At 43.0% G+C, this 69,811-nt stretch overlaps 3 protein-coding genes across 10 annotated transcripts; 1 reads left to right on the top strand and 2 right to left on the bottom strand.

The window, feature by feature from the left end:
* Nucleotides 1-27,292: 27,292 nt before the first annotated feature.
* On the bottom strand, nt 27,293-32,842 carry LOC131413786 (HLA class II histocompatibility antigen, DM beta chain). Of its 2 annotated transcripts, none has more exons than XM_058554653.1 (6): nt 32,535-32,842; nt 31,601-31,882; nt 29,796-30,095; nt 28,202-28,318; nt 28,006-28,041; nt 27,293-27,642 (listed from the first exon to the last, which is right to left on the bottom strand). In XM_058554653.1, the coding sequence occupies exons 1-6, from the start codon at nt 32,587-32,589 to the stop codon at nt 27,626-27,628; spliced, it is 807 nt and encodes a 268-aa protein (XP_058410636.1). In that variant the 5' UTR covers nt 32,590-32,842; the 3' UTR covers nt 27,293-27,625. The 2 variants fall into 2 exon arrangements, with proteins under 2 accessions (XP_058410636.1, XP_058410637.1); XM_058554654.1 differs by having other exon boundaries at nt 29,811-30,095; nt 32,535-32,841.
* Nucleotides 32,843-40,501: 7,659 nt separating this feature from the next.
* LOC131413787 (HLA class II histocompatibility antigen, DM alpha chain) lies at nt 40,502-44,121 on the bottom strand. Of its 2 annotated transcripts, XM_058554655.1 has the most exons (6): nt 43,975-44,061; nt 43,143-43,249; nt 42,427-42,711; nt 41,504-41,782; nt 41,143-41,271; nt 40,502-40,777 (listed from the first exon to the last, which is right to left on the bottom strand). In XM_058554655.1, the coding sequence occupies exons 2-6, from the start codon at nt 43,231-43,233 to the stop codon at nt 40,773-40,775; spliced, it is 789 nt and encodes a 262-aa protein (XP_058410638.1). In that variant the 5' UTR covers nt 43,234-43,249; nt 43,975-44,061; the 3' UTR covers nt 40,502-40,772. The 2 variants fall into 2 exon arrangements, with proteins under 2 accessions (XP_058410638.1, XP_058410639.1); XM_058554656.1 differs by lacking the exon at nt 43,143-43,249 and having other exon boundaries at nt 43,975-44,121.
* Nucleotides 44,122-56,946: 12,825 nt separating this feature from the next.
* Nucleotides 56,947-68,909, top strand: BRD2 (bromodomain containing 2). Of its 6 annotated transcripts, XM_058554647.1 has the most exons (15): nt 58,585-58,721; nt 58,848-58,923; nt 59,428-59,479; nt 59,879-61,194; nt 62,811-63,114; nt 63,732-63,869; nt 64,391-64,529; nt 64,613-64,827; nt 64,920-65,294; nt 65,816-65,944; nt 66,142-66,393; nt 66,512-66,777; nt 67,416-67,720; nt 67,943-68,065; nt 68,178-68,909. In XM_058554647.1, exons 4-15 carry the CDS (start codon nt 61,166-61,168, stop codon nt 68,312-68,314), a joined length of 2,412 nt encoding a protein of 803 aa, XP_058410630.1. In that variant the 5' UTR covers nt 58,585-58,721; nt 58,848-58,923; nt 59,428-59,479; nt 59,879-61,165; the 3' UTR covers nt 68,315-68,909. The 6 variants fall into 6 exon arrangements, with proteins under 6 accessions (XP_058410631.1, XP_058410630.1, XP_058410633.1 ...); XM_058554646.1 differs by lacking the exon at nt 58,585-58,721 and having other exon boundaries at nt 58,744-58,923; XM_058554648.1 differs by lacking the exons at nt 58,585-58,721; nt 58,848-58,923; nt 59,428-59,479 and adding an exon at nt 56,947-57,304.
* The last annotated feature ends 902 nt before the right edge of the window (nt 68,910-69,811 follow it).

The following is a 69,811-nucleotide window of genomic DNA, read 5'->3' as shown; positions in this document are numbered from 1 at the left end:
TTGTTCTTGGAAATCTTTTCTTGATCCATCTATTGCAACAAAATATGTTCTTAAAGTGAATTTTTTATTTCCTCTTCTAAGTGTTTAACAAGTCATATGGATTAAGATAATGTTACAATTATTAGAGATACGCAGTTGATCAAACAATGTAAATAATACAGATTTTGGTGAATAAAAGTATATATTTTTAAAAAGTAAAATTTAACTGGAAACACGTCTCTTACTGAGATGGATAGGGGCTTTATTTTCCCAACTTCAAGTTGATGAAAGTTACTTATTGTTATTAGGAGGCCAGGGTCTATGTGGTTTCTATTCCTTTAAAAAAAATTTAACATGAAAGAACTAAAGAATCTTGTTCACATAAATAAGTACGGAAACAGAATAAGTATGGGAATGGAAAAAATTTGGAGGTAGCAATTTCACCCAATTTTTAAAATTTCTTCTTAGTTATATGCCAAAAGTTACATAGTGAGCTGCTCACAACTCAAGTGTAGAATTCTTCAATTTCGTTGAAGCAAAAAATTAGAAACTACCTGATTTGCAGAACTATTTTTACACAAACATTATGTTCTGTCACTTTCTCAGTTCTTAGAAGTACACCAAAAGACTTTACAGATTCTTATGAAATAACTAATAATTATACTTTTTAGTCTTTCACTTAAAGTCATCTTGTTTGTGAAACTCAAATTGGATGAAACTGGGGCTAGAAAGAAACAAACAAACCCACAAAATTGGAAATTAAAAATAAATAGGTTCTGAATAAAGACTTTTTTCCCATTTTTTATGTCATCTGGAAGTGCCTTTAAAAAGTATGACAGAGATGGACACTTTAAACTAATGTGTGTGTGTGTAATTTCATTTCATTATAGAAAATGATTAATTTTGTAATCATGCATTTGACAGATGTAGAACAGTGTGTCAACATCCAAGAGGCAGAAATTAATCCAAAATAAATTAACCTGGATTTCTAAAGTTGAGGTCATTACATCCAAGACTGCATTTGGGAACATTTTGTTCTGTATCCATGCATAAGTGGGTTTCTGCTTTTAAGAACATAATTTAATCTACTTAGTGGAAATCAACAGCAAAATGAAGAGAAGGTATTAGATCATCAGTAAGTGTAAGTTTACAGAAATTCTATTGCTGGTTGCTATGTGCATTATTTATAGCAGAATCCACAAAATATTTCCATCAGATTAACCTGAATCTAGTAGGTGTATGAGAAAAATAAATAAATGAGCAGAGAAGTAACAGTATATCATAGACATGTACCCAAGTAGAAAAATGTATTTATATGATCTGGTAATATTTGGTAAAAGTTAATGAAAATATTTCTACTATGAGTCTGAATAAGTTCAAAAAAATGTATATTAAAGTACCTCCAATATGTTTTTATTTTACTCCAAAATGTGATATTGATCTGTTAGAAATAAATGTCAAGACTTTTGCCTTCATTGCCTTGAAATCATGCAGAATAAGCAAGTGAGGTACAGATGAGACAAGAGTAAGTGGGACTTTGTTAGTACTTAGAGTGCTTTGTAACAAGTTAGTATTTCTTTACATAATTTTTATAATTTAAAATATTCTAATCCTAAAACAGATAAGGATTGGAACCTCTCCATGAGTGTGTCAAAATGAAATAAGAAAACACCACTGTCAGTATTTCTTGCCGATGCTAAGGAGCCGTTCATTCTTTACAATCATCAGGAAAGAAAGCATCAAGGTCATACGATGAAAAAATGTCAGCGTTCTGGCTTCTCCACCAAGGAATTATCTGAATCTAGAATATTGTAACATAGGCCAAAAGTCCCCAGTTTCTTATGCCACATGTCACCCTTAACACAAGGTTACTCAACCTCGAGCATTATCGACATTTGGGGTTGAATCCTTCTTCCTTGTAGGGGGCTGTCCTGTGCACTGTAGGATGTTTAGCAGCAAACCCCACCTCTGCCCACTAAATGCTAGGAGCACTGGTCCCTGACCCCAACCCCTCAGTTGTAACAACCAAAAATGTCTCCAGCTGTTGCCAGATGTCTCCTGGGGGGCAAAATGGTTGAAGATCTTGCCCTTAACAGAAATAAACACATAAGACAAAAAAGAACACAATTCTGTGATTAAAGGAGGCTTTATGGACACAGGTTTTGAATTGTTCTTTTCTTTGGTGCTCAGAAATATTTTATTCCCAGTCAAAGCACCATAATTATACTTGGGATAAGTAAGCAGTATGCCTTTCTTTTGTAAAGTGGGAGAAAAATGATTATAAAAGGGGAGGTGGGAAAGAGTGCTGTAAAAGCAGTCATAAATCACTTTTTTTTTTAGGTGGCTTAAAACAACAAGCACTTGATTAGACACATTATTTCTTTAAATGTGTGCTTGTGGTTCTTGGGGATCTAGATTCCCTGAACACTTTCTGTGCCTGTGTACCCCTTGGAAAGTTTTCTAATACCCCCAGAAATACAAGAACCCCAGTTTGAAGACTGCCACTCTTGGGGACTGTTTCAAACACAGGCCATGATGGATAAAGCAGAGCAAGTAAGTTCTACATGCAAGGCAGGAACCTCTGTTTTTTTCTCTAGGGTGAAACAAAGAAGTATCAGTTCCCTAAAGTTAGACCAGTTCTATATCCTGAACATTTAGGGAAGTTTTCACCTCCAACTGCCCAGCTGTTCCACACAGATTATCTGACTCTCACACATGTCACAGTGATTCCTCCTTTGATATTAAGTGGAATGTGAAAGCAACCTCAGCATTTAGAAACCTTAAGTCTTTGTGAATGGTTGTGACTGTCCAATGAATATTATTAGTGTATCTTTGAATTCCTATAGAAAACTATTAGTTGTGTTATTAACCAGATTTAAGTATTTTACAATATCCTCAGCAGAAGGTGACACAAGGACTTAGAAATGGAAGCTCCTCCCTTTACTGTTTTTATAATTGTCTGCCAGTCATAAGAGTCATTAAAAATGTCATCAGACATCTAAGAAATGAAACACATGCTTGGGTGGGGTGCAGCAACGACCTAGGCAGAAGACGCCAGTCCAAGGTCCCAAAGTCAATTAGAGATTTTAGAAATTGACATTAGGTTAATATTAAAGAAAAATATAATCACCATTGAGATTAAGAATTTGTCAGAGCAGGGGCCAGCCCGGTGGCGCAGTGGTTAAGTGCACACACTCCGCTTGTTAAGCCATGCTGTGGCGGTGTCCCATATAAAGTGGAGGAAGATGGGCGCAGATGTTAGCCCACAGCCAGTCTTCCTCAGCAAAAAAAAAAAAAAAAGAGGAGGATAGATGTTAGCTCAGGGCTAATCTTTCTCACAAAAAAAAAAAAAAGAATTTGTCAGAGCAATATGACACCTTAACTTTTGCCAGATATTGTAAGTGGGGTAACTTGAGGATTACACATCATTTGCAATATTGAATGTTTCCATTGTATCTCAATTCATTTGACCTCCCATGACTACATTTACACACTTCTAGACATTAATTTAAGAAATAACAAATAGTCTGCTCTATAAGATAAGGGAATGAAATTTAGGACATTCCATTTAATCTAGCATTTCAGTTTTAAAAGATGAGGACTGCCCAAACTTGTAAGTAACAAGATGTTCGTCAATAGGAAAATGGAAAAACAAACTGGTACATTCATACAATGCGATACTATTCAGCGATTTTTTTTTAAATGAGCTATCAAGCCACAGAAAGACATGGAGGAAACTTAAATGCATGTTGCTAAGTGAAAGAAGCCACCTGAAAACACTACATACTATATGATTCTAACTATATGACATTCTGGAAAAGGCAAAACTATGGAGACAGTAAAAAGATCAGTGATTGCCAGGGGTTCACAGGGAAGGAGGGAGGCAGGGAGGAATAGGTGGAGCTCAGGGCATTTTTAGGGCAGTGAAACTATTCTGTATGATACTGTCATGGTGGATACATGTCATTACAGATTTGTCAAAACCGTAGAATGTACAACACAGAGTGAACCTTAATGTAAACCACAGACGTTACCTAATAATAATGTATCAATATTGGCTCCTCAGTTAGTACAAATGTACCACACTAACTCAAGGTGTTACTAACAGAGGAGACTGGAGGAAGGCGGGAGGGAGGGCATATGAGAACTCTGTACTTTCTGCTCAAGTTTTCTGTAAACCTAAAACGGCTTAAAAAAATAAAAGTCTAGTTTTTAAAAAATAGGGGCATGTTTTTATATGGACTAAAATGCTATGATTGCATTTTTATTTTATACGTGGTGAAATCAGGGCAGGGACGTACTTTAAACCTAAAATATGTAAAACAATTTAATTTATGAAAGTGTTTACCCAGATCAGGAATATTAAATTAGATTAAACTTAGATTAAAATAAAGTTCTCTAGAATTTATTTTACTGAGTAATCCTGTAAGTAATGGTTTAAATTCTTAGTGCAGAGGGATTTTTATAGTCTTTTATGACCACTAATTATTGGTCTAGAGTCAAATTGCATATCTTTGATTTTTATTTTATAACTCAGCAGAGACACTGAGGCCACTAAAACAGAACTATATTTTCCCTTTTCTTATAAAGAAACTTTTTAAGGAAAGAAAATATTTATATTAGAAAACAAGACTACTGTTTAAGCATTCATTAATAACTTAGTTATTTTTATGTGGGTTTGTACTTTTTCATCTTACACTTGTCAGAGTATAATATATACTTGTGAATCAAGGCTCTATAATAAGTATATACTTTTTTAAAAAAAATTTGGAAGGCAACTATTCCAAGTAGAAAATCATTAAAAGATTCTGTCCTTTGAAAGCTAATTACTTTAACTTACTTAACCTAACTGTGTAAGTTACAGATTGGAATTTTCCTCTGCAGTCTCTTAACATAGGGTGACAGTGGAACTCAAGTTCACAGTTCCTGTACTTTGATTTTATTCCAGCCTGGAATTTTTTCTTAAATGTTATGAACATTTAAAGCATTAGAAATCTTGGTTTAACTTCTCTTTTTTCCCTGGGTGTAGTTAATATTCCTCTCTTGGAGTCATATAAGTTAATAATAACCTCCTGAAATCAATAAAAACAAGAGCACCATTGAACATTAGAGACATTGGTTTGTTGGTTTATTGGTTTTTGGTGAGGAAGATTTACCCTGAGCTAACATCTGTTACCAATCTTCCCCTTTTTTCTTGAGGAAGATTCGCCCTGAGCTAACATCTGTGTCAGTCTTCCTCTATTTTATATGTGGGTCGCTGTCACAGCATGGCTGACAAGTGGTATATGTCCATGCCCATGATCTGAACCCATAGACCTGGGCCTCCAAAGGGGAGCACCCTGGACTTAACCACTATGCCGCGGAGCCAGCCCTAAGACGTTGGTTTTTATTTTCTAATATCCTCCAGATGAAGACCTCCTCCTAATAGGGGCACCTTCCAAAGGAGGCTCCTTTCCTTTGACATCCATAGTACAGTCACACCAATCCTCAAGAAAAAAGCGGTGGACTCCAGGCTTTTTAATTTCTTACTCTACAGACAAACTGATCTGTGTTTCCTCCAGTGGAAAGGGTACACCTGATCATCTTCCCAGGGCCCTTTTCTTTTATCAAGAAATGTGCAGCTTCTGCACCAAAACGGCTGGAGTTTGGGGTTCTGGATCCTCTTGGATACCTCACTTTTCACTTCTCAGTTAACCCATGTTTTTACACATGAAGGAAAAAAGTCTCATATCAAACAATGGAAGAAATAGTTAGGATCTTGGGAAAGTTGAAAATTATCCAACAACCCCTTTCCAAGGGGAAAACAGTGCATATATTAGATGAGAAAACGCAATCATATGGCTTCCTGAGCTTCTCAAGCACCAAGCATCACCTGCTATCTAGCCTCCAGAGGCAACAGTTGTGCTGCAAATCAGAAAAAGTGGCCATGTCAGGCCGCAGGTTTTGCACTTTAGTGCTTGCCATAGTGCTTCCCAACTTTCTATCAATGCGGGAAAACTCACTATGCCTGACTTCAGTTCTCATAAAGCAAGACACCTCACCAGAGTCTAAAATGAGGCTAATTTTAGGTCACAAAATCTTAGGTTTGCTAGAGGTGGGTTACAACTTCGGCTTGAAATTTTCCAGCAACCAACTCAAAAATGTGTTAATAGTAGCTATCATATAAAACAAATCCAAAGAATAACTAATATGATGATAAAACTAGAAATATATTTCTCAAGTTCCTATAAAAAGAAAATGTCATTAAATGAATAACCTCCAACAATATTGTTTTAGGAAACTCAATACAGAGTTTCACAGGCCTGTTTCTTATGGGATTGTTCAATATAGGCAAACATCATCACACCAAAAGATAATTCTGTAACAAGAATTCTACAGCAAGAAAACATATTACAGAATGCTTAGTGCTACAATAGAAAAGAATTCAAGGTAACCTAGAAAAATAAAGTGATTAACTTTTACTGGTGTGAGTCAGGTCAAGAAAAGCTTCCTGGAGAAAAAGACACCTGAATGGAATTTTGACAGATATAACTTGGAATTTTCCAAGTAAGCAAAAGAAGGCGGACATTCCAGGGAAAGGAAACCACGTGAACGTCAAGGCAGGGAGTCGCGAATCAGCATGTTTTGTGTAAAGAGCTATAATCAGATAAGCTTACTGGAGAATAAAGTGAAACAGGGACAAATAGGCGAGGTGGGCAGTGGCAAGAATAAGGAATTCCTCGTATGTTATGTTAGATATTTGACATTTATTATGAAACAGGTAAAATTACCAAGGTTCTGAATGAAGGCATTAGAATTGTAAGGAAGATGAGAGAATATACTTAAGGCTGTCTGAGAGGTGGAATTTACACTAAGTAATGAGAAATAAAATGAAGGGGTGGAGGGAGATGTAAGAATGCAGGGTGAGTCTAAAGTTTCTGGTTCAGGGGATAAATGACAGGAAGTCATTGAAATCTATTGGCCCATCTTGCACTTTGAAAGGATCTTTTACCCATGCATGATTCTGTAACATCATGCTCTGGTCATTAGAAAATATCAGTTCGCTGAATTATGCAGATGTTTGAAACGTTAACACACTTTATACAATATCAAAAAATCATGAATTCTTTAATATTGCGGCTAATCGCATCAGAAAAGTTTTTAAGTATCCCACAGTAGTAGATACGAGCTTCCCAAAATTCTAGTTTTCACTTGCAAGTTTAAATTTTATCAGTGGTAACAGATACAATCAGTTGTTTTCCTCGAAGTGGCAGTCTCACTTTGTTCATTTTCAAGAAAATGTCTGCCAATACCGAAGTCTGAATAACTAGTTTTCTGTCAGTTGCTTGTTTCTTTTTCCAAGTGAAAAAACGTGTTCCCTGAAGAGTAGCTAGTTCAGCTTGCGAATCAAAGTTTTTCCTAGAGACAACACCGTATTTCAGTGTGCGGCAGAAGTGCTTTCTGGATGTTTCTCATTTCATCACAGATTATTTCTTAAAAGGTACTCAAGAGTTGAGATTTAATAAAAATAACAATTTTTACTGCTGCATCAAGGACATTCTCTAGCAAAACTGACTTTTTAAAAACTGGGAATGTGTGAAACTGGGGATGTGTAAAAGCTGGGGAAGAATACAGCGACTACTAATACAGCTTGATGCCGTTCCCTTGATTTGTGCGAAGGCACCACTCTTATTACCCAGCATTGTTTTTGCACCGTCAGTACAAATGTCAACACAGTGGTTGCAGGAGAAACCATGAGAATCAGAAAAGATGATCCAACACTGTAAATGTTTCAGCATCCTTGTGTTTGTTGCCAAGCATTCATATAAAGAAGGATCTTCAATGATTGGTTGGTGCTAATACCAAATGAGCGCAAGCAAAACAGCGTGTCCAGGCACATCTACAGATCAGTCCATTTGTAAGGCAAGGGTACAGTTTTTCAGATGAGATATTAGATCAGTCTTTATGTTCGCAGTTGAATCTTTAATTTGACAAGTTACTGCATCATTGGAAAGTGGCAGTACTGTACTTTCTTATACTGACTTTTCATCCGGCAGGCATTCAGCAACACAGTTGGACAAAGCTGTATTAGTCTCTTTACTATTGTATGAAATCCTCCAGCCAATGCAAAATGATAACTTTTCCTGTAAGAGGTTTTGAAAGAGTTTGTCACATCTACATTTAAAATATTTAATCCCTTTTGCTTTAAACACTGAGTGCTTGGACCCCAAGTGATGCTGCAACTTAATTGGAACCATATTAGTCTTTGAAAATGTTCTATTGCATAAGTCACAATAAGATAAATTATTAACATCTATAAAGCTGAAGGAAAGATACCTTTTAGCATTTTTTTCATATTTCCAATTTTTCCCCATTTCTTTGAAACATATTTTTCCTTTCAATGAGTTAGAGAACCTGCTGATGTGTCAGTTTCAGCTTTTTCAGTATCTTCAGACATAGGCAACATAGACATGGGTTGAGAAAATGTATCTTCTAATCTCCCTTTCTTTTTTTGTGTGTGAGGAAGATCAGCCCTGAGCTAGCATCCGTGCTAATCCTCCTCTTTTTGCTGAGGAAGACCAGCTCTGAGCTAACATCTATCGCCAATCCTCTTCCTTTTTTTTTCCCCAAAGCCCCAGTAGATAGTTGTATGTCATAGTTGCACATCCTTCTAGTTGCTGTATGTGGGACGCGGCCTCAGAGTGGCCAGAGAAGCGGTGCGTCGGTGCGCGGCTGCCATCGGAACCCAGGCCACCAGCAGCGGAGCACGTGCACTTAACTGCTAAGCCACGGGGCTGGCCCAGATATCCCTTTTTTAAGCCAACAATACATCCTTAAATATAGGAAAATATATTGTAAATAAACTGTCTTTTATTTTATAATAAAATATTCAATTCTAAAATAATAGATTTCATATAAAACTTTGAAAATTAAAAACGTTTTAATATTGTTGTGAAACAAGATAAGCTCAACTCTTGTTGTGTTTCTGTATAGAAGTAGGAAAAACTTTGTGATTTAAAATTAATGACTTCTTGGTAGATAGTGAGATTACAGAGACTATAGCAGAAAGAACTGAAGAGTGGTGGTTGGAGCATAGTAGAAGTACTGGGAACAAACTGAGTTAATTTCTGAAAACCTACATATTTATACCCTAAACTCACTACCTTTAAAAATCCTAGGAAATACAATACACAGCACACAGTCCATTAACTGTTAGAGCAATGATGTCATCACGTGCCATGGTAGCCTTTGGAGAACTCTACTGCCCACTCATGGAGTACAAGTGAAAAAGACAAATAACATCTTAGTATTATGGATAGTTTTGACTTGTGGACCTTCTAAAAGAATCTCAGGGATCTCTCTTCCCCAGGGATCCTCTGACCACACTTTGAGAACTGCTGGACATCAGTTAATAGTGCTATCCCCCTGTGGAAAAAAAAATCAGATCCCGAACTCACACAGTCACAAAAATAAGTTTCAAGTGAATTAAAGGTCTAAACATGAAAAAGTAAAGCTGTTGGAAGAAAGTGTAGGAGGGTAAGTTTATTATCTCACAGTAGGTAGCCTAGCAATACCAAGTGCTGCTGATAGAGAGAAGTAGAGAAATTGGAATTTGCATACACTCTTGGTGGAAAGGTTCATTTAGTTTTTCCCTGCTTATTTCAACTACTTATTTCACATATGCGGAGTTGAATAAATTCGAAGTTGCAAATATCCTACAACCCAACTATACTACTTCCGTTTATATGCCCCAGAGCCCTAGAGTATCTCTCGTATAGGTTCACAAAGAAGTATGCATAAGGATGTTCATTGCAGCCTTGTTTGTATTTAGAGGTTAGGGGATGTCCATCAGTGAATAAACAAATAAATAAAATTATGTATGTATTCATACAATATAATATTGTACAACCATTAAAATAAACTAAATGTACATATTACATGAGGACAATTCTCAAAACATAATGAAGAATGATTTACACTAACTTTAAACTAATAATTGCATTGAGGAGGGAAAAGAAAGGTAGAACTGAAGTCAGGTGCAAACAGTACAACTGTATTTGAGTAGTGGGTGCATGGGTATCGTTGCCTGTATTTTCTGTGTGTTAGAAATGTTTAACTATAACAACATAAAATACACTCCAGGTCCTTCATGCTGCCAACTATAGGATATCTGCTTTCTGATCAAACTTTTTATTCTCATCATCCATATACAGATAATAGAATAAGTTTTAATTAATTCTGTCTAGTTCTAACAGAATTAGATATTATTAATTATGTCTACTTCTTCGGGCAAATAACTGACTTTGTTCTTGTGCTTAGTATTTTTAAAAATCTATTAGTTTGCCAATCTCTTTATGATTTTTATTTTAATTTATTTTAATTATTAAATATCTGAAACATAAAGATTAGTGATCATCCACTGCCTAAACACCTAGCTTTATTAAATCTTAATATTTTGCCTTATTTGTTTCAAATTTTTTAAAGAAATTAATGACTATAATACCATTGATGCCTCTGAACTTGTCCATTTCCTTTTCCCCTTCCCCAGATGTAACCACCCACCATGAAGTCAGTTTTATCATTATTATGCATGTTTTAATACTTTACTAAACATTTGTGAATCCTTAAACAATATAATGTATTTGATAGAGTTTTAAGTTTTATAAAATGTTATCTAACTATGTGTATGCTTCTACAACTTTTTGTTCATTCAACATTATATTTTTTAGTTTTATTCATGTTGATAGATGTAGGCCAAGTTCACCCATTTAAAGTGCTGTGTTGTGTGTTATTGTATGAGTATACCACAAGTTATTAATCCATTCCAATACTGATGGGCTTTAGGTTGGTTTCTGGATTGTGTTTTGTTTTTCGTACATTTGTTTGTCTTGCTTTTGTTTGGTTTCATTTGTTTTTGCTGCAATGAACATTTATGTACATGTCGATTTGGTCATATTTTTGAGTTTCATTAGGCTAATTTTTGTTACAAATTTTTCTCAAACTTCAGGAATAATTTAGAAACTAGTATTATCAACAATGAAGAGACATTTATCTGAACTTCAGCAATTCTTTTAGTGTCGTTCCATTTTTTTCCTAGTAACTTCAAGTAAAAATTAATCTTTCATCCCATTTACTTCTATCTATCTCTGTATCTATCACTCATTACACTTAGGCGTAGAAAGATGCATGGAATAATAGTCGCCTTTTTAAATAATAATTTAATAATAGTTGTTTCTGAGTGGAGGAATTCAAGATAATTATTTCTCTTATCTTGATACTTGCCCTATATTGCTTGAATATTTGGTAATGAGCAGGTATTACTTTTTATAAAAACAATAAATTATTTCAAAGACTAAGTCCATGAGTTTGAATTAGAATAAAGGACATGGTGACTAGGCAGAACTCTTAAGTGGTGGAAAGAAAGAGGGAGTCGGAAATTCAAAAGGATAGAGAAAAGATAGGAATTTTCTGGGCCCTGGAACCAACAGTTATTCCAAATGCTGTTGCCATGCTTCTCCAAAAATTATAGGAGAACAGATAGGAAAAGAATACTAGAAACTTTTAGTAACTGCTCCAGAAGGAAGGGAGGGGCTTAAATTGTTTCTGGATAGCAGAAAAAGGCTTGTTACTTTAAGAAAACCTGTAACAACTCCTTGTGAAAAAAGGATAATCACACATAATTTGTTACATATTAAAATAACAGCCCCTAAGTAGTAGTGTGGCCTTGTGCAAGCTTGTTCTAGTTTCTCTAAGCTCTAGCTTTTCCTTATCTGTGATAGGAGGCTATGAGACTGTGTCTGAGATGTCTTCCAGATATAAATCCGTATTGAACTATTCAACTCAGACGTCCCCATTGGTTTGCTTAAAGAAAAATGTTGTCCACTTATGAAAAGCTTTGCTGCACCAAAATAATAATTTACTGAATATTAATTCGTTTTAACTTTATTAAATGGTTTGTCACAGAGTTCCTTGAGATGCTGAGATTTTCAAATATATTTCAACCATTCAGAAGACATTCTTGAATATCCACCATGAGCCTGACGCTATTCAAGGTGCCAGAGATACAAGAGTGAACAAGACAGATGCAATCTCTTTCCCACAAAGCTTAGGGTTGAATGAATCATTTCAAATATGATTAATATTTAAAATATATTTCAAGACTTTCAGGAACACGGCCAATCCGTAAAGCAATAAGGATAAATGTTTCCAATATCGAGTCACGGACAAACAGAAATAAATGAATGAAAATTTAAATGAATGAATAAATAAATGAATAACTAATTTTAAAAACTTTTTTTTTTAAGTAGACGAAGAAAACCAGCATGCACTCTAGGATCCTTAAGTGAAATCACTGATGAATTGTAGCCTGTAGATGTCAGCAAAGACCCATCTGAGGGCAAGAAAACATTTTGCCAAAGGAAGTAGTGTTTAAATTTCTATCTTGTGTTCCTTTACCCTCTGTATATTCATTCTTTCCTGTGTTCACTGTGTCTCCCTATTAATAGTCTATAGCATGTACCCAAAGCAAATGTTTCCTATTGTTTGATCTATTTATTGAATATATTTTGTTTTCTGAATTTTATTCAATTCATTTACCAGGTCTAGTAGTCCAGGTTTGCTCTTCTTTCTCTCTGCTCTCAAGTTCTTTTTGTCTGTAACCTAAACTTAGTGCTTGATTATATACAGGCACGAATTGTTTTCTAAAGCACAGGTTTCCAAAATGGAGTATGCACAGGGAACACACAAAAGATCCTTGGGAATGTGAGAAGGAAATATTAAAATTTCTATTTGTATTTATTTGGCAACTTTTAAACTTTCTATGTGTGTGTGTTATAGTGTGTATAATCAAATCATATTACTAGTACATGTGGATAAATTATGATAATTTATAAATAAATAAACATGTGTATATAAGTGCTCAAATATTTTTTACTGTGAGAGCTGTCGTAGTCCATTTCAGCTGCTATAACAAAATACCAGAGACTGGGTAGCTTACAAACAACAGCCATTTATTTCTCACAGTTCTGGAGGCTGGGAAATCCAAGATCTAGTTGCCAGCATGGTCTCCTTCTGGTGAGATCCCTCTTCCTGGTTCATAGCTGGTGCCTTCTCACTGTGTCCTGAAATGGTGGAAGGGGCAAGGGATCTCTGCAGGGTCTCATAAATTTTATAAGAACACTAATCCCATTCATGAGGGCTCCACCCTCATGACCTAAGCACCTCTCAAAAGGCACACTTCCTAATACCATCACATTAGGCATTAGGATTTCAACATAAATTTGAGGGGGTACAAAAACATTTAGACCATGGCAAGGGCTTTATGCTTTTTTAAAAAAGTTTGAACACCACAGTTCAAATGTATGTTTAGTCTTGTCTACATAATTGGAGTGTATGCTCTTTCAGAGAATGATGGGGTCTCACTTCTCTTCCTCTGTCCAAAGGACCTTGTACGTATAAATACTAATAAATATTTATTAAATTCGACTGACATACAATTCAGTTCTTTAGACCATCAACCTATTGGCCGCCCCTTGAACATGCTTTGGAAACTTTTTCATTAAAGCTAAGAATGTCTTAGAAATTTTTAATTAAAAATCGAAACTAAAAGAGAAAATGAAGATGTTTTCCTTTGCACCAGCAGAAAGAACATTTAATGAAAAATAAACTTCAGTAGCAAATGTAGAAGTAATACTGAATGGTGGCAGAGCAACTGGGAAGTATTAGATAAAGTCGTCATCAGCATCCTCCAATCAAAGAGATGTCCAATTACCCCAGTTAATTCATATTTGGTGTAATTTTTTGTTGATAAGAATAACTCATAATTAATCCAACCACTTACCCATGCTTCTTAAACCTAGTGTACATTAGAATTACTAGGAAGTGGGCTTAAATGCAAATCCTTAGGCTCCGGCCCCAGGAATTCTGATTCAGCAGGTCTAAGAGGGATCCAGAAATCTGCATTTCCGTCAAGTATCCCAAAAGACTCTAATGCTGGTCGTCTGTGACACAACTTTGAGGTAAATGTCCCAGATGAGCACATTCTATCTGGCCACCAGCCATGAGAATTTGATCAAAAAACAGATCTAAGAGCTCACCTGCCAGTCCATTACTCTAGCCATCCCTCATTGCCAACTGTGATCAGAAGTGTGAAACGAAGTCTATCTTCTTCCTTTGGAAGTGATCACATTCCCAACAGTGAAGTGGTCCAGATCCCTCTGGGTGTAGACTATGATCCCGATACCCCAGGGCCCATCGCTGCTCCTTCATGTGTCTACTGGGCATTTCAAGGTATTTACTTGATAAACCGTTGCTCAGTCTCAAGTCTCCTTGCCCCCTGACCCACTTCATGTAGCCTGGTTGCTCCTCCTTTATCCATAAGGTGGACCATCTTCCAGCTCTCCTGTCTTCCCCAACAGATGTGAACACAAGGAATCCTGGAGCAGGGTGAGATGCCCCAGTGTGAAAATAGTGGAGACTCACCTCCCTTAAGAAATCTAATAAAACATGCCCTAAAAGCCTCCCCAAAATTCCCTTCCTCTGTATTTCTTCTTTCAGTGGATTAAACCACTATCCACTCAACTGTCCAAACCAAAAAAATTGGGTCCAATAAGTTTTCCAAGTCCTATCAGATCTCTTGCTTTGAGTCATTTCATTGATTTTATCTCCTTTGCTTCTAAATAATGGCATTGATGAGTACTGAGTGCAGTAGTGGGTTTAAAATTGGAGAAATGGATTTTGAATGCATCTTTTTGTAGGTATAATAAAAGCCACAATAAATTGGAGGGGAGAAGATAAAGGAAAAATAGGGTCAAGCCAAAAAATGTCCATGAAAGCACTTTGGAAAATTCAAAGCATTACACAAATGTAATGTTTTATTATTAACCATGATTTCATTTTTGTTCCAGTTCTATCCGGAGAAATTTGGATGCTGTGACAGAATTTTAAAGCTTTGGTCAAGGAACACTACATGATCTTCTATTTATTACTTGTTTATTTACAATAAAATTTCAGCAAGGAAGAGAAAGTTATTTTATAGGGAAAAAAACACTTGCAATGCCCACTCTGTACAACTCAGCTGTGGTCCTGTGTTCAGATTAACATACACAGTCAAGAGACAGTAATGAAAAATGGGCTGGAACCTAGTTTGCTTAGCTGTAGAAGGATATAGGACAGGAAACATAGTTTGTCAGCCTGATAGTATTAAACACATCTTCATCAGGAGTCTTTACAATAGTCTAGGTATTACTTCTCAACCTTCTTATCTCATGGGAATATGCTTGGTCATAACAGACAAGACTGCGAGGGTGGATGGGAGCCATCCTAGGTTAGAAAACCTCACACATGACAGGAACTACTTCTTTTAACAGACTGTGAATGTGAATTCCAAGCCAAGGGGCACATTCCATATCAAGAAACACCATACATGGAATCCAAGGTCTCTGTTTCCCAACAGGATTTTATACATTTCTTATCACATAGGCCCACAAACTCTAAATGCCTTCTCAGTCTTCCCCATACAGACAGAGTTCACCAAACAGGGGTCATTTCTACAATTAAAAGTGTTGCTTTGTAATACAGCTGACATTCCACATTTATCTAAACCCAGTACATTCCAAAGAAACAGTAAAGATAAGGTAAACTCGAGTTTGTCTTCCCATGGGAAAAAACTGGCTTAAAACTGCTGTTAACCCAAGGGCACACCAACAAACCTGGTTTTCTCCCACTCAAGAGCTCATTCCAGTTAGGACACAGCCTGGTGATTGCACTTTCTGGCAGCAACTACTGAGCATTGCAGGGAGACGAAATTGGGATGGGTGCCTATAAGGAGAAAAACCCTCTAACTTTTATAACCTTCAAATCTAAAGAACATAATTCAACAAGCACTTGCTGTATACTTACTGCCAAACATTGCCACACAGGAAGATTTATCTGTCATCCCACAAGATCGGTTGAGGAGAGATTGGGAGTAGAGGCCGCTGAGAAGACAGGAGGAAACAGGACCAGCTGGGAACAGCTGCAGCAAACTGCTCTGAGGGCACTGAATACTGGTGCTAGGGTGGCCTAAAGGAGCTAATCTGAAAGAACTTGTAAGTCATGTGGATGCTTCTAAATTAGACAAAAGGAAGACGCAGCCTAATACATCTTAGAGACCACAAGGTTAATCTAGCAGTGTGATGTAGCCCCATCACATAGACTCCCCCAAAACTAGCCAATGTCTTCCCAGAAAGGACCCGCTGAAAGCATTCTTCCTGGATTCTGTGAAGTACAGCATCTCTGAAGGTGCAGCCAGTAAGGGCTCAGTGCAGTGCTCACCACAAGTACATCTCTCTCCTACGTCGTGCCACACACACCCTACCTCATGAATCTCCAAGTCTCCTTTCTCTCCTATCCCTGGAGCATAGACAGATCAGAATTCCCACTCACCATGCCTTTGGTACCAGGAAAAGAGACTTCTGGAACAGGCATGAGATAGCATTGGTCCTGACCATAAGGGTAAGACTCTGGGGATCAGGAAGCTTCCAACTGTGAGCTGTTGGGTGTCACCTGTCACTCTGTCCTTTGAGAATCAGAAATAAATCTTCCAGTTTCTGCTGAGATGGCAAATAGGTAGGTTCAGGCTCCTGGCTGCCTTACACAAAATTAATTTTGGTAAGGCTACAGAAACAAAGGGAGGAAAGGATTTAGGGAACTAGCAACAATCTCCAGGAGAAACAGAATTGTTGTCTTGAACCGTGTGTGTATAGGGAGTGGGGAGGGCTGCATCCTGGGATGGAAGCAGCAGTGGGAGGACAGGCTGTAGAAAGACCTTTTTAATTCTACTCTTATCTCCTTCACAACTGCCTAGAGACAATCATTGCCTCCCCTTCACACATAAACAGGAATCAGAGCAGCACCAGTGCCATGTAGGCAAGGAACTGATGAAACTAGATACGAGCTTTGGGGTATTCACTTCTCCATTACTTGACCCCACTGCCCCAACTCTCAGAGCTGGTGGATTGCAATGTAGAGAGCCTGGCTACTTCCAGTTGTACTTTTCCGAAAAGTTGGCTGTTAGAGTAGTTGCACATAGGGAGGTCCACAGTGTTTCTGAGCTCTCTACCAGGGCTGAACCTGGAAGGACACAGACCTTCAGGGCCTGATCTTCATCTCTTTCCCATTACACTTTACCCCACAAACTAGCCGTTGCCCCTATGGAGACGTGAGCTCACAGACCCACAGAATTAGACAGCTAAGGACTAAAACCACTGTAAAACATAGATAATAAATTGAACACTATATACTATCTAATGTGGAATTGTGGAAAAGATGAACCAAGAACTTAAAATAAGATGTAAATACACGTAACAAGATAGTAAAAGACAACAACATAAAGCAAAACCAATAATTCATAAAAATAAAGAGATAATATCAGATATTAAAACCATAACAGTATAAATGACATACACTATAGATGGAACAAGTAGCAGGATGGAGAGAGCTGAAGAATAATTAGTGAGGTGGAAGATAAGTTGAAGGAAGTCTCCTTGAAAAGAGCAGAAAAGAATAAAGACATCAAAAATATAAAGGAGAGTCCAGCAAAATGGCAGGTGGAAATAGAAATGGAGACATCTGGATAATGAGGTCTCACAGTGAGAAAGAGAGAAGAAATATTTGAGGAAATAATGAGTAATGAATTTACCAATATTACAGAAAGATGAACGACTTCAGAATAAAGTGCTCAAGGAGCACCAAACAGGAGCGATAAGAAAAACTCCATACCTAGGCTCATCATAATGAGACGAAGAAATATGCTAAGCTCACAGAAAGAAAGAATAACTCATCTACAACAGAGTAAGAATCAGATTGACATCAAACTTTTCAGCAACATCAATAGATGCAAGAAGAAAATAAAATAATAGTTTATAGTAGTGAAGGAAAATAAGCTTGAATCTAGAACTTGATAGACATCTAAATCGCTATTCAAAGGAGATGGCATAATAAATATATTCTCAAGCATACGAAGCCTTAGAACCCAAAGACTCATATTAAAAACAATCTTGGAGAAAATACTTAAACAAGAAGAGTCAAATCAAGGAAGTTACAACAAGGAATATAGAAATAAGGGAGATTTGTCAATAAATCCAGGACCATGTTAAAGAAAAAGAGTAAATGGGTGTGGGTGTGGGTGTGGGTGTAACCTCAGATTTTAAAATCTAGACAATATCCACTTGGTGGGAGGATTGGCATTTGGGTGAGAGAAGGAAAGAATCAAAAGGGCAGGTGATGGATGTGTTAATTGACTTGATTGTGATAATCATTTTACAATGTATACGCATATTAAACCATCACATCATACACCTTTAAAAAAGCCACATTGTACAACTTAAATATATACAATTTTTATTTGTCAATCACACCTCAATAATGCTGGAAGAAAAAGTTAAAAATAAATACATTTTAAAGAGAAAATCAAAAGGACATAAGAGTATGCTAAAGAATTTGAGGGCAAGATATAAATATTAAGATATTTAAGAAACTAATAAAGGTAAGTAAACATGAGTGTATGTCTTAAATTAAAGGCAACCATCGTAAGAACAGAAGCAATATATGTAACTTTTAATTCAGCAGAAAAAAAATCAGTCTAGCAAATTGAAAGTGAGAAAAAGGAAGAAAAATATACAATAAATACAAAATGTAAAATGAGACAAAAATTAGTCAACATGTCAGTAGTTACCAGTTAAAAGAGAGAGGCTCTCATAATGGAGAAAATAAAAAGACTACACCATGTGTTATTTACAGTAAACACACTTAAAGCAGGAAGACACAGGAAGGTTGAAATTAAAAGGAAGAAAAGATTTACCAGGTGGCAAATATGATCCAAAAGAAAGTTGGGCGACAATCTCAATACACAACAAAATAGAATTTAAATTTTGAATAAAAGTGCATAAAGGACAAAAGGAAAGATTTTTATGTAACTAGAAAAGAAACAATAGAGCAAGAAGATATAGTAATGATAAATATACATAAAATCAACAATACAGCCTCGCAATTTATAAAGCAATAAGTGAAAGAACTACAAGTAAAGTTGATTTATTTTTAAATGGCAGTTGGTGATTTTAACAAACGTCTCTCAAAAACTGGTAGATAGGCAGAAAAATAAGAAAGATCTTGGAGAGCGGAACAATAAAATTATTTAAGCTGAAGTTTATTAGTCAAGCATCAATAAGTAAGAATCTGAAGAATTCTTCCAGATTAAAAACGACTAAAGAAACAAGAGAACTTGCTGAAATGCGTGATTCTGGATTGCAGAGCAGGAAGCTAGGGGGAGTGGGGGGACTACAAAGACCTTTACTGAGAAAATTAGTGAAATTTGAATATGCACTCCGGATTAGATAATAGTGTTATAATGAAGTTAAATTTCCTGAATATTATCATTCTCCTGTGTTTATATTTCTTGTTCTTAAGAAATTCACTAAAATATTTTGCAGTAAAGGGGCATGATGTCTGCAACTTACTCTAAAATGGTTAGGAAAAAATACTAGAGACAGAAACAGAGAGAAAAAGAAAGTAAACATAGCAAAATGTTAAAAATTGTTGAATCTAGACAAAGTGTCATAAGAATTCTTTGTATAGTCTTCTAATTTTTCTGTAAGTTTGAAATTATTGCAAAATAAAAAGTTGAAGAGCCAGCCCTGATGGCCTAGAAGTTAAAGTTTGTCGCACTCTGCTGCAGGGGCCCGGGTTTGGTTCCTAGGCGCAGAACCACACCACTCATCTGTCAGTTGCCCTGCTGTGGTGGTGGCTCACATAGAAGAACCAGAAGGACCTACAACTAGAATATACAACTATGTAATGGGGCTTTGGGGAGGGAAAAAAAGAAAGGAGAGGAATATTGGCAACAGATGTTAGCTCGGGGAGCATCTTTCTCAGTAAAAAAAATGAAATAAAAAAATTAAAAAATAAAAAGTTTAAAGTTTTCATAGATAACATTTGAGTTAAAATAAAAATTATTAAAGATTAATTAGAATTGAATAGAAATTAAAATACTACATATCAGAATTTTTTAGATATGGTTAAAGCAGAACTCACAAGAAAATTTTGTACCTTTAAGCAAACTTATCAGGAACTTAAGGAAAAAAAAAGTAAATAAAATGAGCTAAGCATTCAACTCAAAAGTTAGGGTAAAGAGGAACAGAACAAACCCAAAGAAATAAGGAAGGAAATAGTAAAGATAAGGATAGAGATCAATGCAATAGAGAATTAAAAGCAATAAAATAATTAATGAAAACAAAAGCTGGCCTTTGAAAAGATACGTATATATGTTGTTCCAGAAAAGAAAATGAAGAAAAAGATCTGCCCAGCTCATTGTACAGAGGAATTTTTATTACAAAAATAAATAAGGAATACAAGTACACAAGAATGAATACAAGAAAAGCAAGTTTAATATACATGCTTTATAAAAGTAAATACAACACCCTAAGTAAAATATTAACTAGATAAAACCAACAGTAAGTATGTAACTATAGGATGATCAAACAGAGTTTATCGCAGGAATGCAAAGCTGTTTCACATTTTAAAAACTCTCAATATAACTCACCATATTAGGAGATTAAGAGGGAAATACATATAATTAAATAAATCAATGCTGGAAAACTATTTTTAAAATTTAAACATCTATTTATGATTTTTTATTTAAAAAGCTCTTAGAAAACTAGGAATAAAAGGAAACCTACTTAATTTAGTAAAGGTTGTACATAAAAACCAATAGCAAGGACTTCTGCTTCTGGGAAGATGAAATAGACCTTCTTTTCTCTATTCCTCCCACTAAGTACAACTAAAAACCCTGGACATTATAAAACAAACATAAGAAGACTCTGAAAGGTGGAGATAAGAAGGCAGACCATCTAGGATGCCGGGATCTAAGGAATGACACAATGGTGAGTTCCTTGGGCTTTCTTCTTGACTCATATATCCCAGACTTGGAGTTAAAGAAACTGGCAACTTGGAAAGAGCAACTGGCACAAACAAAAAAAACCCCAACAGAAGTCTGATATTGCTAGCCAAAAGACCAAGACAGAGGCAGCCTATCAAGATAGAAGACTTTTAGAAAATAACTTCTTTATTCCAGGCAAACACCACAGAAATAACTGTGGCCCATTCCTACTCACACCAGAAAGACCAAATGGGAAGCCTAGACTTCTGCCCTCTTGAGCCTGTAACAATGCACCTCAGCATCACCCTGCAGTGGTGTCCTAGAAGACCAATTAGAATGCCAAGAATTTCATTTCTTCAGACTAGCAATGAGGCCCCCTCCCCAGGATGTCAGTGAAGATGAGAGGTGGGGGGAGAACTCACATACCTGCCCAGCAATAATGATAATGGCTAAAAGAAGTTCTCTATACAGAATGAAAATGATAAAATAGGAAGCTTGGAACATCAGGAAAGAAGAACAAGGAAAGCAAAATATATGAGTACATACAGTAAATTTTTCTTCTCTTGAGTTTTCTAAATTATGTTTGGTGGTTGAAACAGAAATTATAACACTGTCTGATGTGGTTCTAAATGTATGTAGGGGAAGACAATTATATTATAAATGAGGGAGGGAAGGGAGACGTAAAGGGAGGTAAGGTTTCTATACTTCACTCGAACTGGTAAATGATGACACCAGTAGACTGTGATAGTTATGTATGTATAATGTGATACCTAGAACAACCACTAAAATAGCTATACAAAGAGATACACTCAAAAATAGATAGATAAATAAAAATGGAATTATAAAAAATGTTCAAGTAAGCCACAGAAAGGTAGAAAAAAGTAAACAGAGAAATGAAAAACAGAACAGAAAACAAAATATAAAATGGCAAAATTAAGCCCTACCATATTACCATGGACTGAATTGTGTTCTCCCAAAATTCATGTATTGAAGCCCTAACCCCTAATGTATTTGGAGATAAGGCCTTTATGGAAGTAATTAAGATTAAGGGCTCTGATCTGATAGGATTAGTGTCCTTATGAGAAGAGGAAGAGAGACTAGAGTGTTCTCTCTCTTCCTCCTCCCCCCTCCCTCCATGGGAGGACACAATAAGAAGGCAGCAATCTACAAGCCAGGAATAGATCTCTCACCAGAAACCAATCATGTTGGCACTCTGATCTTGGACTTTCAGTCTCCAGAACGGCAGGAAAATAAATTTCTGTTGTTTAAGCCACTCGATCTATGGTATTTTGTTATGAAAGCCAAGTAGACTAATACACACATCAATAATTACATTAAATGTAAATGGTATAAATACATGAATTAAAAGACAGATTGGTAGAGTGGATTTTAAAAGAGTGAACCAAAAATATCCTATCTACAAGAAACTCAGTTCAAATATAACAATATAGGCAGGTTAAAAGTAAAAGAGGGGAAAAAAATATCATGCAATCATTAATCAAAGAAAACATGAATGAATATACTATTATCAGATAAACTTCAGAGCAAAGAAAATTATCAGAGACAGACTGGGACATTTTATAATGATAAAAGGGTCAATCTACCAAGAAGACCTAGCGTTCTTATATGTTTACACACAAAACAACAGAGCTATGAAATATGTGAAGCAAAAACTGATATAACTGAAAGGAGAAATACATAAATCTACAGTTATAGTTGAAGACTTCAACACAATTCTACCAAAAATTAATAGAATAACTAGACAGAAAATCAGAAGGCTATAGGAGAACTCAACAATACCATCAACCAATGGGATCTAATCTGCATCTATAAAACAGTCCACCCAACCACAGCAGAATATATATCTTTTCAAGTGCCCATGGAACATATATCAAGATGGACTATATCTGGAGCCATAAAACAAATGTTGATAAATTTAAAAGAATCAAAATTATACAGAGTGTGTTCTCTGACCACAGTGAAATCAAACTAGAAATCAGTAACATAATGATAACAGGAAAATCTCCAAATACTTGGAAACTGAGCAATCATTTTTAAATAATCCATGGATCAAAGAGTAAGTCTCAAGGGAAAATTAAAAATACATTGAATTGGGGGGCCAGCCCTGTAACCAAGTGGTTAAAAGTTCGGCACGCTTCAGTGTGCCGTTCATGTGAACGTTCATGTGAACGTGAAGTTCAGTGAACTTCCGCTTCAGTGGCCCAGGTTCATGGGGTCCAATCCCAAGCGCCAACCTAGACCACTCAGCAGCCATGCTGTGACAGTGTCCCACATACAAAAAATAGAGGAAGATTGGTACAGATGTTAGCTCAGGGCTAATCTTACTCAAGTAAAAAAAAGAGGAAGATTGACAACAGATGTTAGCTCAGGGCCAATCTTCCTCACACACACACACAAAAACATAATAAAGAACAAGCAAGACATTTGAATAAATGGGGAAATATCTTCTGCTTTACATGGGATGACTGATACTAAAAACAAATTATTTATCCCTAAATTGCTCTATAAACTCTGTATAGCCTCAATCAAAATTCAAGTTTAATTTTAAGGAACTCAATAAACTCACTGTAAAATATGTACGAAAAAATAAAGACCTACAAAGAGTTACATGAACCTTGGGTGGGCAGGTGGTGGAAAGAGAGAACTAGAAATGAGTATTCCCCAGGTCCCCCAGCAGGGAACTACAAACTTAGTCTTCTCTTGCTACTGAGGTCTTGTCTCTGTGCACGTCCAAAGGAAGCCCAAGTTTTACATCTTTCTCCCCGCTGCTGCCAACCTTGGCTTCTTTCCTTCATATTGTGAATGTGTCAACTGTCCTCCATCTGCTTTGCCAACCCACTCTCCGCACTTCTCCATCCCAGTGTCTGCCCAGGGTGCTGAGCTGTGAGACATCACAGGCTCCCAAACTCCCTGGCTTCCTCTTGCTTTCAGCCTTGTCCTGAGAGCAGAGGAAGGAGGAGAGTGAGGTCAGGGGTTTTTACTCCCTTGGCTCCCTCCCTGCAAGGTCACCTTGGGCTGGCATTGTCCCTTGACTGAAGGAAACTGCTGCCAGCAAGGTGGCAGCACCACAGGGCTTGTTCTCCTTCTGAGTTCTGATAACCTCTCCAGTCTCCCATATCTCGAGGCCTTGGGGTAGTAACAGCTCGGCTGCTGCTAGCTCCAGGTGACTGTACTAGCCTCCACCCACTTCTTTGTAAATACTTCCTTGTGAATAGACTCTCCTTGAACTATCCTATTTGAGTGTGCCATCTGTCTTCTGTTGAGGCCCTGATACAATGAAAGCCATATATTTCTTCATTCCCTGCCCCAGACCAGTCTGGCCAGGGGCTCTTGGAAGCCTCATCTGCAATGGCAAAGTGGGAGAGGAAGTGTCGAGAGAGCCAGTGAGTCCCCTGCTGGGAGCAATCCCTTTGGGCTTGGGGCCTCTCTACTCTCTGCAGCCCCTGGGGATTGGTCTAGGCAAGGGGTGGCAGGAAGCACCAAGGAGAAATACCCCCTGCCCTGCTTCAAGACAGTCTGAGGGCTCCTGGGAACGGCAGGCTCTCCAACAAAAACCAGAGTGGGGATGGGGTTAGACTCCACTCTCATTTGTCATCGGATTTGCCCAATCTTACTTTGGAAACGGAATTACTTGAGAAGATGCTCTAAAAATAATTTTCCTAAATAAACATTGAGATTAAATACCAATCTTTGTTCCTTTCACATGAAATGTGTGAATGGGTAAGGAAACAAGGAGAACCTGGACCACAGGTCCACACTCTCCCTCAGGACCAACGCTGAGGATACATCTTCTCATTGTGTATTGGGGTTTTATTCTCATTGTCTAACAGTCAAAAGAAGAACCTAAAACGTAAGGTCAACACATTTCTTTAAAATACTGGTATCTGCCCCAAGGGTTGAAGCGACTCTGCATTGTGCATGCCCTCGTGGACACAGACCCAGTTCTTTCATGGGTGGAGAGTTGAACTAGATGACCTCTAAAGCCAATTCCAGCTCCAAGGTCAGCTTTTAAGACAAACAAGACATTGAAGGGAGAAAACCATTCCTTGTGCCACTTGGATTACATATAACCCAAAAGCCCATCTCACACTCTCTCTCCCTTTCCCCTTCTCTCCTTTTCTCCTCACCTTCCTCTCTCTCCTACCCTCTCCCTCTCTCGCTCCATCTCTCTCTCTCTCTCTCTCTCTCTCACACACACACACACACACACACACCTCTTTGGCATTTCACTATGTTTAACCTGTTTATGTTCTACCTGCTCACACATTCCTGGAGCTGGTCTACCATTATTCCTCTCCTACCTTCCTTCCAGGCACCACTCATTCTCCTGTGTAATGACATGTACTTCCTCTCTTTTCTCCCTAACGTAATCTGGCTTCCTGGATCCCAAGAGATCTACATGGAACTTTTTCCTGCTCCCCATCTGGAAGGGGACAGCTTCCCTATAAAACAAAAACCTACAAGGTTAGGGCAGAGAAAAGCCTGCCCAGGAATCTCCAGAGGGGGACTGGAACCTATCCACTTAGCTGACTCTCTCCTTCCTTCCCCTGGGGGTCCCGTCGCTTTGATTCCCACTGCTGTGGCCAGACCCAGACCCTTTGGATGTGCAGCTTCTCCTTCAACACCAAGCAGGCAGAGACAAGACCCAAACCCCCTCCTGCCCCCTAGAATAGACTAGACTAGAATTTCAAAAAGAATTTGCTTTGTCAAACAAGTGAAAGCAAAAACAAGAACAGTGAATGGAAAATGAAAATGAAACAATATGACAAGACTTCAAACAGCAAGTTATTAAAGAAAGCACACAAAGAGGTGGAAGATTATTTACATGATGCATAAGCTAATTAATTACATGCTATATAGAAATGTGAAGAAAAGGGAACATAAAATTGATAAAATGTATAGAGATTAATTTCTGAGTCTACCTCCACCGATTAGCACAGCACACAACACTTTTCCTCTTCCTATCTGACGTGGCCCTGCTCAGAGAATAACCCTTTTGAATTCATGAGCACCTTCCCTTCCCATTGACTTCTCCAGTAAACTCCTTCCAGAAAAGATGCCCTGATCACAAGGATGCTTCTGGGGAAACCACAGATGTGGAGGAGATCAATTTATTGATTGGGCAAACACTGAGCACCTACTTTGGATATCGTATCAAGTCTGTATGAACAGTGCTACCCCCACTCTTCTCCAGGGTCCCATCAGCATAGACACAGTCTAACGACGAAGGGTTCTAGTCCATGACCACCTCTCGCATCCACCCCACACACAGCCATGGAGAGCAGTACACAGGAAGATCCCACACACAGTCTGTCTTCTGACTCCTTCCCCCAGCTCATCAGATTCTGATCTTAATGTTCCTGCATAGATACCCACAGACAAATACGCTTCCATAACCCCTTGCTCTCCCTCCACAATCCTCTGTTAGGCTAAGCCCCTCCAGTACTTGTCTTCATTTTCGGTTTCTTTTCCTTCCGGAAGTCCAGTATCCAACTCTAATTCCAAAAACAATTCCACTGCCCAGCTGTCTGTGTCCAGCAGGTGTCGCCCTTCATTGGAAACAATCGCACCTCTCTTCTACCCCTTAACAGCAGATGCTCTTTGGCTTTGGGTACAGGGGAATGGAAGGGTGGCTCTGAAGAGTGGTGTGCTCACCAGCATGAGGGTCCTCAGAATAAAGCAATCTCCTTACTTCCAGCTCAGGTAAACAAACATCCTATAAAGAATTTGTTCTTTGACCCTGGACACGCTATTTAACCTCTCTGAACCTCACTTTCTTTGTCTATAACATGGAGGGAGACAATCTATTCCTTATGGGGTTATAGTGAGAAGTGAATGAGATACAAACAGAAGGCACTTAGCCCAGTACCTAGGTCATGACAAGCGCTCAAGCTATGGTCCCTTCCCCACTTAAGGTATGGAAAAAATAACTGCCCAGAACTTAGATCTGAAGTTAAGCTCTGCCCCCTGAATCCTGACTATCTGAGGGTCTGTGTCAGGGTTGCGATGAGGATTAAATGAAATAATGCATGTAAAACACCTGGGGCAATGCCTGGCCTGGAAAGTTGAGTGACCGATAATAGCTAACGTCACTATTGTGGGCTCACTATGTGTCAGATGATGTTGTCAGCCGTTTACAAGTATGAACTCATTTAATCCTCCTGAGATCCCTTATAAGGTAAGTAAACTGTTAATCCCCTTCCCCTCCTTTACTCTGTGACTCTGTCCCATTACAGTTTAATTTCTTCTTATAAATTATAAATCAGAAAACTGCCCCGAACTCTGTCATGTCTAGATGGGAAAAGGCACTGATTCCTCCACCCAAGTAGGACAGAATTAACCCCAGCCCCTAACTCCGCTCATTCCTAGTCCCTCCTCAGGGCCTCAGGAAAAAGCACGGAAAAACAACACCAGAGTTTATTCCTCAGAGACGATCACCAGCCACTCACTGCCCTCTGTGGGGCCCCCAGGAGGGCCCTTAGCCTCCCTCCCCAGATTACATTCCCCATAGAAATATAGCTTGGACAATAACTTGGTTACAGAATATTCCCAGGAATGAGCTCCCCCAAGTTGCTAAGGTTTACATAGGAGGACTGGGAAATTCAAAGAATTGGATGGAAAAACCATAGGATCCAAGAAACTGTGAATGGTTTGAGGATGTTGGAGGGGCACAGCAGCATGACCGAGAGTTTGAATCTCCTCACTTGGAGTGGAAGCTATCGAATTCTGCCTCTAGGAAATGTGCTGACCTGCAGAAGAAATAAAAAGGAGATAAGGCTCCAAACCAACTTGAGCCCATCATTTATCTGGATAACTATCCATGCCAGAGACCTTAATACAGTGATATCGAAAATTCTAGATTACCAAGAACTAATACTAAGGAAGCCACCTTCAGGCTCCTCTCCATAGACATGCCATTGGTAGAAGAGGAAGGCAGGCTCTCCTCTTACCTGCTCCTAATCCCAAAAATGGCAGCTTAAATCATGCTCTTGGCTAGATCCTGGAGGAATCACCCCTACTATAGGCACCCGTAGCTGAACCCAGTGCTGACCCCCTCTAACTCTCACCCCCTCCAAAGGACTAGTAGGCAAACAAACCAACAGAGATGTTACCTTCTGGATAATTGGACCCAGGGAGGACAGTGTAGCCTAGGAGAGAAAATGTGTGATTAGAGGACAGTCTTTGTAGATAAAAGCATCTGGCATTATTCACAGCAAATGGGGCAGCAATGGAAGAACCAGTCACAAACAGAAAGTGAGCAGAGATTGGGACTGAGAATGGCAAAAGGAGTTCAAGAGGGTCACTCACCAAAGGACCTAGCTCTCCGCCAACTGAGCAAACCAAGAAAGAGGATGATGAGGCCCAGGCCCAGCGTTACTACAGACACAGAAACCTTCACTGTCTGCGATGGAGACAGCCCAGGTGCTGCAAAAGTAGAAACTTTCTAGAACCAATCTCTGTTGCTCATCCTAGCAACCTAATTTATTGCGACTTCCACCTAGCAGTTTCAAAAGGTGTTTTATCCCAACCCCAATGATCTAGCTCACACCATCCCACTCCCAAGGAAATGGCCTTTCCTCAAAACCCTATGCTTGAAATCTCTGCTCCTAGAGTAACCTGGAGGATCCATCTCCTCTGAGTTAGCACCCCAGCTTCCAGTTCCTGTCTAATATGGTGGGGCCTTTCAAGGCATTCTATTTTCTTCCTTCACCCAAAGGCACCCTCACCAAAGGATAAAGGGTTCCTCATTCCCCTCTCTATTTACCCCGTGATGACAATGTTTTCTCCCTTACTTGTTCTATTTGAGCATTTTCCTATTAAAATGGCTTTCCACCTTTCCTAACTTCCAATAGTTCTATTCCACGAGTTATTCCATTACTTTCCAAATACTTGTGTTTCCTATCTGTCCGCATACGGATTTCTCACGTGTCCTTTCAGGACCTGTCTCCATCCCGTTCCACAGCCCACCCCTTCCTGGAGCTGTTCACACTCTGAATCCTGTCCCACCTGGATTCCTTTCTTAGGCTAAAATGAACATTCCACCACAAAAGGAGACTCCCTGTGCATGCTGTGAAGATTTTTCCCCAGGTGAGCTCAGGTGAGCACGTGGGTTCCACTCTCTACTCCTCATGCTCTTCTCAGCTGCCCAGAAAGACACAACACTCCTGACAGGGGGAGGCCTGGTCTCAGTAGCCAGTCTGGGATCCTGTTGCCTGGCCCTTTGTAGACACCCTTCCTCTTCCTCATTTCTTCCTCTTCTCTTTCCCAAGAACCCCCAAGTCTGCGTGCAACTTCTCGCCTTTCCTTTAACTACCAATTACTACTAAGAACCACTTCTGAGGTTCAAACAATGGTGATTGGTTCCTTGTTCATTAGCCCCAAGCATGAACACCAAAGTGTCTACCAGCCGTGGCTCTTTCATCCCTGATAGAGCAGCCCAAATTCAGTACTGCCCGCATACCAAAGAAAGTCTCCTTTCTTCTGCAACTTTCTTTATTTCTCCAATTCCCATTCCTGATCTGACAACAAAACAGTTGAAATCTGAGGATCCCAGAATATTGCATCACAATTTTCGGTTCTGAAAATGCGGTTACCAAATCTACATCCTCTTTTCAGGACAGTCATGCCCTCCTCCCACCCTCAGACAAGCACACAACAACATCAACCAAACCACCACAGCAACAACAATAACTTACTCTTTCCATTCCTGTATCCTCTTGCCCCATCTCTGGTCATAAGCCCTCCATAAGCTCCTCCAGACTCACTTCTCATTCTCAGCATCTCCCTCTCCACCATATACCATGGACCTATCCATATCTCACTCCCTCTTCCAAAATATTGGTGTTCCTTTTTCAACCACCCACTTCCAAAATCTCTCTGCTTTAACGCTAATTCCTCCCACCTGCCAAACACTTACTCCAGTCATGACGGATGGGCTCAGGAGCCCCAGTGTGCTCCACCACACAGGTGTAGGTGTCCCCAAAAGAGGGGGTTGTGGCTAAATGGGAGACGGTCTGGTATGTCCAGTCTCCATTGGGCTGGGCAGTCTTATGGGCACTGCTGTGAGGGGGGATAAACTGCCCATTCTTCATCCATGTGATGGTCACATCAGCTGGGTAGAAGCCCCACACATAGCAAGCCAGCATCACAGGCTCCCTCGTGTTAAAAGGAGTAGTTTTGGCTATTTGCACAGATGGTGGCCCTGCATAGGAGGAAAACATGGTCATGAAGAAGGGAAACGTTCTGGCTTTTTCTCCTACCTGGTTTCTTTCTTACTTCAATTCTTCAGGGATTTTTCCAACCTACCTCCCACCCCATCCCATTCTACCACACATGCCTTTGAAAATGAGGAGTTAGAATTTACTCCTGCTTCACTCTTTCTTTTCTCCCATTCCTTCGCTGCCCCTTCCATTCTTTTCTCCTCCAAAATTATGTTTGATCACAATAAGTAGAAGCTGGATCTGAACAGCAAGCTGTTTCAGAAATCATTGTATTTATTTCAAGCTCATAAGCTAACAGTTGTACAGGGTTATAAGTTGGGGTTTGTAAAGGCAGAAAAAGACTTGTGTCCTCAAATCTCATTTAGCAAATTAATTTGCTAAATAAAATCTATTTTTCCTCAGATAGTTTAAGGAAACAAGCCTAACTCAGGACTAACTCTCTTAAATTTGGATTAGTATAGTCCAAATTAATGAGATTGTTAATATTGCCTTCTTTTACTAGTTTTTTCTCCCAGGTGACCCTCCTGCTTGCCTCTACCTTGGTGCTTTTCAAACAAAATCTTAAATAAAAATCCAAGAATTCCCTGGCCTGCATCCCCAGATAATTTCATTCAATGGATCTCTAGTGGTACTCAAGGGCTTGCTTTTTTGTTGTTGTTGAGGAAGATTAGCCCTGAGCTAACATCCATTGCCAATCCTCCTCTTTTTGCTGAGGAAGATTAGCCCTGGGCTCACATCTATATCCATCTTCCTCTACATATATGTGGGATGCCTGCCACAGCATGGCTTGATAAGCAGTGCATAGGTCCATGCCTGGGATCCGAAACTGAAAACCCGGGGCCGCCAAAGCCAGGTACACAAACTTAACCACTATGCCATCAGGCCTGCCCCAAGGGCTTGCATTTTTAACAAGCACCTTCCCTAGGCAATTCTGAGAAAAGTGGTTCAGAAATCACACTTAAGACACACTACTCTGTCCTATGGAGATCTTCAAGTTTTCTTTTACCAAGCCAAGTCATTCTCAATGCAAGGGATTAAGGGTGAGAGAGCATGCGTCGGCATCTCCTGGAAGACTTTCCAAATATTCCCAAGCTTGGGCCCATCCCATACCTAGAACATCAAAACCCGGGATAAAGAGGCATGAACATTTTGGGAAAACCCATTCTGGTTATTCTGACACACCCCTGGTTGAAGTTGGACCTGCATCCTGAGTTGCCCTGCGTAGGAGGAAAACGTGCTTACTCTCCCATCAATAGCTCCTCGCCAGCTCAAACATCACCTCTCTTCTTTATTCCTGGTCCACCCCCGTCAACCGCCTTGTTTCCCCTTCAGGGTCAACACTCCCTCTTTCTACACTCCAAGTCCACATATTTTCTGCTTCTTTCCTGCCCAAATCTCAAACCCCTTGCCTGCTGAGGGATCCTCCTTGGCCTCCCCTCTCCTAACTGTGCCTCCTAATAGCCCCTCTGTACCCCTCTCTCCTTACGTGTCCTATTGGTCAATGATCCCCAGAAGGGCTGGGTGAGTGTGGCACAGTCCTGGAGCCCATTGGACAAGCGCTGGAGTAGGCTTTTGTTTTTGTTGAGGTACGTTGAGAGGTATGTGGCCAGGCCATTCAGCACCCCAAATTCACAAGGGGCCATTGTGGCATTCTCTGGATCCCAGCAGGTCAGCAAATCCTTGTTGAAGGAGACACAATACGTGAAAACCTTTGGAGTTCCATCATCATCCAACAGACAGGTGCTTTCCACATGGGCCACAAAGCCACCTACAGGAGCCAGAGAAGAGAGACAGGTCAGAGTCCTCTGCAGGGAGCCCAAGCCTCAGTTACACCCAGTGAGTGAGGCACAGGTCTCCCGCCTTGGGCAGCATCTACTGACCAAGCTCATGTGCTGGAGTCCCTGGGAGCCCCAATTAAGGGAATAGATGGTAGCAACAGAGAAGTTTTCAGATCCCATTCCCTCTTATGTGAGGGATGCATGTGAGACTAAGTATGGGGACAAGTGTGGCCCAAAATTACTTGCATGTTCGAACACGATGATTTACCCAGGACAAGACCTTCAGTAAGACAAATTATTGAGTGAGAATATTGAGTGCTGCATATAGTATAAAATGTTCACTCCATACGTATTTATGAAATGCTCTTCTCTGTGCCAGGCACTGTGCTAGGAGCTGGGGATGCGGCAGTAAACAGGATAGCTGTTGCCCTTGCCTACATTCCAACAGGAGATATATATTACACAAATAAGTATACATCTTAATTACCATTAAAATTACTACAAAGGTAGAGTGCAAAGTGCTATAGGAGTATATAACAGGGAGACTAACTAGTCAGGGGTGTTCGAATCCAATAAGAAAACTGAACTCCCTTAGCCTGAAACAGGAGCAGAAGGGAGGGTCCCAGGAAGAAACGTCCTTACCTGCTCCGGTGCAGCCCAGGCTGAGGCCCAGCAGCAGCGGCAGGAATGTGGTCATGTTCTGCTCTGGGGAGACACTGGTAATTTGGTCCCCTGGACCAGCTCTTCCAGGGGCCTTGGGACCTCGCCTGCTCTAGGATCCCCAGCCTGGGTAGCTGATCTCCAGACCCTGAGTGGAATATGGTGTGGCCCAGGCTCCTTGATCCCTGCTAAACGAGTGATTTGAAGCTACGCAGCCCCTAGATACTAAACTTGTTCCTACCAGCTCTTCCAAGTCAGGCGTCCCAAACTGCAGTTGCCAGATTGGCTAGATAGGCGGGGACTAATGTAGAGACAAATCACTGATTGCCTCAGCCTAGCATCATCAGTTACTGGGTAAATCTCATCCCGCCCTAGGCTTTAAAGGACTCCTCGTCTCTCTCTCAACTCTTTTTCTATGGAACAACCAGTCTGTAGGTGGATTTCCCTAGATCAGTGGAAAGAATAATCCCAATATTCCCAAGATGTATGTAGCCTAGACTGCCCACCGGTTTAACTGTTTCCTCTCAGTGTCCTCCCCAAAGACTGAGACGAGATAACCTCTCTTGTTCCTTAAAGGAAGGTTACTTAGGAAGATATTACATAACCCTTGGTCTGTCCCAGGAGACAGGAGGACATGGGGCCCTTCTGGGGCAAGTGGCAGAGGCAATGCTGCTGAGAAGGAACAAGGCACAGGCAGAGTGTAGTTATCTGGCCTCAGAGCAAAACTGCAGATTAAAAGAAGCAGTTCCACCTTAGAGGTCAGCGACAGGGTGGCCTCCCTGGGCCTCCAGTGCTTCTCCTTTTCTAGCCAGTGGAGCTTCATTTCTTCCTTCCTGCTTTTTGGAGTCAGGAAACCCTATCCTCCTACACTCTGAGCAGTCTCAGGGCAGACCGCAGGGTAACTCCACATAAGCCCCTTGGTAAATAGTTGGTGATGGGCCTGTTCCCAAAGCTCAACTGTCTCCCCTAAACTCTGAACTCCTCTGTGTGTTTCCCCCACTGGTCCCATCTGTCCTCGGGCAGGTCCCTGCATTATGAAGGCACTAGAAAAATTAAATAAAGCTTCCCTACTTTTCTTCCCCTGAAAAAAACAGATTTTAAATGACAATTCATTCTCCAATTCCGTTGTGAACTGTACAATTGATTGATTTTTCCATCATAAATTTAAAACTCTAAATTGGCTTCTCCCTGCTCCCCAACAGGCTTCAGGGCTGCCTCTCCTCACCGTAGTTTCTGAGAGCTCCGGGGTTTGATTTAACAGTGAGCTAAACGAAAGAGGATTAGGAGGGAGCCCTTGACACCATACCTATCTGTCCTCCCCCAAAGTCCCTGACCCCAAGAGAATCTGATATTTATGAAGAAAAAAGGAATAGGTAAAAAAAAAAAGCTTGTACCAAAAGTGAATACAGATGTGAATATCAGAAACAAAGACTTGTTTTGTGTAATTAATTGAGATAAACTGAAGCTTTGCCCATGTTTCCCAGCCACCCCCACTCTCAGCCCCACCTTGGTTATAAGATTGCTCTATACTCTAAGTCCTCTAAGGAACCATCGGGGGTGTTGGAGTGGGCAGCAAATGGGGTGGGGAGCCCAAAATTTATTGAGCTTCTACTTTGTGGCAGGTACTAGCCTAGGTAAGCCCTTCACATGCTACCTCATTTAATCTTAAAAGACTAATTGTCTTTTAATTGTCATGCTAATTGTCCTCACTTTACAGTTTTGAAAAAAGGCCCAAAGGTTCACACCTAAGGTCTAGAGGTACACACACAGACACATACACACACATTTGAGCATGCCCGTACACTTTCTACATCTGGAGACTGAGATAACCCATGTAAAGATAGTTAGTGGTGGCCTCCACTGAGAAAAGGAGAAAGGGAAACCCACCGATCCATCCAAGTCTCATCTTTCCTGTTCTCAGAATTCCTTCTGCTCTTAGAACCAGTGTCTCCTCCACTTTCTCTTTCGACAGTTTCAAAACTGCATGAATTCTCCTACATGTACACACTTCCCCCTTACATTTCCTCCTCCTCCTCCTAGGTAGGCGGTAAGCCTAACCTTGCTGGGATCCAGGTCTTGGGATCCTTTCCAATGTCTACAAAGCCTGCCCTGGAACAGGGATCCTCGCTGTGTGGTATTGTGCCCGCGCGGGTGTGGCCGGCCACCAGCACGCTGAGGCTGAGTGGAGTTCCAACGCGTGTTTAGGTCTCCACTCTGGCAGCGAAAGGAGATGTGAAACCTTCTGTGAGGCAGCAGCAGGAAATGTGGAAGACTTCACTTCTCTATTCATGAGAAGACGGTGGTGCTTTTTAGAATAAAGCAGGACAGAAAACCTGTGAGACCTGTGCTCAGCAAAGCTGTTTCTTCCTTCCCTGCTTCCTCCTAACCTACTTTTTCTACAGACACAGCTCTGTCCCCCACCTGCAGTCAACCCAAAAGAATATTTCAACTGTCCTGTCCCTTGTTGGTGATTTAATAACTATTTATGCAGCACTGGGACTGAAGAAGTTAGGGAACCCCAGACAGCTTCCCACATGCTGTCCCTCTTTCACTGCCGCTGTGCGAGAGCCCAACGAGTGAGCCCTCTCCTTTCCCGCTGCCTCTCCCCCAGGCTGGCCACCACATGCCAGAAGGGGACTAACTACAGTGTTTATGTGCAAAGCATTACAGGGAATACCCAGATAGGAGATATGGACTCTGCCCCCACATCATTTGCTTATAGATCAGTGGGGAATAAGAACAAACATCTATAAAGATAAGAGTTTATTTTAAAGCAAATAAGCAATAAGTCCAGTGGACTTAGAAGAGAAAAGAGAAATCATTGTGGGTGTGGTGGGCAGGGAGTCGTCCCTATTGAGGGGGCCTGGAAGCGAGCCTTGAATACAGGGCTGGGTTCATGTCGGAGAAAAGGAAGGCAAGTGGCATCACAGTCCTGGCATATAACTCCATAGTCCTGGAAATATGAGGTGCTGTCGGGTTCTACCAGGAGCCTGGGGTGCCTAAAACAAAAACTAACTATGATAATGTCACTGGCATCACACGTTAAAGGAAGTCACAACTGTGGTCTCACGCTTTCTCTGAGAGTCTGGCCACACATACTTCCTAAAGTCACTCACTGTAAATTCTCGGGGTTCCTCTTCTGGACAGATGGTTTTAACTCAAGCCTCCATTTTATAAACTCAAAAATTGCTCAACCCATCAATCATTTGCAATCTAAAACCAATAGCATGAAACCACACTGGTGACTTCCTTCAATGTCTTTTCAAAACAACACATACCTGCACTCTGCCAGGACTACATTACTTCCTGTTCTACCTCACCCCCACCCACCTCCCACTCCACCGCTCTCCTCTCACTCCCTCTTCTCCGTCAGGAGTCACTGCTCTAGACTCTGAACTTTGGGTTACACTTACTGTAACTAGTTCGTCATCCTTCCCTCCTGCAGCCAAATTACTTAAACTACGAGGAAATATTCTACCTGATTTGCCACCACAACTCTTGAAGAGTGTTATTGTCTCCATCTTAACTATGAGAAAATAGAGGCAGAGGGAGATTAGTGATTACCCAGATTTACCAAGATGCTAAGTAATAGAACCATGACTTAAACTCAGGATTTATGATTCTAAATCCTATACTCCTAATAATTGATTGGAAAATAATTGAAAATTGCCAACCATTTATAGTAGTAATAAAAACCATAATATATTTAGAAATTAACATACAAAAGTATAAGAACTTTATGGGAAGAAAAATTTTATTAAAGTACATAAATGAAGACGTCAAGAAGTGAAGGGACATACCATATTCATGGATGGGGCATCCAAACATAATGAAGAGGTCAATTTCCCTCCATATCTCTAACATAAATGCTGTCCAAACCAAAATCATAGCAGGATTTGGGAAGAATTTGACAAGCTGATTCTAAAATGTACATGGAAATAAAGTCCATGAGTATCTTAGATGATTTTGATAAAGAAGAGCAAAATGAGGTCTTTTGGGAGGTGAGGTAGTAAAGGAATGGAAACTAGCCCTACCAAATATTAAAACATATTAAAAAGCCATAGTAATTAAAACAATATGATACTGACACAGGAATTGATAAATCAATGAAACTGAATAATCCAGAGACAAATCTATGCATAGAGGAGAACTTGGCATAAAATCCCTGGGAATAAATGGAATATTTGGTAAATGGTATTAAGAAGATCAATTTACTATTTGGAGGAAAAGAAAGTTGTATTCCTATTCACACTGTTTAGAAAAATTCCAGATCAATAAAGATCTAAATGTGAAAGGAAAACAATAACGCTAATAGAAGAAAGCATAGTGGAATATCATTATGACCAGATAAATATAAGGTAAAGCTTTTTTAACCAAAATTATTCATCAGAAAGGAGGGCATTACCTTATATATAAGTCCTTAGGTTTTTTCTTCCCAAATTATGACCACTCTCTCAAAGCTGTTTGGAGAATATGCGTTATCCTGAAAAGATCTCAATTAACAAACACATGAGGAACCTCCATGATGTTTTCCGTAGTGGCTGCACCAATTCACATTCCCACCAACAATGCACAAAGGCTCACCAACAGTACGGAAGTTCCTCAAAAAATTAAAAATAGAACTACCATATGATCCAGCAATTCCACTTCTGGGTATTTATCTGAAGAAAACAAAACACTAACTCAAAAAGATAACTGCACCCTCATGTTTATTGCAGCATTATTTTCAATAGCCAAGATATTGAAACAAGCTAAGTGTCCATTGGTGGATGAATGCATAAAGAAATTGTGAGATATATATATCATATATATGGTGTATGTATCTACATATACATAGTGGAATATTATTCAGCCATAAAAAAGAAGGAAATCTTGCCATTTGTGATAACCACGGACGGACCTCAAGGGCATTATGCCAAGTGAAATAAGTCAGACAGAGAAAGACAAATACTGTATGATCTCTCTTATACATGGAATCTGAAAAAAAAAAAAACCTTAAGCTCATAGATGCAGAGAACAGATTGATGGTTGCCAGAGGTAGAGGGTGGGGGATGGGAGAAATGGGTGAACTGTTTTGGTGGGTTTTTTTAGTTTAAATAAATTGATTTATTTTTAAAAAGTCCATAGCCTAATCAAAAAAGTAAGTACATGAGAAGAATTAGAATAAAATTTTTTTATGAAATGTGACAGTGAAAATAACATGCTTACATTAATGTATTATAAAATATGTGATTTTAAATTTGTGAGTTAGTAACTAAATAAAGGTAGTTAGCAGACATTTGACTACATCCCTATAACTTCTATATCCCTAAAACTTTATATAATGAAATTGGTCAAAACACTTTTATAATAGTTTCATTGAGAAAATGGAGTATCACCTTATCACTTTATTTTCCAGCAAAACTTGTGACTTTGTTGCCTTGGGTTTGGAAAGGATTTCTTAAGCTCATAAAAGCACAAACCATAAGGATTTTAATAAAATTAAATAATTCTATTCAGGGAAGGAACTGTATACAAATTTAACTGATGAGCAGCAAACTGGAAGAAGGCATTTGCAGTGTTTATATTGACATAAGATTACTATACAGAATATATTATAAATCCCCACAAATTCACAAGAAAAAGACAAGAAAATGCAATTTTTAAAATAGACAGAAGATATGAATCAGCAATTCACAGAGAGAGAAACCTATGAAAAGATGCCCAGCCTCACTAGTAGTGAGAGAAAGGCAAATCAAAACGAGATACCACTTTACACCCACCATACTGCCAACATTTGAAAGTCAAATAACTTCAAGTGCTAGTGATGGAAAAGGAAAATAAGGGGCCGACCAGGTGGTATAGTGGTTAAGTTCATGCGCTCCGCTTCAGTGGCCTGGGGTTGGCAAGTTCAGATTCTGGGTGCGGATCTATGCACCACTTATCAAGCCATGCTGTGGCAGTGTCCCATATACAAAGTAGAGGAAGATTGGCACAGATGTTAGCTTAGGGCCAATCTTCCTCAAGCAAAAAGAGGAAGATTGGCAACAGATATTAGCTCAGGGCCAATCTTCTTCACCAAAAAGAAAGAAAAAGGAAAATAAGAACAACCTTACTCTGTTGGTGGGAGTGTAAACTGTTTATGATCCCTGAATTATAGAAATTACAAATTTGTTGGGTGAAAAAAAATTAACATATAAAACAAGGCAGCATATCCTTGAGAGTAAAGTCTGGGTTAAGTGTGCTAAGTCTTGGAAGAGTATAATAAAGGGCAATTATGGCTGGAGGATTAGGGAAGGGTTCATGGAAGAGGTCGAACTTGGGTTGGATCTACGGCGTTGGTTAAGATGAGAACACGCTGAGCAGAAAGAGAAGGCATTCCAGTGAGAGGGAAAAACCTGGGCAAATGTCCTAAAGTGAAGACAGACATGATACTGTCAAGGAAGAGTGGTGAAAACCGATTCATTCAAGAACAAGATTCCTGTTGGGAAGAGTGGGTAATATTTTTTATTAAAAGGCAGACACCAGACTAGAGAGGCTCTTGAATGCTTCTCAAGTGTGAAAAGTGACAGTACCATAGGATGCTTGATTAGAGAGCATCTAAGCTAAGCCCATCATTTTACAGATGAGGAATTTGAGGCCCAGAGAGTGACTTGGCTAAGGTCACACAGCATAGAAAAAGCAGTTTTAAGGCTTGATTGGTAGGAAATTTCTGGATAAGTTGGAAAATAGAGAGATAGAAATCCAGAAGAACTAGAAAGCAATAAGAGACAGATGTAGAATAGTAAAATGAAAAGAAAAAGAAAGACATCTCAAAAGGGAGAAAATACAATACTTCAAGGTAAATTCAAAGTAAGTTCCAGAAAAGAGAAAGAGGTCAATGATGCTGCCAAGCTCCCCTGTGAAAATCCTTGCTAAGTTATTGAGCACCTTTCCTATGTGCTAAATACTGTTCCAAGAATTCTACAGATATTAACTTATTTAAGCTTCACAACAACCCTGTTAAGGTGGGCACATTGTTATCATCAGCCTTTTACAGAACATGATACAAAGGCACAGAAAGGTTAAGCAACTTGCCCAAGGGCACACAGCTAAAATGTGACAGTCACGATTGAATTCCCAGCAGTCTGGTTCCAGAGCCCATTCTCTTAACCAGTACACATGCTGCTCTTAGAAATGAGATGGTTCAGAGGAGGTGCCAACTCCTGGGAAGAATTGGATATTTTCCCTTAAATTACATTCTGATACAATTCAGAGAACAGAGATTCCCTCACCAATAGCAAAATAATTTCACTCTGAACCTTAATGCCACCCCCTCCTCCAAAGCAACTCCCAGACCCTAAGGACAGCAAGAAACAAAGCATATGCAAAGTAATTTATCACAGCAGTCATGTACCGCCTGCCCCCACTCTCTTCCCAGGACAGTACTGTCACAGTTCTTCTTGGATGGCCAAAGAACAGATCGTTAGGAAGGGCACATGAATTCTGGGCCCTTCAGTGCTCCTCGTACTTCACTTCAGGAGCTGTTTTCACGGAACCGATATGACTGAGTTAGAATAGCATCTGAAGGCTTATTTTTCCCACTCCTGAGCTCCCGATTTCCCAGCTACGGTGCAGGCTGAAGGAAGTTATATATTTCTCAAGGCAGCCTATACTAGGCATAAACATTTTCGCAAACAGTTAAGTGCAGGAAAAAACCACAAGCATCCATCATTTTGTGAGCAGACTATCAGAAAGTAGCTCTGCCTTCATTTCTCACATATTTTGCACAAACTTGTAGGAGTAAAAGCCATCGTGTGGTGCTGAGACCAGGGAAGAGGAGTTGGCTGAGGAGTTAGGGGTTTTCCCATTTCCCTTTCTAATGAGGGCAAGCTGTGTTCAGGTTAAGGCATGTTGAATTTGAAATGACAACCCACTCAAGTTGCAATATCCAGAAACAAATATGAGTTAAAAAAGAGAAGCCACACCAATATTAAGAAATGAGATTTATTGCCTTGAGGTGGAAAGGGATGTGGTCGTGATAGGAAGGCCACTCTGTGCTCCCCTGGATGTAAGCCCAGGGACAGCAGAGCCCCCAGCCGAGAAACTTACACACACACACACACACACACACACACACACCGGGGGAGTCCCAGGGGCTTCTGCTCTGAGAAGGAGAGATCCTGGGCAGGATGCGAGAAACCTGAGCATCTCCTGCTTGGATGGCTGAAGCTGTTGGCGCCAGACTCTGGTCAGGAAGAATCAGTCTGAGGAGAGAGAAGGATGGAAGAAAGCCATCAGGGGGATCCTCCTCCTCCCTAAAGGCCCCTCCCTGCCTGCAGCACACCCTACAGAAGTTGATCTCTCCTTGTTCCCAAACAAATCATCTCCAAACACCCTTCCTACAGCTCCACACTCAAACCATTTCTGTGACCTATAACCGTGTGTGTGTCATCAGGACCCCAACTAGAAGGACGTCCCATGGTGCCCAATACAGGCCTCCCCACTCAGGGCCTGAAGATCACTATATGTCCTCCCCATGCCACAGGATAATCCTGGCATGCCCACACATGCACCACTGTATCTGGCTCCCATGGCTTGCCCACTGCGCCCCCGAGGTGCCCTGACGTACCACCTGAGCAAGGCCTTCGGAAGTAGATGATGAGGACTAAGCCAACAATGATGCCCAGCACACCCAGGCCAAAGGCCATGCCGCATAGCACATTCTCCAGAAAATCTGACGGCAGGGCGTTCTGGGGCACTGGAGAAAAAGAGGAGCGGGTCAGCCTGGAGATCTGGTTGGGAAGCCCCCCCACTCAGGGGAACGACACGGGTATGTGGGATGACAAGGGAGAGGCTGAGGCATGGAAGATGGAGGTTGACTCAGAGTGAGCATGGACTACACAAGATCAAGCAGAGAAAGAGGAGCCTCCCATGGGTCTATCCCTTTTTGCCCCAAAAATGACCCAGGTTTCCAGGGAGAAGGGTCTCACCCCAATAGGCAACTGCCGTGTAGCCGTCAATCTCATGAGTCACGAGGCAGGAGTAAAGGTCAGAGGGTGTCGGTGTGAAGTTTAAGTAAGAAAAGGCCTGGAAGCTGAGTCCATCAACGGCTGAGATAAAAGTGGGCCCAACTTCTTCCACAGGGTCCGAATGATGCTGCCAGTTCACCGTCAACGTGGGCGGGAAGAGATTACTGACAAAACAGACCAGCGTGTTGGGCTTGCCAAACTCCAGGGGCTTCAGCGTGAACACCTCAGTGATGGGGATCCCTGGTGGGGAGATTGAGGTGTGAGGGAGAGAAGTGACTAGTTTAGATGGTTCCCCTGTGCTTGGAGGGGACATGGCATACAGGGGGGAGGGCGGAGACAGAGTAAACGGGGATGGGCTTTGGGAGGAGAGATGAGGGAGGAGCTGGGGCTCTGAGGGAGGTCTTCTTCCAGGCAAGAACTGGACCTGGACCTACAGGCAGAGCCAGATCCAGGCCCCTGTGGACCCTTCCACCCTGACTTCCTGCAGCACTTCGTGTCTAGATCTCACATGGGCATCTAGTCACACGCTGTCTTCTCATCAAAACACAGGATCATCATCAGATACTTCCCTTCTCCCCTTCCATCTCACTGAGCATAGTAACACAAGCTCTAATATTCTGTAGGCATCAATGGATCCCTGATGAATTCATCAAGTTCAACAAACAGTTTTGAATGCCTACTATGTCCTAGGCACTTATCTTCGGCCCCACAACAAAAACAGAGTGCAGACCAGGGCTGGTACAAATAAAGGTCCTAGGGGAGAAGTAGAAGGTGTTAGAGGTGGGAGCTAGTATGAAAGGGAATAATTAGATTAATTAGCATATAGACTAATGAGAGGTTAAGAATGCAACCCCCGTCCCCCCATTCCCCGAAAAATCCCTGACCTCTGGAGACTGGGATTTGCCCTTCAAGATGGGGGCCTATTCCCTGGATCATCTCCTGGCAGAATTGTTGGTCAAAGAAAATGGCGGAAGTATCTCTAGCCTTCTGAGCCCAGTCAGTAAATTCAGGGAGGCGAGGCACGCGGGTGTTCTGGGAAAAGTTGAAGGAGAAAAGCTGGTCCTCATCGTAGGTCTCGGACAGTCCCACGCTGGGAGTCCCATTCTGGCAGTATATCGTGTGCAGGAATGTGTGGTTTTGCAGATCATCCTGCCATACTGGAGTAAGAGCTGCAAAGGAGACAGGGTGTTCAGGGAGGTGTGAGCCTCCTCTTCCTCCTTAGCTAAGAAAACAGCAAGACTTGCTTCAGGGAGAGGGGTTGGGGGTGGGGTATAACCCCCTCTTGTATCTGTTATTTAGGATCTCCCTCCCAGTGAGGGTGAAAAAGAAATTACAGGATCTCTCCAAACTTCCCCTGCCCATAAAAGGCCAACAGTCTCAAGTTGTAAAAAATAAAAAAGGTCTACTGTCTAAAGTGACAGATTCAGAGTCACAATGTTGGTTGTGTGCTTGTGCCCTGCACGAAGGCACTCAGTCATGGAGGTAACTGGAGGCCGATATCTAGCCTGCACTCTGCTCACCAAGCGATGCATCCTGGCACAAGGCTGCACTCTCCCAAAGGGGATACTTTGTCTAATTCACAGAAGGCCACCATATTGACTTGCAAAGGGCCTGGATGGGTTCCCCAGTCTCAGAAGAGAGGGTGAAGGAATGGTTCTGGTCTCTGCAAGCCATAGATGACACTGCCCCATCCCACCCCCAGACAACCTGGTAAAATGAAAAGACAGTCTTCAGGGTTCTCTTCAGCCACTTCATTAGCACCAGGCCTCTCTGAAAACGTCTTCCCCTCCCTCAACTCTCCAGGCCTTGCAATGACAGGATTGGGGGAGGTGACCTCATAGCTGTAGGAAATAATCCCTATTCTTTGAAACTCCTGGCAGGAATCCCCCCAGCCAGCAGGAAACCTTCTACCTAATACCCAATACCTAGAATAACAGACATTTAGAGTAAGAGGGATCTTCCAGATTATTTTTCCATTCTGCCTCATCCTTTACAGAGAAGGAAACTAAGGACCAATAAAGTTAAGAGATTTTTCAAGAATCACAAGATGAGTTGATGACAGAGTGCAGAGTAGTCTCCTAAGTAGAAGAGTGGAAATAACATCCGCTTTGTTCAAATCCCAGCTCTACCACTTTCCAACTGTGTGAACTTGCACAAGTTACTTAAGCTCTCTGAGTCTTGTTTTCCTCCTCTGTAAAATGGATATAATAATCTCTGCTTCAAAAGATTGTCTTATATGGAATACGTAAAGCACTCTGACATTGTTTGCCATCCATCCATAGTTGATCTCTTTCCCAATCCTACTATTGTTTCCACTATCCCATAATATTTCCCATCACTTACAAAGCACAGGGCTCTTCTTCAATGCTCTGGGTCGGCTCCCTAGGCTCTAGCCCAGTCAGGATTGAAGTAAAGGGGAGGTAGTGTCATACCTCCAGGGGCGGTCCAGGACTGGGGCAGCAGCCACAGAAGGGGTAACAGCCTTAGCAGCGCAGCTCCCTGCCTCTGATCATGATCCATACCTTCACACCACACAGTGGGCTAGGACCTACCCACCAGCTGACCCAGGTGCCCAAACTCCCTCCCCGAGATCGTGTTCCGCCCTCTCACTTCCAATAGTTGCCCTTGGCATTTTGACTAAACCAATCACAGAAGTGTAGGGCTTAACGTCATCGGTCGCTGGGGAGAGACCTGGGGCCAGCAACCTCCTGAAGACTTGGCTCTTTTATCAGGCCGGAGTGGGGTGTGTAACTGGGCTGGGTAGGCAAGGGAGGAATGTCTGCCCCCTGCTGGGGATCCCTCTTTAGTATCAGGTTGTCAGCCTCAGCCTGTAGCCAGACCAACGGGCGCTTCAGAGCAGCGCCTCCCCGTGGCAGAACGCTGCAGTGGGGAAGCTCATCTTCCCACAGCAAACACTCCCTGGACACCACCCCAGGCTCTTTAGACCCCGCCTCCTCCTCCCTCCAGGCCCCCCTCCTCTTTTCAGAGAGGTATTTTTCAGGCATTAGCTTCAATTCGTTTTGCAGAAATATATTGAAAATTTGTAAGTGCTGGGTATTGGGCCCAGTGCTAGAAATACAAAGGTGAATAAGGCATATTCCTGCCTTCAAAGAGCTTAAAGTCTAGTAGGAGGAGGGTCAATGAATAAATAATTACACAACAATGTAATACATTCAAATAAGAATGTGCCAAGTGTTTTGGAAATAGTAATTTTATGAGGATGGAGGAATAAGTGGCACATAATCAAGGCTTCTAAGAGTCTTGAAGGAAAAACAATTTGACCAGCAGAAGGTGAGGGAAGAGAAAAGCATTCCAGAGCAAGGGGTAGGCAAATGTGTGGTCAAAGGCGCTCAGAGCTCCTTCCTTTGGAGGCCTCTGTGTAGCTGGATGTGAATGTTGTGGAGGCTGCTGGTGTGTCCCTGTTTGGTAATGGGGAGGAGGAGGGGAGGGTCAAGATGAGCTGGAAATTTAGGCACGAGCTAGATCACATAGGCCCTGCTATGCCCCAAGGAGGGTCTGGCTTTTACTTAGCAGATGATAGAGATATTAAAACTGAGGAGTGACACAATAATTTTAACATTTTAGAAAATTTGTTTTGATATTTCAAACAATGGGAGCTTGGAAAGAATTGAGGCAAAACTGCTGGTCAAGAGTCTATAGTATATTACATCAAAATAAAAAGTTGCTTGCACACACCTGCATACCACCCCCTTGTAGCAATATAGCAATAATTTAGGCGAGAAATGATAAGAGCCTGAATTAAGTCTTGAACAACGGAGATAGAGGGAATCAAATATTGAGATCATTAGGAATCTAAAGGGCTTGGCTACTAATCAGATGTGGGAAGGTGAGATGGAGGGATCAAGGATAACACCAAGGTTTCTAGATTGGGTAATGGGGTGGGTGGTCAGTGATGGACTGAACTGAAATAGAAAAGAATGCCATAGAAGCAGGTTTGATGAAGAAGAGAATGAGTTCAGTTTTGTATGTGTTGAATTTTTGAGACTCCAGGAACAACCACACAAGGAGGCATGAAGTATATGGTTATGGATCTCAGGTATGGGCTGAAGAACATTAATGGAGTCATCAGTCCAAATGTTGAAGCAGAGGTGGTGGATAAGATCACCCAAGTAGACTGTGCAGAGGGAGTGGGAAGAGACACAAGGACATAAGTCTACGTGGGTTCAAACCCCAAACCTCAAACCAGTTATCATCCGGGATCAGTCAGGAACATACAGCCACTCTAGATATTTCAGACTGAGAGAACTGACTATAAAGAATTGGTTACAACAATGTTAAAAGGGCAATAAGTGCAAAAGGGAAAAAGAGAGTGGCTGGAGGTGCAAATGGGAAAGAATACCTGGAAATCAGGAGCTGCTGTCACCTCTGAGCTGGAATCTATGTCTACAGCTGCTGTTGCCCTGGGGGAGACACTGTCATAGTTGGTTCTAGATCTATTGGAAAGGTGTCATCTCCATCAAGGCTGGATCATTGAGAAGGTACTTCCTCTGCCGAGGAGGCCAGAGTCCAGAATCACCCATTCTTGCTGCTGCTACATCTACCAGCAACTGCCATTCTGTTAGAAACTGAAGCAGGAAGCTTGTTGGTTTCTCCTGCCTTCTGATCTCCCGCCAGAGCCTCCTATTGAGAATCTAACAGGAAGCCAACTGGTCAGGAAGGCTGGGAAGTACACACCTTGCAGACTCCTAGGCTGAGAAGTCCAGAACACAGCACAGGAGGGTGGGAGTGGGACTGGCACTAGATAATAACCAGTACACTGAAAAGCACTAATTTGTAAGAATTGGGTGGCACCAGGAGCATCCTGAGAGCAAAGACAAGATCAAGGAAGAAGCAGATTCAGAGAAATAGAGGTGTTCCATGGAGAAGGGCAAGATCAGCATTATCAAATGCTACTCAGAAGTCAAGGAAAGACTGGAAAGTGTCCTTATATTTGGTAATTGTAAGATGGTTGACAAATTTATTGAGAGCAGTTTCAGTGTTGTAGTGGGAGTTGACTCCAGATTGTGGTGGGCTGAGAAGTAAGTGGGAGGTGAGGAAGAAACTCTCAGTGTATATGTTGCAAGTTTGATAGAGAAGAAGAAAGACAGAAGGGGTCGGGGGAGAGGCAGTGAGAAAGATCTAATGTGGCAATTAAGTAATCTTAGAAATTAATCTATGTGAATATGGTCCATCAGTGTTTCTGACTTTCAAAATCCATACTCTCTTGTCAAAAACCAGTAACAGCAGCAATGACAGCCCCAAACAACAACCCCATGACCTCTTGGATATTCTGAAACACTAGTGTGTGTGTGTGTGTGTGTGTGTGTGTGTGTGTGGTGAGGGCGGGTAGAGTGCCAGGGTCAGTGTAGGGTTTGGAAATTATTGTGTTACCCTTCAAAAAACAGAACATTTTCCCAATGTCCCACTCTTTGTAGACTAACCCATCGGTAATTCCTACAGTGGGAAGATTCGGGCCGAGGAAAATAGAAGGGAAGTTTGTGACATCACCAGGACTATAGGGGGAGATATATGACACACAGCCACCTAGGGTGTCAGCAAACTTTTTCCGTGAAGGACCAGATAGTAAATATTTTAAGCTTTGTGGGCCAATCTCTGTTGAATAATCAGCTGTGGCACGGAAACAGCCATGGGCAAGATGTGAATGAAAGAGCATGGCTGTGCTCCCAGTTTCCTCCTGGCTTTTCCTCCCATTTCTCAGGCATCTCCTTCTCAGTCTCCCTCACAGACTACTTTCTTTCAGCAACTCTTTAAACGTTGGTGTTCCCTGAAGTTTTGTTCTTAACCTTTTTTACTTATGGACACTTAAATTTAAATTTCATATGATTTTTGTGAGTCATGAAATATAATTCTTCTTTTGCTTTTTTTCAACCATTTAAAACTGTAAAAACCATTCTTAGTTCTCAGGCCATATAAAAACAGACAATGGCTGGATTTTGCTCACAGACCAGTTTGCTGAACGCTGTTCTATGCATGTGGTCAGAACTGAGATGGGAGACCTAAAATAAACCCACCCTCCAAAGAAGAGCCTCATTTCCCCTTGGGGGTGGCAACTGGTTAGTGACTACATTGTGCCCCAGAGACAAGAGATCGTTTGGAAGGAGGTCTGGGGGTGAGGGGAGCAGGAGGAAGAGGACTGGGTGGGAGGGCTAGGAACAGGTACAGCAGACACTGCAACTGCTCTGGGTGGGAAGAATGAGGCAAAGGAGTCCAAGTTCCCCACAGAGAGTAGAATGTGGACAAGACTAGCATGAGGAGGAATGTAGTCACTCATCAAGGCAAGGGCGAGGTGTGGTCAACTCCTCTCTCCTGGTATAAATGCTACCAAGTTCAAACATTTGTAATGACCCTTCCCTCTATGTAATCCTTCTTCCTGTCAGGACCCTCCAACGGCCTCCATAATAGCTATCTCAATAATAGTTTCTAACCAGTTTGGGGAAGTGATAACTGTGGGCAAGAAAGTAGCAAGGCAGCCAGTTCTGCATCCCAGCAACACACTATCTATTTTGGTCACTAAATATGAACGTCTGTGAAAATAATGGCATAACACCCATAAATCCAGTCGGTCAGGGCTTTCTAACACTCAGCTCTCCCACCCCTTTCCAAATACTGCCCCATTGTTTTTCCTGGAAGAACCAAATTTCCTAAAAAAGTTGTGGCAACCATCTCTACATTTTCATACTTGCCATTTAATCCTTAAATGGTTCACCAATACTTTTCTGTTGCTAAATCAAATGGACTCTTTGCAGTCTCTGCCACATTTGACACTGTTGGCCATGCCCTCCTTCCTAAAACGGTCTATTTTTTTTGGCATCCCTGATGGCACTCTCTCCTGGTTTTCCCTCCTACTTCTCTGGCGTCCTGTCGTTTCTATGGACTCCTTTCTTGCAGCTACCCTTTAAGTGCTGGTGTTCCCTGGAGTTTTGTCCTCAACCTTTTCTCTTCTTACACTACACACTTGCCCTGGATGGCATTTACTCCCACATGCCTCCAGTTACCAGCGATTTGCTGACGTCTTCCAAACGGGCCCCTGCAGCTCAGATCTTGCTCTGAGTTCACACCACCCATACACCCAACTGCCTTTAGGCAGCTCCACTTGGATGTTGTGCAATAGCAGTTCTCAAACTGCATTCTCCACAAAACCATCCCTCAAGAAATTTTTTAAAATGTAAATTTGATAGTAGCAATTTTTAATTTATTAATTTATTTCAACACAGATGTAACAAAACACCAAATACATTTACATAATAATTTTTATTATGCAACAATTTATTATATTTAATAAGACTATTTTGGTTATAAGCAATAGAAACCAATTCTGGCTAACTTAACTTTTAAAGTGGTGATTTATTTGAAAGATACTGAGCTAGCGCATGAAATCAAAAGAGTGGAATAAGCCAACCTAAGGAAGGAGAGCCGCAGGGGCTTTAGCAGCAGGGGTTGAGTTGTCATTAATATGCCTCACCTTCAAAGGCCTCCAGCCTCTATCTTTCAAGTTTCACATTGCTGGCAGAGAAAATCTGACTGGCTCAGCTTGTATTAGGTGTGCACTTCCGGATCAATTAGCTGAGGCCAAGCACAATATCACCTCTATGTATTAGAGCCATTCTCAGAGAAGGGAGAATCATCACGAACCTAACAACGACCTCAATACAGCTTTATTTAACATACAGCATCCCAGACAATTGCATGAGATCATTTGAGGCATAAGCATGAGGTTAAATCTGTGCATTAATGCTCAAACAGCATTACCCAACCAGCTGCCAGGGTGATATATGTCACCTTCCTGAAGATCTCTGGTCTGTCACAAGTCTTGCCACAAATTCAAAATATACTTCATGATACGACTTAAGGTTGATTTATTAATAAAAATATTTATATTCCACTAACTGATTTCCTTTGGATCTATGACTAAAAAGTTTTTAAAAAAACAAAACATTTTACTATGTAAATTTTCAAACACACAAAAGAGAGGAATCTAATAAATCCCCACGTACTCTCATGAGTTTCAACAATTTTCTTAATTTTTTTTTTTGAGGAAGACCCGCCCTGAGCTAACATCTGTCAATCCTCTTTTTTTTTGCTGAGGAAGACTGGCCCTGTGCTAACATCTATGCCCATCTTCCTCCACTTTATATGGGACGCCGCCACAGCATGGCTTGCCAAGCGGTGCGTTGGTGGATGCCCGGGATCAGAACCGGCGAACCCCGGGCCGCCGCAGCGGAGCGTGTGCACTTAACCGCTTGCGCCACTGGGCCAGTCCCTCAACAATTTTCAACATTCTAGAAGTCTTCCATTCTTGTTTCATCTATTCTCCTGTTCCACTTTTTTTTTTTTTTTTTTTTGCTGGAGTATTTTAAACAAAATCTGTTATTGTATTTCACCAGGAAATATTTCAAAGGGTATGTATAATAGATAACTTTTCTTTTAACATAACTACAATACTATCATCACAACCACAAAAATAAAAACAATTGCTCAACTTCATTTAGCCCAATCTGTGTTCATTTTTCCCCAATTATCTCAAAAATGTCTAAGAGAAAAGAAGATTTAAATGAAAATGGTTTTCAAACAGTACCTTCATTTTTTAAAAAATGGTGAGCTTTCTATTTTACATTATGTCTCATAAACCCCTGTTGATGGTTCAGTAATGAATTGTAATAGGCAGTTTAGGAATTGCTACCTGAAAGCTCCTCCATCTCAAGATTTACAAAACTAATCTCATCACCTTCCCTTCCCAACATGTTCCAACTCCTGTATTCAAGACCTCAAGAAATAATTTGACTGTACACCCAGTTACCTGAGCGACAAACGTGGGAGTCGATTTTGACTTCATCTTCCTCAAACCTTCTCATCTAATGTTTATCAAGTCCTATCAATTATACCTCTTTAATATCAGATAATCTGTCCTCCCTTTTTTGCCCATTCCTACTGGTTCAGGCCTTCACTGGTTTGCTTGCTTTTTCCTGGATTGCTGCAACTTTCCTATCATTGGTCTGTCTCCAATCTTATTCTCCAGTGCTGCCAAAAGGATCTTCTATTATGCATATTTGATCACATCATACTTTTATATGAAAACCTTCAATGGTTCTCTGTAATCTGCTCTCGTTGGCATGATCCTTAATGATCTGGAATCACTTAAACTACCTCCATATATCCTTTGAGATGAAATCTCACCTTCCTCAGGAAGCCTTGGAACCCAGAGTGGAGATGAGTAGCCTCTTCAGTATGTTCCACAGCACCCTGTGCCTGTCATTACCATCATTTTTATTGTATTATTCTCTTCTACTTACATATCTGCTTCACGGTCCCCTCACCCCACTCCAAGGTCCTTAGGGAATCATGTCCTATCCTTTTTTTTACATTCTCAGCATCTACCAAGATGGCCCACCAAGTGACTGCTCATGGGATGAATAAATGGGCTGTTAGTTACTGAGGATGTTGAAGTTGAGCCTGAAAGAGCCTACAAGCATTAGATGAACGATAGATCATCCCTTCTAACACAGATATTTCAACGGTAAATCTTACCAGGCAGGGCTATGGGCTACTCTATAAACACCTTCACCCCCACTGCCTCCCCTGTGTACCCCACCACTCTTCCCTTTCCATTCTAGGTCCTACCCAAGATCCCAACTGCCACTTTCTTCCTACTCCCTGCCACGTCCTACTTCAGTGAGCAAACCTAGCCATCCAGCTCTCACATTTACCCTCATTCCCAGTTCTTCATATCCATATTCATCAGGCCCTTTTAGCTACATTATAGGGATATAGCAATCCTCTCAACTACTCTATAAGGTTGGAATTTATTATTCCCATTAAATAAACAAGAAAATTGTGGTTCAAAGAGGTTCATTCATCTACTTATTTAGCAAATATTTATTGACCACCTTCTATGTGCCTGGCCATATGCTGGGCACCAGATACCTATCATGATCAAATTTATAATCTAATGAAAATAAACAGACATTAAACAAGTAAACATACAAACCTATAATAGCAAATTATAAAAGGTTCTATGAAGGAAAAGAACTGAGACACATAAGCCAGACTAACTGGAGTAGGGAATCTAGTGATATTGAGATGGGATCTGAAGAGTGAGTAGGAGTTAGCCAGGCAGTAGGAAGAGTGCTCTAGGAGAGGGAACAGCATGTGTAAGGCCCTGAGACAGGCAAGGGGCTGGCTCCTTCAAGGAGGTAAAGGAAGACCAGTGTGGCTGGCACATAATTAGTGAGTAGGGGAGGACGGCAGATGAGGCCAGAGGTAGGCAGAAGCAAGACCACACGGGACCTCGTGGACCACAGTGAGGTTTGAGTTCTAAGTGCAGTTAGTTCTAAAGCTGCGACTACTTTATTCCTTCTCATCTTCTGCATGTTTGTGTGCTAAGGTTCCTAGCTGACCTACCTCCAGTCTCTCCAAAGCCAATCCACGGTGCACACGGTTACGAAATAAATCTTCCTACAAAGGTAGCTCTCACTTCCCCTCTCAAAAAACTTAAATAGCTCCCTCTCTTCTACTAGATTCAGTCTGAATGACTTGGCCTGGGTTTTTAGGTCTCTCACACTCTGAATTCTATCCCCAGACTACAGAAACCGCTCTCCAATGTCAGTAATGACCCCAATTACCAACCCAGTGAGTTTTTCCCCTTTCTTCATTCTCTCACACCTATCTGTAGGATCTCACTTCCTCATTCAATCAGAACAAGGATTCTTCAACTGCAGTCCACATGCCATAAAATTCAGGGGTCCATGAACTTGGATGGAATAAACAAGTGCCACCTTTATTTCCAATAACATCTAACTAACTGAAATGTAATTTTATGAATGTAGAAAATAAGTCTTTGTAGTATTAGCAGTACCTGTAATGTTGTCATCAATAGAAAGCATCATCAATTAATATTTTCATATCACATATATAGACATCTCAAAATATCTCTACTTTACAATTATGGGAGTTGTTAGACCTGCCAATAAATTATTTTATTTAATGTGTTAGTTAAGAAACAAATATTGGGGCCGGCCCCGTGGCTTGGTGGTTAAGTGCACGCGCTCCGATGCTGGTGGCCCAGGTTCGGATCCCGGGCGCGCACCGAGGCACCACTTCTCCGTCCATCCTGAGGCTGAATCCCACATACAGCAACTAAAAGGATGTGCAGCTATGACATACAACTATCTACTGGGGCTTTGGGGAGAAAAAAATAAATAAAAAAAATCTTAAAAAAAAAAAAAAAGAAAAAAAAAGAAACAAATATTGTATTAATAAGGGAACACAAATTACTAGATCATCACACATTTCTTTAAATATTTTGATAATTGTATATTTTATTTATGTATTCACAAATATTATTATCAGACAAGGTCCAAAGGCTCCACCAAACTGCCAAAGAAGTCCACAGCACAAACAAGCTTAAAAACTCCTGATTCATCATTCATTCAACAAACATGAAGTCCTCACTGGAGCCTCTCTTGTTCTGGCTTCCTCATATTATGTTCTGCTTTTCCTTCTTGTTTGATGCTCCTCCATTGGTTCCGCTTCTTATTCTTGCTGCCTGTATGAGGATCTAACCCAAGCTCAATCCTTGACCCACAACTAAATTCTGTTTTATACTTCCTCCCTTATAAATCTCACCTATCTACATGACTGATTCAAATGTCACCTCAAAGATGACTCCCAAGTCTACTTCTCCAATCTTTTGCTTAGCAACCAGAATAACATACCATCCAGAGGCAGCCTGCTTGGGTTCAAATCCCAGTTCTGATCACTTACTAAAAGCATGACCTTGGGTCAATTATTTAATATCTCTTGTTTCAGTTGCTTCATTTGAAAAATGGGGGTGATAACAATAGTATCTACTTCATAGGGTTATAAGGACTAGAAGAGTTAATACACGTAAAGCACTTAAAACAGGGCTTGACACATTTCAAGAACTCATTAAATGTTAGCTCTTACCAGTCTCGTCTCCTTCCAGCCCAACACTTTTATTTGGCATTTATCAACAGGTATAGTGCTAGCCACTGGGAATATGAAGATAGATTTCCTATCTAATGACATAATTCCAATCACGTCATTGCTCAAAAACTTTCAGTGACTCCCTACTGGGTCCAAACTTAACAGCACTGGAAATTCTTCATAATAATGCCTCAAATAAATTTACCTTCCAGTCCTTTCTCCTCCTGCTCTACCTGTAGCTTATATTCTATTCTGGCCAGACTGGACTGCACTGTTCTCTGTGAAAATGACCTGTGCTGTTCTGCTTCTGTCTTTCCTCACACTATTCCAATGTCTCAAACATGTACCTGACAGCAATGACTTTGTCTTACTATGATTACTTCCCCAATACTATGCAGGATGCTCCATAATACATATACATCTCCATCTTACCTAAGTCACGTACTTACTTAAGCATCAATTTCCTTCAACATTTGCTCACTTTGTGTGCACCTCATATTGGCCAGGTACTGTGCCAGGAGCTGGGGATATTTTTTTTAAAAAAAAAGAATACAACATGGCCCTGTTCTCAAGATCAAAGTCTGGTAAGAGGAGAGAAACATGTAATCACATAAATGCCATTCACTGTGAAAGGAGTAATCATAAGAGGAAGGGACATCAAGGAACAAGCAGTCAACTCAATTTGGGAGGCAAGAGTAGGCTTTTCAGATGATGGTATTTGGGCTTACATGGATTGTGGAAAAGCCTATTCTGTATGGAGAGAGCAGTACAGTTGTGGGCTATATTAACGATGTTCCACTCAAGGATGAACCCTATATACAACAGTGGTCCCATAAGATTAGTAACATATAGCCTCAGTGTGTAGTAGGCTATACCATCTAGGTTTGTATAAGTACACTCTATGATGTTCACACAACAACGAAATTGCCTAATGACGCATTTCTTAGAATGTATCCCTGTCGTTAAGTGATGCATGACTGTATATGTAAAATACAGAGGCATAAAACAAAATGGTGTGCCTGGGGAACAATTCAATATGGCTGGAGTATAGGGCCCAAGAAATGGCTAGACAGGAGGCTGGAGAGGTAAGCCAATCTTTCTGTCAAGCACAGGAATTTGAACTTTATTACAGAGGCAATGAGGAATTAATAAAGGGGTTTAAATAGTAGTATATGGCCAAGAGTTGTATTTTGGAAAGCTCACTCAGGGCAGTATTGTGGCAGAGGCAGAGAGGGCAATCTGGAACAGCACAGTTCAACAGAATTTTCTGTAATGAATTTGTGATGTCCAATATGACAGCCACTAGCCACATGTGGCTAACGAGAACTTGAAATGTGGCTTGTGAATCTGAGGAACTAAATTTAAAATCATATTTAATAGTAATTTAAATAGCCACCTATGGCTAGTGGCTACTGTATTGGACAGTGCAGCTTTAGAGATAGGGAAATCAATTAGGAAGCTGTTGACATAGCTCAGGTGATAGGATAAGGACAGAGTGTGATTCAACAGCTATTTTCGGGCCAAAATAATAAGTCTAGTGGATATAAAGTTGTGAGAAAAAGAAATCAAGAACGGGCTCCCCGATTCCAGACTTTGTGATTGAATAGCTGCCATTAGCGAGGATAATATAGAAGAAGCAAGTCTAGCCTGCACACAGATTGTATCAATTTTGAACATGTTCAAGTGTCTGAGGGTTATCCAAGCGGTAATATTTAGTGGCCACTTTAGCTCAGGAGAGTTATCTGAAGTAAAGATACAGATTTGAGAGGCTTTGAGCCATTGAGTGAGATTACTTAGAGAAGATAAACAGAACTAGAAGCAAACTGAAGCAAAATCCTGGCAAACATCAATGCGTAAGAAGAGGCTAAAGAAGAGCCCACAAAGGAGACTGGAGAGAAACAGCTGGACAAGCAGGAAAAGAAACAAGTGAGATGGTCACAGAAACCAAGAGTGCAGAGAACTTCAGGAAGGAAGCATGATCAAATGTCAAATGCTCCAGAGAGGTCAAATGAGGTGAGAAGTGAAAAGCACTTCTTGACTTTGCCAATTAGGAGGTTCTTGGTGACGTGTGCCAGAACAGTTTCAGTAGTGGAAGAAATGGGCTGAAAAGTGGGATGGGGCAGAGAGAGGAAAATTTAGATCACAATTTTAGGTCTTGACTATGCAGGAGAGTTGAGAGATAAATAAGAGAGTCTACAGGGGGATACGCTATCCATAAGGTTATTTTCTTTGTTTCCTTTTCTTGGGGGCTGAGAAACCCTTACAAAGGGAGAATTTAAAAATGTCAATTGCTAGAAAATGGAGGACAGCTTAAGAGTAATAGACAAGGCTGACCAGGTCAAAAGAAAAGAAATTTCCTTAAACGGAACAGAGGACTTCTAGGACAATGGTAAAGGGATACAGACATGGCCCAGTTTACAGGAGGGAGATGGAAAGCCAGGAGTTCTCCCGCAAGTTGGCCTTTCTGTTCTGTTGGTGGGCAGTGGGGTTTACGGACTAAAGAGTGAAAATTTGAACCATACTCTGAGGGACAGGAGAGAAATTATGGGTTATGAACAAGTAAAAGATCTGCTTTAGGCGGCAAATGAATCACCGTAACATCCCTAGATTAGACTTTTATGGGACTGATTCAAGACTGAGAGTAGAGGGCAAACCCTTAGCGAAAAGTAGAAGAGTTTTAACATAAATGGTCGAGCACGAGATCAGTAAAGAAATAAAAGTGATCAGAAGGCTGGTAAATTTTGTAGAAGGCAGAGAAGTCCAGTGACTGACAGCTCTCAATGAAGTAATGAAGTCTTGGTAGGTTCAGAGAAAACGACAGATTATAAAGCTGCCTAAGACAAAGAAGCCGAACAAGACGCCCACATCTACCGCCCCCATCTACCGTCCGCACCTCACCTCCCGGAGGCAGGCACCGCGAGGGTGATTAACTCCCTCTCCCGTCGTCGAACCACACTACACCGGGAAAGGGGCCCCACCCTGCAAACCCTCACATCTCCAGGTCCAGGCCCCATTCTCCTTCACTGACAACAGCTCGGTGGCGCGCGTTTCCGCTGGACTCCGGCCAGGACGTCCCAGGCTGCACCTTTCACCTGCGGAAAACGAACCGAGTCAGGCCTCCCAAAGCCGCCCCGCGAGGCCGCGGGCAGTGGGGGAGGGGCCGCCGAGGCGGGAGGTAGGCGCGCCGCGCCCGCTTCCGCCCCACCCACTGCGCGCGCTCCCAGCCTCGCCGCCCCAGCTGCGGTGCGGGCCCCGACGCCTGCGCACTGCTGCTCTGCTCGCGGCCTCCGGCGCTCCTTTCCCCTCCCCCAATCCGGTCGCACCCTTGCGCCTGCGCCGTGCACGTTCCCGGGCTCCCGCAGCCATGCTGAACCCGTACGGAGAGGCGAGTGGGGGGGACGGGGTCGACGACAGCGGGATAGGAAGCTGGGGATATGGAGAAGCAGCGGCATTAGAGCGATCTGGGTCTCTGGAGATAGGCCTGGGCCATGCGGCCCCCTTGGCCCTTGCGCGACCCCCAGTAAGCTTCGGAAAACTGGCCCCCGTCGCGGGGGAGGGGGAGAGGGGAGCGGCTGGCACGTGACCTGGGTCAGCCAATCTGGGTGTTGCTGACGTGGCCGCGCGGCCCCGATGCTCTCCCCACCCCCCGGATCGGTCAGGAAGGGAGGGGCTGGGGGCTACGCCCCCTCCCCCAACACAGCTTCAGTTTCCGGGGGGGGTGGCGCCCCGGATTACAACCTCCCCCCGCACCACGGCGAGGGGAACATTGGAGCCCCCCCGGAAGGTTCCAGGATCCAGGTGAGAAGGGGCCCTTGGGGGGCGGGAATGTCAGTCATTTAAGTGCTTAACCAATGGTGGGGAGTCCGTGAGGGAGATTCTTGGGGTTCATAGAAGAATCCTGAGGGTGATAGGATTTGTCCTTCAAATAGTTTATAGCCAATGGGAGCTTGGAAGGGGGCGAGCGGGAGAGGGCCCCTCTGATGGGGGAGGGGAATGGCCAACCTCATGCCTCCATACCAATTGGAGGGCAAAGGGGCGTGGGGGCGGTGGGCCCCCCCCTTTCCATTCGTTCCCTGGGGGTACAGGAGCCCGGAGCCAGGTGAGAAGGGATCCTTTTGGCGGCCGGAGGGAGGGGTGACCTAGTGGGCTGAGGAGTGGGAGTGGTGACCGGAGTTCCTACTCCTGGATGTTAATGCTTCGAGTTGGCAACCTGGGTTGTGAACTGAGATTGTTCCAGGCGCCCACTCCCTTTCTCTCCAGAGACTGGAAGGAGCATTTCTGTACTTCCTTTGTGTCAGCGGTAGGAAGCTCGCAGTCATCACATGGCATGGTGGAGGTTACGCTTCGAGTCGCTTATCGAATTTGTGTGCATTCACGTGGACACGGCCTATGGAGCCTTCGGCACAAACCTTCGTTGCCCCGGTGGGGTCTTAGCTGAGCATGTGTCTGCCCCAGGCTTGGGAGGGCTTACAGGCTGAAAGCCTGGGGTCCGCTTGGGAGCAGAAGCCAGGCCCAAGGTGGGTTTTGGGAGGGAGTAAAATCGTGGTCTGAGACAGGAGGGAGTGAGGCTTAGGACCAGGAGTGATATCACAGCTCACAAGGTTTTGGGTTTCTCCAGGGTGGGTTTTTTTTGCCTCTTTCATCCCCTCCCCCATTCCTGAACAGTTCTCTCCTTGTGTACTGCGGGGGAGGGAACGGAAAGGAGGGAAGAGTTACTTTTCCAAATTACTGAGTAGCAGTAGCCTCCCCGGTGACTCATGTGGGGGAAGGGAGGATTGGGAGGGAGCGGGGAGCAGTGATTTTCCGGAACGCAGGGAAATAAGCCAGAGTAATGTCTGGCTGCCCTTTCGCTTTCTAAGGCCCAGTATTCTCGACCTCCTGATTTTTCTTCCCTGGCCGGCCCCCTGATGGGCCTCTGTGCAGACTTGCAAGGCCTGGGGTGGAGAAAAGCAGATCGGGGAGGCTAGGCCGCTAGGGGGAGGGGAATGGGGGGAGGGGAGAAGGCCTCTGCAAAGTTGCTGTGTCATTGCCCTCCGTGCTGCAGCCACCCGGGCGGGCCCGCATGTACGTTTGGGGCCGAGGCCTGATCCCCAGCGGGGGTTGGTGGAGGGAGAGACTCTGCTCTCCCGGTGCGCCTTTTCCCCCGCAGGGCTTGCCCTACTCGAGTGGTTGAGAAGACGGGAGACTGACGGCCATTTTAGACGAAGTAACCGAGGTTAGGGCTCAAAGGCTACCGCGAAGGAGGGAGGGTGACATGGCTGGAGCTCAAGGATCTAGGCCCTCACGAGCCCCTGACAGGGGGGGCTCATATTCGTTGACTTAAATTAATTTCCTTTTTCAGAAATGCATAGCCTTTTCTTCCTTGGTAGCCAGAAAAGGGGAAATGCAGGGGGGGAGACCCCTCGCCTAAAGCCCAGGTAGGGGAAATTCTTTCAGTCTCCTATGAGGGAACGGGGGCGGGGGAGCCCCAGAGATGGTTTTGAAGATCCTGACCTTGTGCTCTGGCTCTTGATGGATACAGAGCTTGTTACCCTGTTCAAGACAACCAGATCGTGGGGAAGACTTAGTTGACTAGGTTGGGGGAAGGGGGCGAAACAGCTCCCAAAATGGCTCCTGCCCCTCCTCGGAGGCGGACGGCCCGGGGGGAGGGGAGGAGGGGAGAGTAGGAGGGGGAGGGCTAGTCTGAGCCGCAGCCGGCGCCTCCTCCGCTCGCCCTCCTCCCTGGCGCTGACCGATGGACCAGCCGCTCCGTGGGGAGGACTCCGGACCCTGGTGGGGGGATGGGGGAACCTTCCGCCCCCGCGGCGGAGGGACCCTAAGGCGGGGGTGGGGGCCTGCCCTCTGGGTGGGGGAGGGCGGTGGGGAAAGGTCTGAGCTCGCCAGGAGCGGGCAGGGTGTTCACCCTGATTCGCCCCTCGCAGGACTTGTTTTTTCCGCTCCGAGCCGGACACCGGAATGAAGTTTGGGGAGGAGGTGGGTTTCATTTTATAGGGTATGAGGATGCATTTGGAAATTTTGAGCTGCCGAGGTTTTGTCAAGCAGGCAGATATTTATGTTGGTAACTGAAGGTATGAGTGGGTGGGATAGGAGAGGTGCTTGGGATGCAACTTTTTGGACGTCTTGTAGGTTTGGTTGTCTCGGTAGGAAGCCTTGGGGAGTTAACATAGATTCTGAGAAGTGTTTTGCCTTTGTCTTTCGATTGTTTCACTTGGGGAAGGACGGGGAGGGTTTTTAAGACTCTGGCAAGCCTGTATTTTTTATTGTGGAGCATAGGAACATTAGGTTCCTTCTTTGCTACGTTCGGGAGCCCTTAGCTGTTTGCCAGAGTAGCAGGCCGCGGTTTCTAAGATGGCGTCGTCTTCCTCATTTCAGGTTCTTCACTGCAGCGGCCTCACTGCCGAGAACAACAACCCGCCGGGCATCCTGCGGCCACACCCTGGCGGGCCGAGGCTGGCTACGCCCACGCGGCCCCCTCCAGTCCTTCTGCCGTTCTGGCCAATGGAGGAGCTACGAATGGCACGACCTGCCGGAGCTTGGCAGTCGCCAGTCTCACCGGGTTTGGACGCCTGGGAAGACTTTGTTGGAAGGGGAGGCGGGGAGAGGGTGCTGCATCCCTGCCAACCTCCCTGTTCCCCTGGAGTCGCCGAACCACAGCGCAGCCAATTGGCTCAGAGACGTGGCGGGTTGCCGCTTCCCTATGGGTCTATGCGGCACTCTTCTGCCTGGTGACTGACACCTTGGAAATGAAGCTTATGACGTCATCGCCTCAGCCGACCAATAGAAAACGCTCCCGCGGAGAGGTGTTCCTCCCCCTTCGACTCTGCTTCTTCACGCGCGTGAGCGAGCGGGCGCGCGCGAAGAGGGTGGAGGAAATCTCGAGCACGGTGGCGCGCATGAGCGGCGAAGCTCCTCCCTCCTGCCTATATATAAAGGGCTGGCGCGGGGCTCGGCGGCGCCATTTCGCGCTGGAGTGGAGCAGCCTCTAGAACGAGCTGGGGGATTCTGCCACCGATACAGAGCTTTCGAGTCGTCGGGGGCCGCCATTGCAATCCACGTCCATCCGCTTGGAAATGGCCTTCGTCTCGGCCTATGACCGGTCCCGGCGGACAGTACAGACCCCATAGAAGCCCCCGAAGCTCCCCTTTTTCGGGCCCCGCCCAATCCTCGGAGTCTGTCCACCCCCTCTACTCCGCCCTCAAGAGGATTTCAAAGATGGAGGCGGCGGCTCCCTAAACCACTTTTCGGGTTCATCCGCCTCCATCCAAGATCGAAACGGGACCTCGTCCGCCCTGGACGGTCCCAGCAGGAAGAGGGGATCGTTGCAGACTAACAGCGGGCAATATTGACGACGGTGTTTGGGATCAGGGGCCGTCCTAGGGTTTGAAGAGTCCGTCCCCTTTCGCTCGCCCGCCTCAGCTGAGGCCGCCGCCATTTTCTCGCTGTCCGTGTCCCGCGGAGCGCGCCAAGCTATCGGGAGTTCTCCGAGAAGCAGCGGAAGAGACTGCTTTCGTGCCGGTCCGGCGGGGGGGTTGTCGCCTGGAGGACCGAGGGCAACGGCCCCCCCCACTTCCCCGGGTTATGCTGGACCGGGCGGTAAGGGGAACCGAGGCCACCCGGACTTTGCGCGGCTGAGGGCAGCGCCGGTTCCCCGCGGTCAAGATGCTGCAAAACGTGACTCCCCACAACAAGTACGTCCCCGCGAGCCGCGTGTGGGAAGGGGACGTTGGGAGGCTGCGGCGCGCGGGTGTGGGACTTTGGGGCGCGTTCCAGTTTGGTGGCGCGGCTGTTGGCGCTCGCGGAGTGGGGTGAGCAACGGTTTGGGGACGGCGGTAGCTGCCCAGATGCTGCGTATGGAGGTCGTACAGGTGGTCAGTTCGTGCGTTCCGTTTCCCGCCGCGGTCCAGCCTTAACCGAGGCGGGGGGACTTAGCTTGGCGGCAGAATGTAATGGGGGAGGAGGACATTGATTGGGCAGCGGGTCCTGCAGGTAGTAGGTCCGGTGTCTAACGACAGTGTGTTGTAGGTTTGGGAGGGGGTTTCGTGGCCACATGTAGCGCCTTATAGGGTTGCCATGGTGATAGAGGTTCGGGGACTGGCTACGGGGATTCCCAGAGTAGGGTAGAGAGATCGCTCTCTCAGCCTGTGGGTTCTTTATGTCTAGGGGAGGTCACTGAACTGCTCGTCTTTCAGTGATTGGATGGGTTTTGTGTTGGGACGTGTGTGTGTGTGTGTGTGTGTGTGTGTTTTGGTGGAGGGGGGGATGTGTTTTTGGTAGCATTGAGTCTTGTTTAGGGACGAGGGTGGAGCTGAGGATCCTGTAGTCTAGCTTTGCGGATGTAAACAACGAGATGTGGATGTAACGTCTTTAGTCTTGGGCCCTGGGAAGCACCTGGTTCTGAGGAGCATCAGAGGGAACGTAACCTTTAACCGCTGTTGGCCTTTGATCTCCAGAGTTGATGCCACAGTGGGAACTGTTACTTGAATCGTATTTTTTGGCGGGGGTTGGGGGGTATCTGTCACTCTTGCGAGGGAACTTGCTGACCTTGACTGTTTGGATGGCTTTATTTTTTTGAGTCCCTTGGAGGGAGAAGACCGAGTTTGCGAATAATTTCTGGGAGCTGGCAGCTTGGCTTATTCTAGGCTGTGAAGTCTGACAAATGCTCCCTTGTCTGAGTTTTTGTTTTTCTGAAGAGTTGATAACGGTTTTCCGTTAGATTTCTGGTCCGTTTTCTGCTTTGGACTTAAGTATCCAGAGCTTCTGGAAGATGCTGATCTCTCCTGCCTGGATGGATTCTCTGATGTCTCATCAACATTTTATGAAATTTTTCTCCTGTTTTGTTCCGTTCCTCCTTTATTCGCTTTCCTCAGGCTCAGCCACCATGGCAACCACCAAACCCCTGGTGAGGGAGGAAGCTTGGGGCTTGAGTTTCTCAGCTCCACCCATTTTGCTTAAGTTCTATCCCCATAAGGCTGAGCTTCTCAGATGGTATGCCCTATGAGCAACCATTTTGGGGCGCTTTTTTCCCCCCATTCTAAGTGAAAAGGTAGAGCCCATCAGACTCCAGCAGGTGGGATCTGGATAGGTATACTAAAAACACGGCAACAAAGAAAGTAGGCAGAGGGGAGACAAGAACAAAAGCTTCGCAGATTGTTTGCATCCTGATTTTGGTTAAGATTCATTTTCATAGGTTTGACCGCTTCTCACTAGGTCCTAAGCCTGGATTTATTGAGTATGTAGTGTAAACTGCGTTGTGTCCCGATTTCCACGAGATTACCACATCTAATTGTGTTCCCCATCTTCACAGGCTCCCTGGGGAAGGGAATGCAGGGTTACTGGGGCTGGGCCCAGAGGCAGCAGCTCCAGGGAAAAGGATTCGAAAGCCCTCCCTGTTGTATGAGGGATTCGAGAGCCCCACAATGGCTTCAGTGCCGGCTTTGCAACTGACTCCTGCTAACCCACCACCCCCAGAGGTGTCCAATCCCAAAAAGCCAGGACGGGTTACCAACCAGCTACAGTACCTGCACAAGGTGGTGATGAAGGCTCTGTGGAAACATCAGTTTGCATGGCCCTTCCGGCAGCCTGTGGATGCTGTCAAACTGGGTCTGCCGGTGAGTAGAGAGATGGAAGTGGGGGAGTTATGGAAATGAACAAGAGTGAGTGTGAGTGGAGGTGGGCTGTATGGTATAGGTGCTGCGGCCCCTAGGGAGTTCCCATCTCTCCCCTGTAGAACAGATAGCCACCAGATTTCTGGGTTCTTGGTGCCTTGTGATTGATCCAATCTCTTGCTATCTTGGCATCTCTCATTGTGCCCTCCATGTGTCCTTCCTTAACTTTTGTGCCCTGGCTCCATTTTACAGATATCCCACCCCGGGTTGGGAGAGGACCACGGTGGCCAAAATTCTTAGCTTCTTCCTCTCCCTCATGCAGCCCGTGGATAGCCAGCCCCAGAGGTAATGTCACAGGATGGGAAGCCTTGCAGAGTGGGTGGGGGGTGGTTAGAGAAACACAGTAGGGGCGTCCCTATGGGTGTTAAGAATCCTGTTTCGTTTTTATCTGTCCTGTAGTTTAATGGGGGCCGCAGTTGGGGGGACTGTATATTCCTTGAAGGCATAGGGTGTGTGTGTGCATGTGTGTGTGAGAGTACGTGTGTGTTGGGGTCAGTAGTTTGACTAGGAGAATAGCTGTTTATCTTTCAGTGGCTCTGATCTAGCTGTTCTTTTTTTAGGATTATCACAAAATTATAAAGCAGCCTATGGACATGGGGACTATTAAGAGGAGGCTTGAAAACAACTACTATTGGGCTGCCTCAGAGTGTATGCAGGATTTTAATACCATGTTCACCAACTGTTATATCTACAACAAGGTGAGTTCCCCTGTGTGCTTTAGTAGCTGAGGAGAGACAGTGCTTTTGTTATTGCTGGATATTTGCTAGATGTTTTGTTTATAATAAAGTTTGTTTTTTACTATAGAAGGTGTTCTCACAATAGTCAAGATCTGGAAAATCTGAGCTTTAAAGGGTACCGTTGAACACAGTGATGTGGTTTCAGAGATTGAGAATTAAAGGTTGTTTAAGTAGAACACTTCATACTTAGGGATAGTGGCCCTGTTTCTCAGAGAAATCTCCAGGGACCTGAGTAGAATAAGATCTATTTTCCTTGTCAGCTCTCATTGCCTTACTTCTGAACTTTTTTTCTTTGTTGTATTTTGAGGGACAGAGTTGGGAGAGAAAAAGGAAATTAGTGACCCAGTGTAGATAATTTTTCAATACTTGATGACCAAGTTGTCTTAAGGGGATGGTGGTGTGATGGCACCAGGAATTCGTCTGAGAAAAATGGTGTTTACTTTTTGTTGATGTTTGGATCTTCTTGTTTGTGTTTCCTATAGCCCACTGATGATATTGTGCTGATGGCACAAACTTTGGAAAAGATCTTTCTACAGAAAGTGGCATCAATGCCACAAGAGGAACAAGAGCTTGTGGTGACCATCCCTAAGAACAGCCACAAGAAGGGGGCCAAATTGGCAGGTAGGAAGAGTGGGAGTTTTGCTAATGGAGACCAAAAGATGGGAAAGATATCAAACTAAACTTTTTTTTTTTTTGTCCCCCAGCACTCCAGGGCAGTATCACCAGTGCCCATCAGGTGCCTGCTGTCTCATCTGTGTCTCATACAACCCTGTATACTCCACCACCTGAGATACCTACCACTGTCCTCAACATTCCCCACCCATCGGTCATCTCTTCTCCCCTTCTGAAGACCTTGCACTCCGCTGGACCCCCGCTCCTTGCTGTCTCTGCAGCTCCCCCAGCCCAGCCCCTTGCCAAGGTATAGATCCCTGGATTTCTTCTGCACAACTGGGAGGGAAGCGTTTTGAGGTGGACCCAGGATAAAAGCTTCCATGTTGTTTTTCCCTGCAGAAAAAAGGGGTAAAGCGGAAAGCAGATACTACCACGCCTACGCCTACAGCCATCCTGGCTCCTGGTTCCCCAGCTAGCCCTCCTGGGGGTCTTGAACCTAAGGCAGCACGGCTTCCCCCTGTGCGTAGAGAGAGCGGCCGCCCCATCAAGCCCCCACGCAAAGACTTGCCTGACTCGCAGCAACAACACCAGAGCTCCAAGAAAGGAAAGCTATCAGAACAGTTAAAACATTGCAATGGCATTTTGAAGGAGTTACTCTCTAAGAAGCATGCTGCCTATGCCTGGCCTTTCTATAAACCAGTGGACGCTTCTGCCCTTGGCCTGCATGACTATCATGACATCATTAAGCACCCCATGGACCTCAGCACTGTCAAGGTACCCACTGCATGGGGCAGATGGGAAGCTCAGGCAGTGATTGGAACCCTAGGGATCAATAAAACAGTCACTTCTTATGGGAACACAGCAGTTTTTGATTCTTCGTATTTTATTTTCACAAAATAGTAATAGGACAAAAAGTCAAGTACTTAATAAAAGAGTCTATATTTTCTGGAGTTTGAAACAGTATGGTGGGTATTGTCTTCAGAGCAACACCATTAATGTACAATTAAGTCCTGCTTATTGGGAGTGTTGAGTTAAGGAAGTTAGGAGGTAGGAGGATAGTCAGTGGCCATCTACCCTCCCCTTTCACGTAGAAATGATTTGTTTTTCTAGACATAGGTGTTTCTTCAACCCACCTAAATTCCTTTGACTTCAGACCTGAGTCCCAGGGTGTGCGTAGATCCTTAAGGTCATCCCTACTGTGCTCTCAGAGAGGGCTACTCTTGCGATGTCTGGGGTTGGCAGGGCAAGGTGAGTCTCCCTGCCTGTGCAGCTTCTGATGCTGCCTCCTTCTGCAGCGGAAGATGGAGAATCGTGATTACCGGGATGCACAGGAGTTTGCTGCTGATGTGCGGCTTATGTTTTCCAACTGCTATAAGTACAACCCCCCAGACCACGATGTTGTAGCCATGGCACGAAAATTACAGGTGAGTGTCAAGGTTGGAGTTAGAAGAATAAATGGGTCTGGGGAGAGAGAGATTGTCATCTGTGCTACACAAGCTTAACGTGAGGCTCTCCTAGTCTGTCTAACAGTTGTAAATTGGAGCTGTACCACGAGGTAGCTGAGTGTGATCAGGGCACAGTCCACCAGCATGGTTTTTATTTAGTCTCTCTCTTTCTCTAGGATGTATTTGAGTTCCGATATGCCAAGATGCCAGATGAACCACTGGAACCAGGGCCTTTACCAGTCTCTACTGTCTTGCCCCCTGGCTTGGTTAAATCATCTTCAGAGTCCTCCAGTGAGGAAAGTAGCAGTGAGAGCTCTTCTGAGGAGGAGGAGGAGGAAGATGAGGAGGATGAAGAGGAAGAAGAGGAGAGTGAAAGCTCTGACTCTGAGGAAGAAAGGGCTCATCGCTTGGCTGAACTACAAGAACAGGTATATATATTGTCACTTTAATTTCCTGGATAAAAGATTCATGCCCTAAATTTCTTTTCCTTTTTGTCTTCATTCTACTTTTTTTTTCCCCATTTCACGCATTATTTTTCTTCTCTAGCTTCGGGCAGTACATGAACAGCTGGCTGCCCTGTCCCAAGGCCCAATATCCAAGCCCAAGCGGAAGAGAGAGAAAAAAGAGAAAAAAAAGAAACGGAAGACAGAGAAGCATCGAGGCCGGGCTGGGGTGGATGAAGATGACAAAGGGCCTCGGCCCCCCCGCCCATCTCAGCCCAAGAAGTCCAAGAAAGCAAGTGGCAGTGGGAGTGGCAGTGCTGCTGCACTAGGCACTCCTGGCTTTGGACCTTCTGGAGGAAGTGGCACCAAGTGAGTTCTAACAGGGTAGGAGGCAGAGATGAGCTTGGCTATTTCTATAATCTTTCTTGGGGGGTGCTTTCTCCCACCCCTTGCAAAGTTTTCTCTAAACCAGAGATCAGTGAACTCTGTAAATAGCCAGATGACAAATACAGGCTTTGAAGACCATGGGGTCTCTCAGAGCTACTCAGCTCTTCCAGTGTGGTATGAAAGCAGCCATAGGTGACATGTAAACGTGAATATGGCTGTGTTCCAATAAAAATTTATTTACAAAAACAAGTGGCAGGCCAGATTTGTTCCTTGGCCATTGTTTGCTTGCCCGTTCTCTAAACTAATGAATCTGTATTATCTTTTAGTTATTTTCCACAATTAGGGGTCGGTTAGCACTTTAGGGAGGAAAAAGATACACCAGTATAACTATATCTGATTCTCAGAGCCCAAAATAAATGTAAAATGTTTGGCAAGTGAGAAGCTCTGCTTACATAATACAGTGTCCCAGTAGCGCACCTTTGGCTCACCCATCTGCCTTAATGGAAAAAACAGAACCTCCGCTCCAGGCAGGAAATCTGATTACTGGTTTGAAAACAGCGGAAGCATGTTGGGAAAAGTTGTTGATGCTTTCCCAGCTGACAGTTTTCTTTTGCCCATAGACCTCCCAAAAAGGCCACAAAGACAGCCCCACCCGCCCTGCCTACAGGCTACGATTCAGAGGAGGAAGAAGAAAGCAGGCCCATGAGCTATGATGAGAAGCGGCAGTTGAGCCTGGACATCAACAAGTTACCTGGAGAGAAGCTGGGTCGAGTTGTGCACATAATACAAGCCAGGGAGCCCTCTTTACGTGACTCAAACCCAGAAGAGATTGAGATTGATTTTGAAACGCTCAAGCCATCCACGCTTAGAGAGCTTGAACGCTACGTCCTTTCCTGCCTACGAAAGAAACCTCGGAAGCCCTACAGTGAGTAAATGAGGCCTATCAGTTAACCTAGCAATCGGTTCTGAGGACAGTTGAGAAAAGGGTAGTAGGGTGTGCTTGCTGCACTCATGATTGTCAGCTCCCAGGATGAGGGGATGCATTAGTTGCCTCCCAAGGTTCAAGAAAGGAACTTGGTAAAATCAGGAAGCAGTAAAACTGGGATGCTTGCTACAATCTTAGTCCTGATAGCGTTTCTTTTTCTAGCTATTAAGAAACCTGTGGGAAAGACAAAAGAGGAACTGGCTTTGGAGAAGAAGCGGGAACTAGAAAAGCGGTTACAGGATGTTAGTGGGCAGCTCAATTCCACCAAAAAGCCCCCCAAGAAAGGTGAGTATTCTATAAGTAACTGTAAATTTGTCACATCTTGCCTTCTTAACTGCCTTTTCTTGAGAAATGGAGATGAGACTGATTGTCTTTACCCTTCAACTTTGTTTTGCAGCAAGTGAGAAAACAGAGTCATCCTCAGCACAGCAGGTAGCAGTGTCACGCCTCAGTGCTTCCAGCTCCAGCTCAGATTCCAGCTCCTCCTCTTCATCTTCCTCTTCTTCAGACACCAGTGACTCAGACTCAGGCTAAGGGGCCAGGCCAGATGGGGCAGGAGGCTCCGCAGGACCGGACCCCTAGACCACCCTGCCCCACCCCTTCCCTCCCTTGCTGTGACACTTCCTCATCTCACTCTCCCTCCCCCCTACTGTAGGAGAGCTGGCTCTGCAAGGGGGAGGGATACTGAAGGAGAGACATAAATGGACAAAATAAGATTGAGTTCTCAACCCCATTGAGAGTGACCTCCTGGGCATAGAGCCCCCATTCAAAATGACTGGCGCTGGGCAGAGGTACAGGGTGGGAGTGGGCAAAGGCCCTGATAATGGGGTTACCTGAGGCCATAGGTGCCCTGTTTGCTTGTAAGGGCCCTGTTTTGAGATTGTTTGTTCTAATTTATTTTAAGCTAGATAAGGCTGAGGGGGGTGGGGCCATGGTCCCCTCGGCCTCCATGGGGAGGGAAGAAGGGAGAGCTCTTTTTTTACGTTGACTTTTTCTTTTCTATTCTGTTTTCCCTTTTCCTTCTGCTCCATTTGGGGCCTCTGGGGGTTTCAGTCATCTCCCCATTTGGTCCCCTGGATTGTCTTTTCTTTGTTGATTCTAACTTGTAAATAAAGAAAATATTATTCAAGTTTTGAGTTAGTTATCTTAATAACATTTATTTCTGTAGTGCTTCAGAAGGAACATGATAGAATTAACTGAGTGAAAATGCTGAGGAAAGTATTCCTGAGTGAGAAAAAGGGAGAGAGCCATCCTGTAGTTGGATTGTGTCTTATTCTTTAAATAAATCAGGCTGTTGCTGTGGTGAGAGAAGTAAATATATGTGCCCTTGGTAAAATGAATCTTTTAAAATAACCAGTTCATGATATGCTCTGGTTTAAATGAGAAAAGCACACCCTCTGGCTCATTCATGCCTTAACTGAGAGTTTTGAACTCAAGGTTTGAGGTAGGCTCTGAGGCTTTCCTTTATGATGCTGGATATGTGGATTGTCTCCTGAACATTTAAAAGATGTGAAAGGGATGGGAGGTAGCCAACAGCAGGTGATTTTTGCATTGGGCCTCTTCCCTGAGAAGGCAGTTGTGCCTACTTCAGTAATCTGCTGCTTTGGCCTCAGATTGCAGATTTGCAGAGCCCTGCATAGTTTATTAATAGAATGCCAGTTCAGAGCATTCCAGCAGTTTTTACCAAATTCAAATCACAGAAATAACTTTCCAAAAGTCGACCCCTTTTGCTAAGGAGAGAGGGGCAGAATAGTTCAAGGAGCTAGGTTGTATGGGAATTGGGGCTTACAGACTGCAGAAGTAAAACATTTAGCTTGATATAATGGACCACAGTAGGAAACCTGAATTTTGAAGTAAAGTTCTAGGAGTGGGGGGTGTAAATAAAGCAAATGGTTTGTTCTGCCCTAAATGTTGCCAGAAACAAGGTATAGGGTGGAATCTGGGGGAGAACGTAATGAAGATGTTGAAAGTAGCAGTAAATTGGGCTGTAGCAGTGATTTCTCAACCTTCATTGCATGTTTGTACTCCTAC

Source organism: Diceros bicornis, chromosome 14 (assembly GCF_020826845.1).
Source record: "Diceros bicornis minor isolate mBicDic1 chromosome 14, mDicBic1.mat.cur, whole genome shotgun sequence".
Lineage (NCBI taxonomy): Eukaryota > Metazoa > Chordata > Mammalia > Perissodactyla > Rhinocerotidae > Diceros > Diceros bicornis.
Note: the sequence above shows the minus strand (reverse complement) of the source record. Positions and strands in the feature narration are given on the sequence as shown.

What these genes read in the sequence shown, in the direction of transcription:
- LOC131413786 (XM_058554653.1), bottom strand. Translation starts at nt 32,589, where the DNA reads ATGACCACATTCCTGCCGCTGCTGCTGGGCCTCAGCCTGGGCTGCACC. An exon ending in CCTGGGCTGCACCGGAGCAG is followed by an intron (nt 31,883 to 32,534) that starts GTAAGGACGTTT and finishes TGGCTCCTGTAG; the next exon opens with GTGGCTTTGTGGCCCATGTG. An exon ending in CTGGAGTAAGTGTTTGGCAG is followed by an intron (nt 28,319 to 29,795) that starts GTGGGAGGAATT and finishes CTACTTTTGCAG; the next exon opens with CACCTGGGCTGTCTCCATCG.
- LOC131413787 (XM_058554655.1), bottom strand. Translation starts at nt 43,233, where the DNA reads ATGGGGCAGTGTCATCTATGGCTTGCAGAGACCAGAACCATTCCTTCA. An exon ending in CCCATCCAGGCCCTTTGCAA is followed by an intron (nt 42,712 to 43,142) that starts GTCAATATGGTG and finishes TCTCCTTTGCAG; the next exon opens with CTCTTACTCCAGTATGGCAG. An exon ending in CACGGCAGTTGCCTATTGGG is followed by an intron (nt 41,272 to 41,503) that starts GTGAGACCCTTC and finishes CTTTTTCTCCAG; the next exon opens with TGCCCCAGAACGCCCTGCCG.
- BRD2 (XM_058554648.1), top strand. Translation starts at nt 61,166, where the DNA reads ATGCTGCAAAACGTGACTCCCCACAACAA. An exon ending in CTGTCAAACTGGGTCTGCCG is followed by an intron (nt 63,115 to 63,731) that starts GTGAGTAGAGAG and finishes TTCTTTTTTTAG; the next exon opens with GATTATCACAAAATTATAAA. An exon ending in TCTGGAGGAAGTGGCACCAA is followed by an intron (nt 66,778 to 67,415) that starts GTGAGTTCTAAC and finishes TTTTGCCCATAG; the next exon opens with ACCTCCCAAAAAGGCCACAA.